The 68,237-nt window shown below is 60.9% G+C and overlaps 4 protein-coding genes and 1 long non-coding RNA gene across 7 annotated transcripts in view; 2 read left to right on the top strand and 3 right to left on the bottom strand.

The window, feature by feature from the left end:
• UNC93A (unc-93 homolog A) overlaps nt 1–14,874 on the top strand; it is an 18,669-nt gene extending 3,795 nt beyond the window's left edge. Inside the window, exons 2-9 of one of the 3 annotated variants that reach the window (XM_090280083.1) lie at nt 112–488; nt 2,047–2,228; nt 3,074–3,303; nt 4,683–4,808; nt 5,195–5,403; nt 7,455–7,590; nt 8,674–8,805; nt 14,103–14,874. In XM_090280083.1, coding sequence (XP_090136209.1) covers nt 402–488; nt 2,047–2,228; nt 3,074–3,303; nt 4,683–4,808; nt 5,195–5,403; nt 7,455–7,590; nt 8,674–8,805; nt 14,103–14,368 — 1,368 coding nt within the window. In that variant the 5' untranslated portion in view covers nt 112–401 and the 3' untranslated portion in view covers nt 14,369–14,874. Of the gene's footprint in view, nt 1–111; nt 489–2,046; nt 2,229–3,073; nt 3,304–4,682; nt 4,809–5,194; nt 5,404–7,454; nt 7,591–8,673; nt 8,806–14,102 lie in introns of those variants that run through there. The other 2 variants (XM_090280084.1, XM_090280085.1) reach the window with 2 other exon arrangements.
• A 6,248-nt stretch (nt 14,875–21,122) lies between these two features.
• LOC150008062 (centrosomal P4.1-associated protein-like) lies at nt 21,123–27,510 on the bottom strand (the record flags this gene model as incomplete). The annotated part of the gene is made up of 4 exons (XM_090280717.1): nt 21,123–21,825; nt 22,733–22,850; nt 24,280–24,364; nt 27,370–27,510. Coding segments are annotated over 4 exons (534 nt in total), but the record flags the coding sequence as incomplete, so codon positions are not given.
• A 540-nt stretch (nt 27,511–28,050) lies between these two features.
• Nucleotides 28,051–30,740, bottom strand: LOC150008061 (uncharacterized). The gene is made up of 3 exons (XR_016511877.1): nt 30,622–30,740; nt 29,406–29,517; nt 28,051–28,376 (listed from the first exon to the last, which is right to left on the bottom strand). It is a non-coding gene; the product is annotated as an uncharacterized LOC150008061 (long non-coding RNA).
• Nucleotides 30,741–39,328: 8,588 nt separating this feature from the next.
• GPR31 (G protein-coupled receptor 31) lies at nt 39,329–41,351 on the top strand. Its single transcript, XM_090280716.1, has one exon. The coding sequence runs from the start codon at nt 40,339–40,341 to the stop codon at nt 41,281–41,283; it is 945 nt and encodes a 314-aa protein (XP_090136842.1). The 5' UTR covers nt 39,329–40,338; the 3' UTR covers nt 41,284–41,351.
• Nucleotides 41,352–49,068: 7,717 nt separating this feature from the next.
• On the bottom strand, nt 49,069–59,438 carry CCR6 (C-C motif chemokine receptor 6). The gene is made up of 3 exons (XM_090280082.1): nt 59,119–59,438; nt 50,327–50,428; nt 49,069–50,230 (listed from the first exon to the last, which is right to left on the bottom strand). Exons 2-3 carry the CDS (start codon nt 50,333–50,335, stop codon nt 49,127–49,129), a joined length of 1,113 nt encoding a protein of 370 aa, XP_090136208.1. The 5' UTR covers nt 50,336–50,428; nt 59,119–59,438; the 3' UTR covers nt 49,069–49,126.
• Nucleotides 59,439–68,237: the final 8,799 nt, after the last annotated feature.

The raw sequence follows: 68,237 nt of genomic DNA, 5'->3' as shown, positions 1-68,237 counted from the left end.
CAACTCCTCTTAATGAGGAAGGTACTGTGATGTGTGCATAATGGTGCATGTGTGCGATGTTACATGGTGAGTAGTTACATGCTGCAACATGGAGCCGTCCCTTTGCTGTAGGGCCCCACCGAGCACAAGCTAACAGGGAAGAAGTACAAGGACGGACCAGCTGATAAGCCCTGGCCTTCTGCCCCGAGGAGCAGGCTGCGGGTTGGAGCGGAGTGAATGAATGACCCCGCGGTGCCTTGCGGTGTCTGCAATTACTGAGCTCGTTAACTCCCAGCACCTCGTGACCAGGGCCTCCCGCTCCCAGGGAGGGGACAGCGTGCCGGCCGAGCCCTGCCCCACTGCGCTCTTTCAGGGCACGGCGCCCCTCTGCGTCCTCCGGGGGTGACTCCAGGCCTCGCACCATGGACAGAAGCCTGAGGAACGTGCTGGTGGTCTCCCTGGGGTTTCTGCTTCTCTTCACGGCCTATGGAGGGCTGCAGAGCCTGCAGGTATGCGGGCGCCTCGCTCACGGGGTCCGGGCCCCCGCGAGTCCCCGTGATCACAGGCACGGGGAGCGTGGGTTTGCTGACTGGGCAACGTGCCCCCCAAGCCCCCCAGAGTGGCCGTGGCATGGTGCGCAGTCCCGGGGCAGGCGGGCGTGTCGCACAGCCCAGCAGGCTTGCACAGGGAGGGCGTGTGTCTGACCCTTGGCCCGGCAGAGCAGGTCTGACTTTGTGGCTGGCCGCGAGAGTCTGCCTCCGGTGGTTTAAAGGAGACACAAGCAGACTCACTGCGAGTTCTCTGGCTCTGTGGCCAGGGGTAGGAATGGGAAGGTATCAGAGGTCACCAGGTCGTGTAGGTTCTGGGGCCGCTTTACGCAGAACCAGGAACGTGGACCTGTCCGCGCCTGCCTGACCCCTGGGCGTCTCCCCGCCCGGTCTCTCTGAAGGGCTCTCTCTGGAGTGGGTTTGCGGTGCCCTCCCCAGGCAGCTACACGTTAAGTCTGATCTTTATCTGTGAATTAAGTGCGGGGGAGCCCCAGGCAGGTCTGGGGAAGCTGCACGTGAGGCCCCAGGGACATTCGCTCACTCCCTGTTGCGCCCTGCAGCCTGGGGCAGCCTCGTAAGGAACATTTTCAGAGTTTCTGCAGACACACGCGTGTGGTCTTGCATGGGTGTCCGTGGGGGACGTGGAGCAGCCCCCCGCCCCCCGTGTGCACAGCAGTGACCCAGAGAAGCACAGTGGGCCGGGACCAGCAGCACAGGACAGGGAGAGGCTCGGATTTTCTGTCCTCGGTGCCCGGGGGCAAACCCTCTGGACGTGGGGGCTCAGCCTCGGATTCTCATGGGCACGGCTTCCCCGTGAACCCCCACTTGGCCTTCTTTCCAGTTAGGCTCCAAGGAATGAATGAGGGCTGGCGGGGATGCGAAAATGAGCCCACGAGGAGGCAGAGTCCGTTTCCTGCCCGTCAAGGTCACGGCTTTTGTGGACACTGCCCCCCGGGAATCTGGGCCCCGTTGTGAATGGTTGGGGTGCATGAGACACCCGTTCCCTGTGTGGAAGGGCTCCATTGAAAGCAGTGGGTGGTTTTGGAAGGACTTGGTGAGGCTGTGGACCCCGTGGAGAGACCCCCACTAAGGAGCCCCTGTGGGGGCAGCTCCTGTCCCCCCACCCCGTCATCTGAAATGAGAAAGAAAAAAGGGTGTGGTTCTGGTCCCCTGTGTGACCCCTAGCCACTGCTTATGGGGCTACACTAGGTACTCAAGGGACAAATGACAAGAAGACAGAAGATGTGAGCATGGTCACCCAGTATGACGGGAGCTTCACATGTGTCTCTCGTGCAGGGGCCTGGACACGCTGTCCACCCCAGCAGCCTCTGCTGTCCTTGGGGGACAGTAGGGTTCCCAGGGAGCAGGCACCTCCCCGGCCGACCAGGGCCCTGCCCCGCTTTCCCTCCACCTCCCGGCCGGCATGCGGCCAGCGGGCTCGGGTGGCCGGTGAGCCGCAGCCCCGTGCGCTCAGCCGGGCGCCTCTGGGCGCCTCTGAGCGGGGCTCTCCGTCCCACAGAGCAGCCTGTACAGCGAGGAGGGCCTGGGGGTGGCGGTGCTGAGCACGCTCTACGGCTCTATGCTGCTGTCCTCCATGTTCCTGCCGCCGCTGCTCATCAGGACACTGGGCTGCAAGTGGACCATCGTCATCGCCATGAGCTGCTACGTGACCTTCTCCCTGGGCAACTTCTACGCCAGCTGGTATGCCCCGTGTGGGGCGGGCGCCGGTCCCCACCCAGGCAGCGGTGGCACACGCTGCCCTCGCCCCAGCCCTGCCCGCCGCTCCCCATTAGAATGAGCTCAGCTTCTGCGCAGGACCGTGTCGTAGCTCCGTCCCCTCTGCTGTCCCCTCTCCGCCTCCCGATTCCTGGGCTGACCTTTCCTCTGGCCTGGGTGGCCAGGAAGTCCTGTGGCCGCAGGAACAATGACCAAGCGCGGGGGGGGGGGGGGGGTTGCAGGGAGACTCAGCAGAGGGATCGATGGAGCAAACATACCCGCATCCTTAGCACAGAAGGTGGGCGCCCTGCCCTGAGATCCACCTGCTCCCAGGAGGAAGGTGACCCTCGGCCCCCATGTGCCTTGCTCCCAGGGACACCCACCAAGCCTTTCTTTGAGGGACACCTACTTGTCACCCAGGCCACGCTGATTACGATGGCTCCACAGCCTTCTTTTCCTTGTCACCATGAAGCCATCATACAGAGACCTCACAGAGGGGCAAACACCAGTCAGTCAGCCCCCCCCCCCCATCACTGTCTCATGCAGAGACGCGAGGATACCCATGGCCACCTCTCCTCTGGCCGCCCCAGCCTGCAGACACAAAGGAGGCCACCGGCTCTGCCTCTCACTCCTGCCAGTGGACCGAGCCAGAGGGGGCTTACCCGGCTCGTTTCTCCAAGCCTCAGGCTGGTTGGGGGTGACGCACCCATGATCTAGCCAGTCCACAGACGTCGCGATGCCTCCGGGCACCGGGCGTGAGGGCTCCTTCTCCCCCATGGAGGGGACCACAGAGGAGATGACGGCAGCTTCTGTCCCTACCGCCCTTGCAGGTACACGTTGGTGCCCACCTCCGTCCTGCTGGGCCTCGGGGCGGCGCCGCTGTGGTCTGCGCAGGGCACCTACCTCACGGTCATGGGAAACGCACAGGCAGAGAAGGCAGGGGAGCCGGGCAAGGATGTCGTGAGCCGGTATTTCGGCATCTTCTTCCTCATCTTCCAGTCGTCTGGCGTGTGGGGCAACCTGATCTCGTCTCTGGTGTTTGGCCAGACGCCCACTCAAGGTAAAAGCAAACAGGCTCGGGGCTGACCCCCGAGAGGGCCCCCAGTCCCAGGGGTGCACGCCATTATTCCGCGACTTGAGCAGGTGATCTGGGTGGTCCCGAGGACGTGGTTCTCAGCCTGCCTGGGCCTCAGCATCAGCTGGTGCCCGGCTCCCCCCCGGGACAGTGTGGGTGGGCCTGAGGGACCCCACTGGTTCTCATGCTCTCGTCCCCCGGAAGCTGAGGCCACCACCCATGGAACCGGGTCCATGGAGTCATCACTGTCTTCTCAGGTTCAAGTGACTTACTTTCCCCCTGAGTTGATCCACTGACAAGTGTTTTTATTTTGTTTTGTTTTTTAATGGGATTTTCATATTGTACAGAAGCTGTTGTCAAAGGGAATGCAGACAGACTGCAGACCTTTTTTTTATCCTCCCTCGAGGACAGGCTTATTGACCTGAGAGAGGGGCGGAGAGGGAGAGAAACAGCAACATGGGAGAGATCGCTGGTGGGTGGCCTCTCACACACCCTGACCAGGGGCTGCACCCTAACCCAGGCCTGTGCCCTGACTGGGAATCGAACCCACAACCCTTTGGTTTACTGGACGATGCCCAGCCCCCTGAGCCACGCCGGCCAGGGCCACTGTCCAGTGTTTTAAATGTTACACCTAAGACCATTAACTCCTTAACTGATGTGAACATGTCATGACGGCCGTTTTAACACACCCGGCCCAGACATGGCGGCCAAGGGTGGACCCATCTTCTGCCTGCGCCCTTCGGTGTCTGAGGATTTACACGGGGGGCAGAGGACACAGGTCTCTTCCATTCTTGCTGGAAACCTTCAACAGCAGGGGCATCCTAACTCTCCCGACGCCACGGGACAATTTCTAGCTCTTCCTCCCAGTCCTCCCGTCCGCTCTCCTGGATCAAGCCCTGCCTTTGGGAAGCTCGGCAGCCAAAATCCTTCTTCCCTTCCCCCTCCTGTGATGTGACAGTTCACACTGTCGTCTTTTCGCGGGTAAAGAAACGAACGTCTGGAAAAGATGAGAAATGACCTGCCGACGGTCAAGCAACTGGTCCTGACTGTCGGTGAGAACCCGGCCGTGCTGACCTGGTTCCAATGCGCATTTTTGCTTCTTCACTAATTTAAAAAGTTGAAATGTTTTATTTATGTTGGGAAAGTAATGGAACAGGTAACAAACCTTCATCACACCTTTGTCGGGGCCGACTTAAAACCGTGTGTACACACCTGTGCCCAGGGGAGCGCATCCTGACGCACTGGTTAAAGGGGCCACCCCTTGGGTGCGCCACGTCTTCCTCACCGGGCGCTTCCGTTCCTCGCGTCCCGAGTCCCATCACCTCCCCGTGTTCTCACGTCACCCGTCTCCCTCCGCCCCACAGACGCCATCCCCGAGGAGCAGCTCGTGACCTGCGGGGCCAGGGACTGCCTGATGGCCGTGGCGCCCACCAACAGCACCCAGCGTCCCTCCCGGGAGCTCATCTACACCCTGCTGGGCATCTACACAGGTAGTGCTGCGCGGCTTCCAGGCCCCGCCCCGGCTTCCAGGCCCCGCCCCGGCTTCCAGGCCCCGCCGCCCCGGCTGCAAGGCCCCGCCCCTGGCTGCCAGGCCCCGCCCCCCGGCCCTGGGAGGCCCCGCCCCGCGTGCGCCGCCGGATGGTGCGCAGGTGCCGCCTGCGAAAGCGGGGACCGCCGGCCGGTGCGCACACGCCCCGGGGGGACGGGACCATCTGCCTCGGCACCGGCGGCCCAGCACGAACACTGTTTCCGCGTCGGAGCAGCCACGCCCCGGGCGCCCCGCGGCCTCTCTGGGCTGCGGCCGCCGTGCTGGACAGCGTGCGGTGGGCGCGGGCGCGGGCGCCCGGGGCTGACTGCCGGCCGTCGGCCCTTCCAGGGAGCGGAGTCCTGGCGGTGCTGCTGGTGGCGCTCTTCCTGGAGCCCCTACGGGGCGCCCGGCAGGACGGTGAAGGCGGGACGCCGCCTGTGCGCTCCGCGTTGCTGTCGACCCTCAAGCTCCTCCGAGACAGACGCCTGCGCCTCCTGGTCCTGCTGCCGCTGTACAGCGGCTTCGCGCAGGCCTTCCTGGCGGGGGAGTACACGAGGGTAGGCGCGCAGCGGCCGCGCAGGCGTGGGGCTCGGGGTGGCCGCGCAGGCGTGGGACCCGGGGTGGCCGCGCAGATGTGAGTCCCCGGGGGCGGCCGCGCAGGCGTGGGGCTCGGGGGCGGCCGCGCAGGTGTGAGTCCCTGGGGGCGGCCGCGCAGGTGTGAGTCCCCGGGGGCGGCCGCGCAGGCGTGGGACCCCGGGGGCGGCTGCTCAGGTGTGAGTCCCTGGGGGCGGCCGCGCAGGCGTGGGGCTCGGGGGCGGCCGCGCAGGTGTGAGTCCCCGGGGGCGGCCGCGCAGGCGTGGGGCTCGGGGGCGGCCGCGCAGGTGAGGGACCCCGGGGGCGGCCGCGCAGGCGTGGGGCTCGGGGGCGGCCGCGCAGGTGTGAGTCCCCGGGGGCGGCCGCGCAGGCGTGGGACCCCGGGGGCGGCTGCTCAGGTGTGAGTCCCTGGGGGCGGCCGCGCTGGCGTGGGGCTCGGGGGCGGCCGCGCAGGTGTGAGTCCCCGGGGGCGGCCGCGCAGGCGTGGGGCTCGGGGGCGGCCGCGCAGGCGTGGGGCTCGGGGACGGCCGCGCAGGTGAGGGACCCCGGGGGCGGCCGCGCAGGCGTGGGGCTCGGGGGCGGCCGCGCAGGTGTGAGTCCCCGGGGGCGGCCGCGCAGGCGTGGGACCCCGGGGGCGGCTGCTCAGGTGTGAGTCCCTGGGGGCGGCCGCGCTGGCGTGGGGCTCGGGGGCGGCCGCGCAGGTGTGAGTCCCCGGGGGCGGCCGCGCAGGCGTGGGGCTCGGGGGCGGCCGCGCAGGCGTGGGGCTCGGGGGCGGCCGCGCAGGCGTGGGGCTCGGGGGCGGCCGCGCAGGTGAGGGACCCCGGGGGCGGCCGCGCAGGCGTGGGGCTCGGGGGCGACCGCGCAGGTGTGAGTCCCCGGGGGCGGCCGCGCAGGCGTGGGACCCCGGGGGCGGCTGCTCAGGTGTGAGTCCCTGGGGGCGGCCGCGCAGGCGTGGGGCTCGGGGGCGGCCGCGCAGGTGTGAGTCCCCGGGGGCGGCCGCGCAGGCGTGGGACTCGGGGGCGGCCGCGCAGGCGTGGGGCCCGGGGGCGGCCGCGCAGGTGTGAGTCCCCGGGGGCGGCCGCGCAGGTGTGAGTCCCCGGGGGCGGCCGCGCAGGCGTGGGGCTTGGGGGCGGCCGCGCAGGTGTGGGACCCGGGGGCGGCCGCGCAGGCGTGAGTCCCCGGGGGCGGCCGCGCAGGCGTGGGACCCGGGGGGGTGGCCGGGCAGGTGTGGGACCCGGGGGCGGCCGCGCAGGCGTGGGACCCCGGGGGCGGCCGCGCAGGTGTGAGTCCCCAGGGGCGGCCGCGCAGGCGTGGGACCCGGGGCAGCCGCTCAGGTGTGGGACCCAGGGGCGGCCGCGCAGGCGTGGGACCTACTGGCAGCCGAAGGGAATGAGACGTTTATTTAACTCACTGAGTGACGCCCCCATCGAGGGCACTTCACTGTTCATGGCCCTTTTAGGGGGAAGCACAGCCATTCCCGCACAGCACTGTCCCCACGCCACACCCGCCACTGTCCCCCCACCCCCAGAGGCTATGTGGGCTGCCACCTCAGAATCTGCGTCCTCACAGCCTGACCGCCCCGCATCCTTCGTGCACCCCGTGTCCCCTGGGTGTGCAGAGTCCTGCGGGTGTGGCCGAGGGGACCAGGCGGGTGCCCGCCGTCACAGCCCCCCACAGAGCGTTCCCCTGCCCCAAAGCCCGCTGCGCCCGCCTGCTCGTCCCCCTTGTCCTTCCTCAACGGGCTGACCGACCCGTGTCCGTGCTGAGGACGCCGCCGATGGCGCCGGCGTCTGTGCAAGGCGTTCCACTCGCTCTCACAGCCGGGGCTTCCTCGCACGCACCAGCACGGCAGCGGGACGAGACAGAGGCTCGGGGCCGTTCAGTGGGACAGCTGTCACCGGCAGGACCGCGTTAGCATAGCTGGGTCCCTGATTCCATCCCCCCCCCACTGGGCGGCCCCCCGAGTGAGCTCAGCCTCGAGGAGGCTCTGACTTGGCTCTGGGTCCGTCCTCAGTCCTACATCACCTGCGCCCTGGGCATCTCGTTTGTGGGCTACGTGATGATCTGCTTCTCGGCCACCAACGCGCTGTGCTCCCTGCTGTACGGGAAGGCGGCCCAGTACACGGGCAGGACCCCTCTCTACGCGTTCGGTAGGTGGGCATCTGGCCCCGTGGTGCGCCGCGAGCGGGATCCCGCGGGGGGCAGCCCCTGGTGGCGCGTGCCGAGGGCTGGGCACGGGGTGGGCGCGGGGTTTCATGGAGGCACTTAAGGGGTGCCTGGCCCCTCCTCTGGCCGCGGCTAAGGCCAGGGGTCAGCGATGGCTCCTGAGGAACGTGACCTGCGTTCCCTGGGTGCAGCCACTGCCGCAGGGCCCTGCCCCACACCACACCCGCCGGAAAGACCTGTCTTTCAAAGCTGACCGGCTCCGCTCTGTGCTGAGCTCACCTCTCTTTCTCGGGAAGGGAAGGAAGAAGGGCCAGAGACACTGAGGAATGGGAAATCAGGGAGCTAACCAAGCAGGGACCTGGCAGCCCAGTCAAGGTCTGAGGGGTCTCAGTCAGCGGAGCCAACCGGGGCCCAGTAATTGGCACATTCTTCATCTCATCCTGACGGTCAGCCGGCAGCACAGACACTGCCCGCTCTGCTGACGGGGAAATTGAGGAACGGAGAAGTGAGCGGACGTCCCAAGGCCACACAGCCGCAGGGACCCAAGTGGTCAGCGGTTCCTGGAGGGTCAAGAGCAGTTGAGTCACTACATTCTGGTGACACAGCGGCTGCAGAAATCCAACCCATTAGGTCGCGTCAGGAGCAGGGAGCCTGGGTGGTCCCCACCCGGTGTGAGGACCAGCTTCTACAGTGGTGAGGGGGGCACACCCCTCCCGTTGCCCCAGGGAACAAGCCCTTCTCTCTCACCGGGCCTGAATCCTCATAATCTGGGGGCTCCTCCATCCAGGCAATGATTTCCCTGCGACTCATCACCCTGCTGCCCCACCCCCCCGCTCCCCCGACAACGGCGCACGGGCCCAGAGGCGTGCAGAGTTGCGCTCAAACTCCGCCCAGTGCGCGCACACTGGCCTGCCCCTCCAATGTCAGGCCCACCTGCAGAACGCACGTGGCGTGTTTAAGGGAACAGCAATCGCCCCGTGCAGCGGCGGCGGGAGAACACAGCGGAGCTGCGCCTGCTGGCGTGGCCTCACTGCCTGCGGTTTCCTCCCCGCCCCACCCCCATGCAGGTGCGGCCACCCAGCTGTCCTGCATCATCGCCCTCTTGCTGTGGAAGCCAACCCCCAGCCAGCTGGCCGTGTTCTTCGTGTTCTCGGGCCTGTGGGGCGTGGCCGACGCCGTCTGGCAGACACAGAACAATGGTGAGTCCCCAGTCCAGAGACAGGTGCTGGCCCAGTCCCCTTACCTGGGCAGCTATGGGGGGCATGGGGTGGGTGAGAACCCCCTGCTCGGGCCCCCGGGGAGACGCGGAGGCCGGGTGTGGCGTCAGCACCACCCACACGCCTGGAGTCCCAGTGAGGCCTTTGGCTGCTGCCGACGACGGTCCTCTCTCTGCAGTGAGGTGAGCTGAGCCGCAGCTGAGAAGCTTTCGAAGAGGTTTGGGGGGCAGCACGTGCAAGACAGTGATTGCGGGGCCGTGTTTAGGAGGAGGCTGAATATGAGAGGGACGAAGGTCCCCAGACCCAGCTCCAGCCCGGCACAGCGGAGGGGTGTCTGAGTCCTGGAGGCCGGCCGCCTGCGCTCCTGGCTCGGGAAGCTTGGGGAGACACCCGGGGCCGCTGGGAGCTGGCCTTGGCTCGGAAGGGAGCCTCTTATCTGCAGATATCAGTTTGGCCCTTGTCCGGGAAACAGCCAGGGACTAGAAGCGGGCAGGCCAGTCCCCTAGCAGGCCACGGGTCCGGGGGCAGGAGGCCTGGCTGGCGCCCCTGCGTGAGGAGAGCCGGCCCACGCGGCCTCCCCAGTCTCGGGCGCAGGCTCCAGGGCGGCTCCTTCCTTAGCTTCTGTGTTTTGCCGGCTCACAGCAGCGGAGAACTCATCTCCGAGCCAGCCCGGTGCTGGGGGTTTCTAGGGTGTGATTTTCACAATCATTTCTGCCAGAGCAGAGGCTTGGCGAGGGTCGGGGGGGCTTTCATGACGTTCCGAACCAGGTGACACACGCGCTCAGCTCAGGGCTGGGACCTGGTGTGTTTGGATGGAGGTCGGTGCCTGGGAGGAAGGACGGAAACGATATTGTGACTCGGGGGAGAGAGAGACAGACCCGCTCCAGCTCTCCTTGGCGTCGGGCCTGGAGGGCAGGGGCAGGCCACGTCCGCGCCTCACCCAAGCGGTGTCAGCAGAGAGCGTGTCGGCGTCCCCGAGGGCGTGTGGAAGGCCCCGGCGTCCGACGGCACGGCCGCGCGCAGCGGCACTGTTGCGTCCGTAAATATTAGCGGGCGTGTCTGCAATACCTGGATTTGAAAAGTGTTTGCACATCGCAGTCCGGGAGCACAGTAGTCTCCGCAGCAGTTCTCTGGGCGTTTCAAATGATTGTAACAAAAATGTTAGGTTTTCTTGCTCCCTGAGACGTAGGAGTAACGGCCTTCATTCTGTCTCGTCGTGGCCAAGGGAGCGAGGGCCAGTGAATGACTCGGCTAAAGACTTGAAGGAGGGATTCTCACTTAAAACGGAGCATTTCTGTCGGTTTGCAGAGGCGAAAAGCACTGTGTCTCCAGGAAAGACCCTGTGGGGAGGTGGTCACTCTCCCACGTTTGACAGGTCCCTGCGGGGTCTGTGCGAGTCGTGCTGTCAGCGGGCAGACGTGTTAGTGACCGGGCGGCCCGGCTGTCCCAGACCCGTGGGCCTCCGTGCTGGTAGACGTAGACCCTGGGGACTCTGCGCCGCTCCGCCGCCTCCCAAGCGCCGCTCCCGTTTCTTTTTTCACAGCAAGTTGGGGTCTAATGCTATTCTCACTGAACGAGTGTCTCTCCTCTGAGAAAATCGGGGAGTCACACACTCTCCTAGTGAATGAGCTGAATGCCCTCCAGTGCACTCTGCCCTCCTTCTCTGTGACCGCGTCTCACGTGACCGCTGACGGTCACAGGTGTGCAGCTCAGAGCGTCATGGGGGCTCCGCCGCCGGCCACGCGGCCTTTCCTGCCGGGCTCCGGGCCGCCTCCAGCTGCGGGGCCATCCATCTGGGCCAGTGGCTCCTGTCTGCTTATTCACAGTGACAGTTTGTGACAGATGGGTGCTGTTGCCGTAGCAACCCTCACACGCCAGTGCGCTGCCTCTGAGATTCAGGACGTCTCGTCTAAAAACACTCCTGTGCCCCTGAGCTGCCAAGGGAGCTGTTTCCCGGTTGACAGACTCAGAAGCTGACGTCTCATGTGTGCCCTGTCCCCTGCGCCTGCCTTCTCCAACCCCGTGAGGCGGCCTGGCCCCGGGGCCATGGCTCTCGTGCAAGGACAGGGGCCAGCACAGGGCCACTCCCACCCGCGGGGCTTCCCTGGGAAGCGGGCAGACAGGTCGGCCTGGGAGCAAGGCTTTTAAAAAACAAAAACAGAAAGAACATTTCACTGTGGAATAATTTTAGATTTACAGGAAATTTGTGAAGCCAGTGCAGAGTTCCTGCATATGGACCAGCCACTGTGTCCCCGCATGTCACACGGCGCATTTGTCAAAACTGTGATGTTAACGTGGGTTCCTGGCCTCCCTGAAACTCGGGCCTCATTTGAGTCCTCGCGGTTTTCCTGCGGCACCTTTTTGCCCCCAGGATCCCATCCGGGGGGCCACGTGGCATCAGTCTTCGCTTCCCCTTAGTCTGAAAAAAGGTTTCTTTTTCCGTGTTTTTCATGAACTTGATGCTTTGGAGGAATACGGCAGTTTGCAGATTTTCCCTTAATCTGGGTTGGCTGAGGTTATGGGTTTCAGGGAGGAAGATCCCAGAGTGAAGCACCTTCCTCATCACGCCAGTTGGGGGTCCCCAACGGCTTGTGACCCTTGACCGCCGGGCGACCTGGTCTCTGCCAGGCTCCCCAGCGCAGGGCCGCAGCCCTTCCCTTCCACGGTCACCATGGCTGGCAATAACCACGGGCCACCAGTCTCCACCCCCAGGGGGAGCGAGCCCGTAAATCGTGTGTAATTCTTCTACAGGGAGTGCGTGCCCCTCCCCCCGTGTGGGGCTGTTGACCTACACAGATGACATGCAGTATTGTGACTGTGTCCTCGGTCACGACTGCAGATACGCTGCTTATCTGGTTGTTTCTGCTGCCCCAGCCTCGGCTGTGGGGAGCTCTTTCTCGCTGACATGTGTGTCCTTTAGACGTGCCCCATGCTTCTGAAGGCCCTCCTTACTCTCTGGGACTACCACATGTTCCAGGCCCTTCTTGGAACTCTCCTGGCTGACCTCCAGCGGGATCAGCTGCTCCTCCGAGGGGCCGCGCTCATTGATTAGAAACGGGGTGGAAACCAGATGAGCACCCGTGTGCCCACAGCTGCGCGCCCACCGCCTCACCTGCTCCGTCTCCCTGCTCGCAGGAGGGAACCTCAGAGCTGCTGAAACATTGTTCTTAGCCGACTTCCTTTTCTTCCCAGTCAGTGTCTTTCCCCGCTGCCCACCGCCCCCTTCACTGCTGGAATCTCACAGTTCACGTGTTGCTTTCCTGGTGTTTAAATCACAATAGAAACCAAATCACGAGTAATTTCCCCAAAAGCCTGACTTTGCTTGATCCTGGCCGGCTCTGCCAACTCCTCCCTCAGACAGGACCCGAAGTCACCGTGAATATCCCCGAATGGGGCAAGTGGTTTTGTCAGATTCCCTTCCCCGCATTTTCCTAAAAGGCAGTTCTGGGTGCAGTCAGGGTCCTTAGGCGCCTCTTGCCCAGGCCCAGCTTCTTTTGATTAGAGGGCGGCTCAGGAGGGAAGGCGGAGAATGGGCCCCACCCCCACCGGGTGCTGGGTGCCTTCAGTCCTGCTCTAAGACCACAGGTAGGGAGGACTCTCCCGCCACCCCGAGCTCCGCATCCCCCCGGACACAGGGAGGTTATCCTGACTGCGAGGGCCGCAGGCATTCGGGGCCACTTCCCTGCTGGTGGGTCTCCTCACCAGGAGTCCGGGTTCAGGACCAGACTCAGAGAATGTCCAGTTCTTCACGCAGCATAGACGGCTGCGGAGGCCCAGAGAGGCTGAGCTTGTGAAAGAACTCAGGAGACTTAGGAGCTCGTGGCCACTTCAGAGGCTGACCTGGCCCTGAACCTGACCTGGAGACAGCAGGGAGCACAGTGGTTTGTAATGATCACAGTCTAAGTTTACTCTCCAAATCCCCCAAAGACACAAACCTGCAGAGCAAAGCCATCAACTCAAAGCTGCCCAGGTTACTGGAATATTCAAGTCGTCGGGTGCGTTTGCTGCCGTCCGACGACCAGTGGGCGGTGCCGCTGGGCGGGCTTTTCCCACAGCACGTGAAATCCCCTGGGACTCGCAGCCACTGCGTCTCAGCCGGGACTTTCCTCACTAGCGTCTTGCTTGGGCTCCAATTTTAAGAGTCACTCTCAAAAGAAAGACAAGATGTCTTTAGAATTATCTTAGCAGCTGACAAAACCCCCAGACGTTGTCATTAGATTCTCTTTGCACATTTACTGTCTTTAAAAAAAAAAAATTATTTATTTTTAGAGAGAGAGGAAGAGAGGGAGAGAAACATCAATGTGTGGTTGCCTCTCACACACCCCCAACTGGGGCCCTGGCCCCCAGCCCACACATGTGCCCTGATGGGGAATCGAACCGGCAACCCTTTGGTTTGCAGGCCGGTGCTCCGTCCACTGAGCCACATCAGCCAGGGCGGGCACATTTCCTTTCATGAGAGTAAGGCTCTTGGACAAGAGGGGTACCTTCCTCTCAGCGCCCCAGACTCTTGCTCGCAGAGGCTGTTGAAACGTGTCACTTCCGTCTTCTCTCTGCCCCATGGCCTCACCTCCGAGTCCCTCCCTCGGTGGGCGAACAGCTGAGTAACCAGATGCCAAGGCACGTCTTCTGGGCACTGACGTTTCCAAGCAGAGATGCGGGTGACCTGGGCTGTGACTGTGACAGGGGGAGATGAGGGAGGGACAGCCCCCGCCGGGACCGTCCCCGGTGCTTGCATCACAGTTTATCCCCTGAAAGGGTGCGCCGGGTCTCAGATGGAGCGTGGCGCCCAGCAGGACACGGCTCGGCCTTCCGCCTGCTGGGCCATACTCGCTTCACGACATTACTGTCCACCCGTGTGTCTACTTGGTCATTTAACGAGACTTCTCGCTGCCTCGGGGAGAGCACAGGCCATGGGGGGGCAGGGGGGCGGGAGTGCTGTGCGTGGCATGGAAGGCGTGAGAGGCAGGGGGCCCTGGGGCCATTGGGGAGCTGTCACGGAGGACAGAGAAATCGCAGGCAGGCGGTCAGTGCAGAGGCCTGGTGGGGACACTGTACCCACGGGTGCCAGGGCTGACTCGTCACAAATCCTAGTTTCCTGTATGCGGGACTGTCCTTTGCTGCGGGAGGAGGTCACCGTTCCACCACAGAACCCACCGCATAGCAGGCCTGGTGCTTTGAAAAGAAAGACCCTGATTTTGCCAAGGACGTGGGGCGCTGGGGCAGCAGGTGAGCGCCTCGCCGCTGGTCCCCGCCCACGCTCACGGGTCTCTCCTTCCCAGTCCTCTACGGCGTCCTCTTCGACCAGAACAAGGAGGCCGCCTTTGCCAACTACCGGCTCTGGGAGGCGCTGGGCTTCACGGTCGCCTTCGGGTACAGCACGGCCCTCTGCGTCAGCGTCAAGCTCTACGTGCTGCTGGGGCTCCTGTGTCTGAGCGGCCTGGCCTACGGGGTCGTCGAGTGCCTGGAGGCCGGGAGTCCGGCCGGGCCCCGCGCTGCGGACGCCACCAGCCTGGCCGAGGCCGGAGAGACGCAGACGAAAATGTGAGCACGGCCCCGCCACGCAGGAACGGGCCAGGGTGCCCGCAGGAGCAGCGTCTGCCGGCCTCGGGGCCTGTCCTGGCTTCTCCACAGCTCTCTCAGCAAGAGGAGGCCATCACGGAGTTGTTGGTTTGTTTTCTATGTGCTTTTTCCTGGTTTATCAAATTTCCAGTCCACAACCTCATCAGCAGAGGGGAAGAGTGTAATGAAAAAAAAATCAGTTAATTTCAGGTACAAAAGAAAAAGGTTTAGGGTTTGATCAGCCCATTGGAACTTGCTCAGAGTCATCGAATCAACAACCCAGACTTGCTCTGGGGGTCACCGCTGTGGCTGTGCTTAAGGACTGGAAGCCCGCGTAAAGCCACGCAGTCCAGCACCAGGACTTTACAAGTGGACGTCCAGCAAGTCAGCTGACCACCGCCCAGCGTCCGGGAGTGACGGAGCCAGGCTGGAGTTTATGGGTTTGCAACGTACAGAGTATGAGTTTCTAAATAAATGTCATCCTCTCACGAACTTGCTGCCTGTCCAAATACTTTTATTCTGAAGACTCACCTAGACCACTCACCGGAAGGTCACCATGGGGTGACTTACCTGCTGCAGGCCATTGGAAGTCTCCCACAGGCCACAGCAGCGGGGCCGCAGACGGGATGAACCTGGACCGGGCACGGCTGTGGCGCTGTCTGCCCGCCGCGGCGGCAGCCTGGGTGTTCACCATGGCCTCTTCCGTTCCTTCGTCCCGAGGCTCAGAGCAGCTGGTCCCGCGGCCGCGGCCTCCTCTCCTGAGCCCCTCTGTCTCTCCACGTCACTCTTTCCCCGGCACCCTCCGACCCACCGGTGTTTCTCCCTCCCCCTCACAGCCCCAGATGCCCCTTTGCCTGTGCCCTTCCCCACACGGCCCGTCCCCCATCTGCGGTTCAGCCTGGCCTCCGCCCCGGCGCCCTCCATCCTCCGGGCCCAAAGCCAAGCTCGTGTCTACAACCGTCGGGGGCTCCTGCTTTCACAAGGCAAGTTCTGTCGTCCAGCTCAGGGTGCCCAGGGGTGCCAGGCGCCTCCCAAGGGCCCTCTGTGCTCCAGACCTTTGCGCCCACACTCCCTGGACCTTGAATGGCCCTAACCTGTCAACACCAAGTCATCAAGCTTCGGGGGTCCTCATCACCTCGGTCACAAGAGCCTGGTTAGGCTTATTTTTTGCATGAGTGTCCCTCCTACGGGGCCTTAAGCTTTCCAACGTCTGGTATGTGATGCTAGTAGGCACTTCATGGACGTGTGTTGAGTGAAGAAACCATATCAGTGACGTAAAGAATCATTAACCATTTCCTGGCCTCTCCATGAACTTCCAGCTGAACCCAGGTCCCTTCATCTGCTCCTTCATGCATTTGTTCCACTCCTTCACGCTCTCACTCATTCACACCGTCACTCATTCACTCTTCACTCCATTCATTCACTCCTTCATTCACTCCCTCAGTCATTCACTCCCTCATTCATTCATTCACTCCTTCATTCATTCACTCCTTCATTCATTCACTCCATTCATTCACTCCCTCATTCACCCATTCACTCTTCATTCACTCCTTCATTCACTCATTCATGCCTCACGCCTTCACTCCTTCACTCCCTCATTCATTCACTCCTTCATTCATTCCTCCCTCACTCATTCACTCCCTCACTCATCCACTCCCTCACTCATTCACTCCCTCATTCATTCACTCCCTCACTCATTCACTCCCTCACTCCTTCACTCCTTCATTCATTCTCTCCTTCATTCATTCACTCCACTCCTTCACTCCACTCCTTCACTCCACTCCTTCATTCACTCCACTCATTCACTCCATTCACTCACTCATTCACTCACTCATTCACTCCTTCATTCATTCACTCACTCATTCACTTTTTCATTAATTCACTCCTTCATTCACTCCATTCATTCCTTCATTCACTCCTTCATTCATTCATTCACTCCTTCATTCATTCATTCACTCCTTCATTCATTCATTCACTCCCTCACTCATTCATTCACTCCTTCATTCACTCACTCCTTCATTCATTCACTCATTCACTCACTCATTCACTCATTCACTCCCTCATTCACTCCACTCATTCACTCCATTCATTCATTCACTCACTCCACTCATTCATTCATTCACTAATTCAGTCCTTCATTCATTCACTCCATTCATTCACTCCCTCACTCATTCACTCCCTCACTCATCCACTCCCTCACTCATTCACTCCCTCATTCATTCACTCCCTCACTCATTCACTCCCTCACTCCTTCACTCCTTCATTCATTCTCTCCTTCATTCATTCACTCCACTCCTTCACTCCACTCCTTCATTCACTCCACTCATTCACTCCATTCACTCACTCATTCACTCCTTCATTCATTCACTCACTCATTCACTCCTTCATTAATTCACTCCTTCATTCACTCCATTCATTCCTTCATTCATTCATTCATTCACTCCCTCATTCATTCACTCACTCCTTCATTCATTCACTCATTCACTCACTCATTCACTCCCTCATTCACTCCACTCATTCACTCCATTCATTCATTCACTCACTCCACTCATTCATTCATTCACTAATTCAGTCCTTCATTCATTCACTCCATTCATTCACTCCCTCACTCATTCACTCCCTCACTCATTCACTCCTTCATTCATTCACTCATTCACTCCCTCATTCACTCATTCATTCACTCCTTCATTCATTCACTCATTCACTCCTTCATTCATTCATTCACTCATTCACTCCTTCATTCATTCACTCCTTCATTCATTCACTAATTCACTCCTTCACTCACTCCATTCATTCACTCCTTCATTCATTCACTCCTTCATTCATTCACTAATTCACTAATTCACTCCTTCACTCACTCCATTCATTCACTCCTTCATTCATTCACTCCTTCATTCATTCACTAATTCACTAATTCACTCCTTCATTCACTCCATTCATTCACACCTTCACTCATTCACACCTTCACTCACTCCTTCACACCTTCACTCACTCCTTCATTCACTCCCTCTGTCACACACCAGCTCCTCCAGCAGTAGCTGAGCCCGTCATGCTGGGGACACAGTGGTGAGCAAACACAGACATGGTTTTTCTGTCCTGCAGTCGGTTCCCAGGCAAGGGAGGAGACAGGTGTGGATCAAACAAATGTAAAGTTTCCGCTGCTGCAAGGTGACGTGCCCACGGCCTCTCGGACGTCCCCTTCCGACCTGCTAGGATTTGGCTGCAGTCCCAGCTTCTGTGACTGGCTGCACTCCTGCTCCGGTCACCCCTGCTCACTGGGAGCTCGCCCATCAGTCTCCCTGGGTCCAGTCATGGAGGCACGCCCCCACCTGTCTCTCACTTGTCCCCAACTCCCTGTCCTTCCCTAGAGTACTGTCACCTGTTCCTCACAGGGCTGACACACTGTCCTGCAGCTCAAACCCCTCAAGGGGCCCTCCCACCTGAAGATCACAGTCTGAAGCCCTGGCCATAGCCTGCCTGGCACCGTGTGACAGTTCCCGCTGCCTCCGGCCTCCCATCCATTTCAGCCAAACTGCCACCCGCTCTTCCTCTCAAATGCTCGGCACCACCCTGGGGGCCCTCAGCTCTGCTAAGGACACAGGGGGCACCGAGGAGCAGCCGTGCACCCAGGGCCCAGCAGGCTCAGCCCACGAGCTGCAAAGGGTGAGGACGTGAGTGCCCAGCCTTGGAGAGACCCCCAGAGGGACATGTCCAAGCCAGCGCATCCCCATGTCAGAGCCCAGGGACAGGCAACCAAGCCGCCCTAGGTTTTGTTTTAATTTACCCGCTACTCTGAAAGCTTGGGGGTGCCCTGGGCTGCTGGGCTGCGGGGGACAGCTGGGTGGGGAGCAGCTGAGCGAGCTGTGTCATGGGTCAGCCTGGCCCGGCACTGCACCGGGAGTGCGCGTTGGCTCCTGAGCCCGGGTGCCGGTGCTCAGTGCTCTGCCCGAAGGGTTCTCTCTGACGACCCAGGAGAGTGCGGGCACAGAGGCCCGGGCCTGAGCTTTAGGCCTGATGAGCAACCTCCTCCCCACGACAGAGAGCAGAGCCTGTTTCAATGGGAGCGGGGCCCTGGGCAGAGCCGCTTCTCTGAGTGTCGGCGACGCAGAGGAGTCACTGGGTTCAAAGACTTCGCTGGAGGCCAGAGTGTGACCGGCCTCCCGAGCAGGTGGCTGGGCTGTCATGTCGTTCTGCTGGTGGTGATGTGCACAGGCAAATGTGCTGGGTGACGCTGCACCAGAGGCCCACGCCTGCTTGCATGACCGGGGGGCTGTCAGGCCATCGGGAGAGCCGCCCGATGCTCCCGGCTACGCGACGCCATCCCATCTGCCGGAGGAGTGCCTGCCCCATCGGGGCCTTTTCCACTCTGCATCCTTTAAACTTTCAGATGGGAAGAATTTGTGGGTGTGGCCAAGGACCTGGCACGAGGCCCAGGGTTGGGACCCACATGGGCTCGTGTCTCTGCCTGGTTGGATGAGCGCCCCGTTGCCTCGGTCAGGTTGGGACTCCGGCCTCACATGTGTCAGCCGAAGGCCAACTGTTCAACCTGGTCCTTAGGGTTCCTTCTGTGAACGGGGCCTGTTCCCACTTCCTGAGGATTATTAGACAGTGTGTTATTGCTGGATGCTGTCTGAGCGATGCAGTGGGGACAGGCGGACCGTCCCCTGAGACTGGGGCTGGCCTGCAGCACAGCCGTGCATCTCCGTGTGTCACTGCGTCATCGCGGGCCTCGGTGGGATTGATCCAGCGGCCGGGAATCTCTGGCTCCGACTCCCACGACTCAGCAATAAGTAACACACTTTTATTCCTGGCTCAGAGTGAATAGCGAGGGCGAGATTCAGAAGTGTATGATGTATGAATGTATGTCACCGTACATTTTTAAACTCTTCCCAAAAGTTACAGGTTCATCTAAAGGAAAACTGCTAAATAATGAAATGAAGTTAAAAGTATGAAGAGAAAGTAAACGTGTGCATAATCTAGGCGTGGGCCTGACACGCCCTCGCCGGGCGTTGCTAACATGAGTAAAACGAGTAATGAGAAAACACGGGTTCCGTGACATTTGACGAGAGGAGGCTAAGCAGTGTTGTAAAAGAGCTGAATCTTCTCGGTGCTAAAATATGAAGGGATTTCCATGTGGCTTCCAACTGCTCCCCACCCCGCACCCCCAGCTCACCAGGCCCACGCTCCTGGTCTTCTCTTCCGACTTTCCGTATGAAGCCTAGGAAACATGGACCCAAGGACAAGGCATCCGCCCATCGCTTCCGCTCAGCTGAGCTGTGAGCCTGTCCACGTGCGCAGGAGGGACGTGCTTCGGCACGTGGACCAGGCTGGACGTGTTCACTCTTGTGGGTCACTTAGGTTCTTTGTCACGTCTGCTGGCCTCCAGGCACCTGCTAAGTGTCCTGGGCCCCCTGCCCAGTGTGGGGAGCACCAGGTAAGCTCACGCACTCAGGCACAGTGACTGTGGGGCGGCCCCCCCACCCACGGTCCAGTGGCCTCTCCCCGGTCGCATCCCCAGCGCTCCGCGCGCCTGTCACCTGCCAGCCTGTGCGTCCCCGCGTTTCTTCCTCATGGCTTTGAAGCACTGGGTTGTCTTTCCTGACTTCTGACAGGACTCCCCCCAGCCCAGCAGACCCCCAGGCCTGGCCTGGGGGTCCCCCTGAGGTCAGTCCGGGTGCAGCCTCGGCCTCAGCACCCCAAAGCTCCAGCAGGTGTGAGTGTGAGTCTCTAACTCAGCAGTGACTTGCTGTGGGCGGCGGGTGTGAGTGTGTGTCTTAACTCAGCAGCATCCGCTTTAAGTTACGGGGTTGCTCCGCGCTCGCTGCTGCAGGCTCACGTGATTGGCTCATGGCATGTAACGTACGAGACAAAAAGCGGGAATTTTAAAAGGACTTCTGGGGTTAAATATCATTCGTCACTACTGTGCTCACTGCACGGCAGGGTTTCTTTGCCCCTGAGACGCCGCGGAACAACGTGAATGTAGCATTAGTTCCACCGGCGTTCAGACAAACCGCCCAGCAAAACGCCCTTCCTGGGTGAGTCCCCCTGAGCTGCCGCCTGGACTCCTGGGCCACAGCCAGGACCTCGGCGGTGGCTCCTCATGAACCCCAGCCCCAGCCTCACCCGCTCCCGCCACCCAGACAGCAAGCCTTTCCACACCCCCAGACCCCCGTCCTAGCCACCTCACTGCCCCCTCCGATGCCCTGGACCCCCAGAAGCTGCCCGCCTCCTTTCAGACACGTGGTCATGCTGTCGTCCCAACACCCACCCAACGGTGGTGACGTCCTCACGCTCCAGGTCCCGTTTCTCACTCGTCTGCCTGCTGACAGCACCCACTCCCCTTCAACGTCACCCTCCATAAGGAGCCGCTGCAGACATCACACCAGCCGCCGTAACAAGTCCCCGCGCGGTGCAGAGCGGGAGGCCCCGCTGGGGACCCCAAGAGAGGAGGGTGGTGAGTGCCCTGGGGTGGGTTGGCGGCGGTTAATTAGTTGGTGGTCGGCCGGTTGGTTGATTGGTGGTTGGTTGGTGCTTGGTTGGTGGGTTGGCGGTTGCTTGGCTGGCTGGTTGGTTGGCTGGTTTCGCCTCATGTATCCCAAGCTGGGCACTGACGACCCAGAAACAAAGCCAAAGAAGCCCGAGCCTGCTCTTCAATGTGTGAGTCAAAATGATATTCAATAAAAAGTTCATGTACAATACATATAATGGTTATAACACCAAAGAATGTGATAGGACACCTTTCATTTAATTGCTTTTAAAAAGCAGAAAGTGTGGTTTCCCTCCTATCGATAAGATGTCTATTTATAAAGTAGAGACCTATCTGTGTCCATCTGTAGAAGCAGGTAAGAGACCCAGGGACCGCGAGGAAGCCGAGGGGACTGGGCAAAGCTGAGTCCCGGCGGGAGGGTAAGGCCAGCCATGAGGACAGATGGCCCACCAGGTGACCGAGGGGACAGAGCTCCGCATGTGAGAGAGCCACATCACTCGCCAGAGCTGAGCCTGCCCCTCGCCGGCATCCGGGGGCCGTTCTGCCATGGCCACCTGTCCCTGACTGACATCGGCCCCACCACTTTCCTACCCAGGAGACCCCAAAGCAGGTCTCTCTCCCTTCACAATTTCTAGGCAAATTGGGGAGTCCAAAAGTTGTATGTGGGTCTCCATCATTTGGGGAAGCGAATATATTACTAGTTTTTTGTTCTGTTGTAACAAAACGGTCAGGACTGTCACAGGTGCTGTTGCGTGTGACGGATTGTCTACTTCTGGTCCAGAATGACTCTGCCAGTCTCGTCCCTGACCGTCACCCGCCCGGAGGCGTACTTGGTCTCCTGGCGGCCGTCACAGTACACTGTCCTGACGGTGCCATCGGGGTACTCCCGCCTCTTGAACTGGGTTGTGTGAATGTCCCTCTGCCCGTTGCTGAACACGATGGTTCTGTCGCCATTCCTGGGGGAGGAGAAGGCCGTGTAAGCTCGCCTCACGGGAGCCAGGGCTGCTGGTGTGGGTGACACGGCCTCCGGGCTGGGTTCCTTGGTGGACGAGGGGGAGCAGGGCAAAGGCCAGGGCAGTGATGGCACGCAGCGGCCCCAGGGGGTGGGATGGCAGGGCTCCGCCGGGCTGCGGGACGGCCTGGGGGACAAGGCCCGGGGAGGCCCGCTGGGCCGTCACACGAGTCGTACGTCCTGTGCCGAAAGGTTCATCTTGAAGGTGATGGTTGGTTGCAGAATTTCACATGGGCCATGACATGAATGTGACAAATATTCATTCAAGAAAAATGGCCCCAGAGGTAGTGAAGACGGATGTGACGGCTGAGAGGGAAGTGGTGGGGTCCTCTGCAGTCACCCAGGAGAGAGATGGGGCTCGTGGTGGCAGAACCAGGGGAGGGGGAGTCAGGGTACAGCCCCCCACACGCAGGGGCCTGTGGCTGTCGGGGGCAAAGGAGGAACAAGCGTCTGGGTGGGCAGGGGAGCCGGGGTCTTTACGCCGCGCATTCTGGCGCTGGGACGAGAACAGCCCCCGGCACCGTCTCGCGGAGCATCTGCAGCGTGTGCGGGAGTCCTGCGTGGGCTCGGGCTCCGGACAGCGTGCCCTGAGGCGGGTGTACCCTCAGCTCAAGCCTGACCGACGTCGCTGAAGGGAACTCTTACAAATCGGGGTCCAAACCCATGTTCCCCACTCAGGAGTTCAGATAAGGTCATAACACAAGATTTCAAGGGCAGTGACATTGTTTTCTCTGATTATTTTTAGGTAAAGATTTAAGCTTTTATAAAAATTAAAGTAATTTAAAGAAATTCTTGATGACAGAAATAAAAAATTTAGGCACTTCAGGTCGGCACGGTCTCCTGACACTGACCTGTCCACCCTCACGGACGTCCCGTCAGGAAATACTGTCTCTTCACGCCCGTCGGCCAGACACTGCACCGTCCCGTCCGGAAACAAGATTTCCTTTGAGCCGTCAGGGTGACACTTTTCTGCAGAATACATTTTTTTAATTGTTCAATTAGCATATAACGTCGAAGTCCAGTCAACATCCACACCCCACGTGGTTACAGAATTGCTTTCTCGTGGCGCGAATTTCTAAGGTCTGCTCTCCTAGCCACTTCCGAACATGCAGGAAGTGTTATTAACTACGGTCCGCACGCTGCGCATTGCGTTCCCCAGGGCTGGAACACTGGAAGTGTCCGCCTTTGGCCCGCTTTACCTTTAGCACCTGTGTGTTACAGCAGCTCCGCTGTCCTTGGGGGTACGTTCCAAGACCCGGAGGACGCCTGAGCCCGCGGGGAGCAGCAGCCCTAGCGGCTCTGTTTTCCGGGTACACACACCATTTCACTTAAAGAAAGCACTTTATCGCTTGCCTTTGGCACCCCTGAGAGAGATGTGGCCCCATCGTCAGGAGGCAGCTTACTGGGCCCCCCCAAGTACAGTCTTTCGGAAAACTGCAAAGCTCAGCCCAGGACGAGGGCTTTGTTAGATTCAACAAAGGAGGCAGAAACCCTGGGAGATGGCAGTGCTCCATGTCACACACAGCGGTGACAGCCACGGAGACAGACCCTGGTCCAGGTCATGCGCTCTTCAACACCCCTCCAGAGGCCAAGTTCACGTTCCAAGTCCTGGTGGACAGCGGGCGGCGGTGATGATGACGAGGACGATGCTGCCCCGGCCGGGGGGCTCAGCTGGTTGGAGTGTTGGCTCGTGCACCAAAAGGTTGTAGGTTCGATCCCCGGTTGGGGCGCGTATAGGAGGCAACCGATCGATGTTTCTCGCTCAAATCCACGTTTCTCTCCCCCCTCTCTTTCCCACCCTTCCTCTCTCAGATCAATAAAAGCATATCTTCTGGTGAGGATTAAAAAAAAGACGATGCTAACACGGAGCGTCCCCTAAGGGGGAGGGGGCGTCTGCGCCTCTGGGAGAGCTGGGCCCTCAGAGGGCCTTCGGGCCACGGGCGTGAACAACGCGAGGACGCAGCGTGACAGGAGACGGCCCTCAGTCACCGCCGTGTGACGCAGGCTCACAGAGCCGGGGCATCAGGCTCGGAGCAGGACGCTGCACACCGGGCTCGAGGGGCGAGCTTGGTGGCGTCCAGGGCGTGAGCTGCGGGGCTCAGGGTGCGCGTGCCGGGGCCTGGAAGCCAAAGGACACACCTGCCGGTGAGGCCTGGCAACGCTGCTTAGGCCTCGGGACCCAGCAGCAGCGGGCTCAGGGTCACGTGACGCGAGCAGGTGGGGATGCATGCTGGGGTCGGCCCTAAGTAGCGTGAGCCCTGAGTGACCTGGACAACGGCCGTCATGGGAACTGGCCTCAAAGGCTCACGTGTCTAACTAACGATGGCACAGACAGCGTCCGACACATCACACACACACGGCCCGCTGGTACCCACGCGTTTGCAGCGATGCCACCGACCTGTCCGCTTGTTAGGAAGCTGCACGACCTTGCGCCCGCTGGGATGCGTGGTGCGCGCGGTCCGCGCACGGGCGTGGTAATGGACCTGTGAGCACAGGGAGGCCGGAGTTGGCTGCTGTTTGTCACCTGGTGGGGCACCTCCTGCAAGCGGGAGAGGCCTGACCTGGCCACGGGGAGGGAGCCGGGGCTCTGGGGGAGCTCCCCATCAAAGCCACAGAAACAAAGACAGTCTGAGAGGTCATCGGACAGCCCCGCCCGGCTCAGCGCCTCGTGGCAGGCAGCAGGTCCAGACCCCGTTTCCCACTGGCGGAGCCTCAGGCCCTGTGACCGGAGCCCCGCGGCCCCGCCCAGCCTCCGCCGCAGCGGCAGGTTCCGGCGGGTGTGGAGGCTCCAGGCTGCAGGGCCAGGCATCTGGGGCGGATGACAGCCGGCGAGTAAGAGGGGAGCGGCCGACGCCCGTCTCCATCACCGCAGGAATCACCAGGTTGGACCTCCCATTGGGGCCGTTTCCCTGGAGACCGAGACGGCGGTGGGGAAGGCCGGGAGCCACTCGGGAGGTGCCCCGGCCAAGCGGGTTCACCGAGGCCATGAGGCCTGCGTTGACCTCGCCCTCCTTGTCACCCGCATCCGCCCTCAGGCTTGTCCTAGCCTCTGCACATCCCCGCCCTCCTGCCCCTGGGGACCAAAGGACTGACTCGAGGTGCGGCGGGGCCCAGGGTTCTCACTCGAAGGGTTGAGGTGGGTCCTGAGGTCAGTGACTCAGGTCACTCAGCTGGGTCGTGGTGCATCAAATCCACCCATCAGCGAGGACTCTCACGTCCCCTCAGGAAGGACCAGAGGCAGGGATCAGGGGAGGCCCAGAGCCACGGCAGGGCTGCCACCGAAGGCCACCGAACCCAAGCCAGACACGGAGGCGTGCCCTGCCGGCGCCCTGACGGCCGGGCCTCTGCTGCGCTTTTCCCTCAAAGCTTAGTAAAAAGGACGATAAAGCTGATTGTTCCAATGAAGACTTTAAAAGACACGTACAGCACACAGCTGGGTCATGCCTCAGCACCGAAAGGCTGTCATCGGTGACTGCAGACCTGCCCGTGTCGCCAGGCCCTACTTACAACGATTATTTGAAGTTACCCAAGTGTTAAGTCAGAGGCAAGTTAAACCCGGAGTCATCGGGATAATCGCTTCTCTGCAGACCTTCCCGCAAACCCCCAAATTCTGCTGACTCTGCTTTTCCCGTATATGTATATGAACGACACCCCAACACCACACCCCCCCAGCATCCCCCTGGGCCACCGCGTGTCCCAACAGCGACAGAGCCGCTGTGGGGCGTGGCCTGCTGATGACCTCCACGGCAGCGGCACCTGCCTGCACCAGCACAACCACGGAGTTAACAGCTGTCCACAGGAGCAGAGGAGAGCAGTTCTTGGGCATTTAACGTGTACCAAGCAATACTGGGGTGGCACAAACGCAGCCGGAATAACCTGCTGCAGGTTTTCCCAGCCTCAGCACTATTGACAATTTGGGCCAGGTAGTTCTTCGTTATGGGGGGGCCTACTATGCATCCCTGGCCTCCACCCACTACATGCCAACAGCACCCACATTCCCCCTGCTAGTGACAACCAAAAATGTCTCCAGACATTGCCGGTGACCCTGGGGGTGAAACCACCCCGCCTCCGCCAAGAACCTCTGACCTGGGAAATAGGTGTTTGCTATGGTTTAGACACAGAAGCTGAGGCCTGGTGACACTGAGTAGCTGACAGCTGGGCACGGGGCCCCTGACAGTGACTCAGCCCCAGACCCCTGGGGCTCCAGGGCCCTCGCTTCCTGCTTCACCCGCAGCAGTCGCGTCACGCCCAGCGGCGGCTGCAGGGACGCAGGGTCTCCTTCGGTCTGACCTCCAGCCCGAACCTGAGAGGGTCCCCGACTCCGCCCGACCTTGCTGCGATCGGAGTGCTGATCGCGTGACGGACGCATGTCCCCTCCTGGGGAACGCTTAGGCTGGTGCTGGCGTGTGGAGCTGCGGCCATCTTCGGCGGACCGCGCTGGGCCACCAGGGGTCTGAGGTTTGAACCAAAACCACAAGCCCACCTTCATCCCAAACCAACAGAGAAACAAAGCCAAGTGCGTTCAGTTCAACGGTAGAAGATTGATTGCTTAACCTATAAAAAAAAATCCCTATGAAGCTTGAAGAACCAGTTACTTCTCAGGAATGAAAAAGCACAGATATAATGTTTTAAAGGTTCCATATATGAAAATTAGACAATGTGATTTCGGTGGCTTACCTTATAAGAAGAGAAAACAATCAGATACGCAGACAGAGAATTTCAGCCCACCCAGTGAGGCTGAGCAGCGAGAGGGGTTGGGGGGCTGGGGGGACAGGGGGTACCGAGGAGGGCGGGGCAGGGACGAGGCAGGAAATCAAGGAGTGAGTTGCTACGTCTTGTAACCACAGCCTTGGAAGGGTCTTAAGTTGAGGGATAGATTCATCCATTCACGTAACAAGTACTTAAGGAATATCACTTACTTCTCATGTCCCTCCTGTTGAGATGGCCAGAGAAGGTATCTAAGTTACGTGGGCTTTCCCCCCTGAAAAGCCTGTGTCATGACTCCACAAAGAAAAACAGAACACATTTAACTAATTCACGCCATCGCTGTGAGCGGCGTTCCTGTGGCTCGTCGAGAGCACAGCTCCGCCTTTCTCCGGCCACGGTCAGCGCAGGAAAGCCGCGACCAGGAAGCGCGTCCCACCCGCCCACCAAGCAGCCTCCAGAGGGAGAGGCTGTTTGGTTGACCGGGTCCCGGTTCCGAGGGCTGGTGGATTCTCCCAGAGCTCACAAAACACTGCCAGCTGCAGCAGGTCCCTCCTCCGCTCCCGTCCTGGGGCCACCGCCACCGACGACGCGTCCTTGTTGGAGCGAAGCCCTCCCCAGGAGCCGAGCTCGGAGGCTGAGTGAGGCGGGGAGCAGGCGAGCCACCCAGCGTTGGCCAGCGTGCCAGCCCCTTGCACAGACGCTGGGACCTCCGGCCCAGACCACAGCGGCGGCGGAGAAGCACACGGGACTCTGCTCGCAGAGGAGCGTCTGAGCAGCCTACCTGGCGGTCAGGGGGCCGTGTGTCTCCTCCTTTTCCCTCCTTTCCTGCCTCAGTGTCCGTGGGCTGAGAAGCTCCTGATTCTACAAGAAGGTTCTGCAGAGACAGTACAGCCACAGCCTCAGGAGGTTGCGATGAACCCCCGGGTCACGGGGGATGGGGGTTGGAGGGAACAGTCACCCAAGAGCCTGCAGCATCTCAATGGGCCAGTGAGCAGCTAGGCTGGGCGCGGGGCGCCAGGACCGTGGACCGCATTGGGTGATTTTACAAAGGCGTGCATTCCCAGCTCCCCGTTTGTCGGGCCTGGGCCGGGACGGCCATGGGGACCGCCACGGGGACCACCAGGATTTCCACAATGAGTGGGATGAAACCTGGCACCGACGGAGAAGCCAGCCCGGCGGCTGTGGCGCTGCTTTCGGAGGCTCCGAGCGACCCACAGGCTCCAGCCCAACACCAAACCGAACCCAGAGAAAAACGGCGCCATGATCACCGCGTTTGTGACGGCAGAAAGGGCAGCAGAGACTGTGGGCTTTTCCTGGGAGCACAGAGGACACGTGGGACCCGTGTCTTTATAGTTCCTCCCTGGTGGCCTGCTTTACGTCGTAAGTAAGTTTACAGCCCACATTTCCTCCATCAGAGGAAACCATTTCATTTCACTGACTTTTGTTATTAAAAATAGCATGTAACAAATGGGTGGCTAGCTAGGGCTTAGGAGTGTCATTTACTAAACTTCTATTAACCCTGATTTAAAATTATGAGTAAAAGTAATACTGGGGAAAATAAGTCTTGTTTTTGTCTGAGTGCTAGATGCCACCAACTTAAAACTAGAAAAGAAGTGTTTCCGTGATTGGAAGGGCGGCGCAGCCTTGGGAAGTCGTTGGGGATCGTGCCGGTGTTCTGTCCCCCATGCACCTGCGGCTCGGCGTCCGCGGCGGGGCAGGCGGGCTCCTCCGTCTGAGCCTGGGCGAGAAGCTTGTCCTCGGGGCCCCCGGGGGGCGATGAGCGGGTGTCTGTGAAGCAAAGCGGTGCGGCGTGAGGACAGGCCCCTCGCCCCTGTAAACGCCATTAAACCGACCGGGCCATGTTCTCTTTTCTGCGCGGTGCACGGGCTATTAAATGAATATGTTCAGTAAGCGTCTCCTGGACATCCCTCTCACTAAGACAGTCCGGGAGATGGCTCATGACGCAGTATGGCCGCTGCCACGGGGACTGGGATTTGGGGATGGAGGTCGGGGGGCAGTCCGGGGTGAGGAAGACAATGGTTCGTGTTTGGGCCGTTGGGTTTGCAGTGCCCACGGGCCCGGCAGGGCCTAAGGGAGGCAACCCGCACCCTGGGCACCAGTGTGTGCGAGGACAGGCTCCGGCAAGTGCCAGGAGGGACCTGTGCACACTTCCTGACGGGGACTTGAGGGCACGGCTTCCCAGACTCGTCCAGCAGTGCCCTGTGGTCCTGCCGGTGGGGCCCAGGTGCCGGTGGGGCCCAGGTGCCGGTGGGACCCAGGTGCCGGTGGGACCTCAGGTGCTGGTGGGACCCAGGTGCTGGTGGGACCCAGGTGCCGGTGGGACCTCAGGTGCTGGTGGGGCCCAGGTGCTGGTGGGACCCCAGGTGCTGGTGGGGCCCCAGGTGCTGGTGGGCCCCAGGTGCTGGTGGGACCCAGGTGCTGGTGGGGCCCAGGTGCTGGTGGGACCCAGGTGCTGGTGGGACCCCAGGTGCTGGTGGGGCCCCAGGTGCTGGTGGGACCCCAGGTGCTGGTGGGACCCAGGTGCTGGTGGGGCCCAGGTGCTGGTGGGACCCAGGTGCTGGTGGGGCCCCAGGGATAGCTGGCCCGTGGTAGTGCCTGTGCTTTGGGTGCGTCTTGGGTGGGGTTGGGGGCAGAGGCAGGACAGACAGAAGAGGACCCAACGAGGGGTCAGAAGAGACGGTCAGCAATGAGGGCATTCCGTGCACCACACACACTGGCCACAGTGGGTTTGGGGTGAAGGCCGACAGGTGACTGGGCACAGCAGTGATGGGAAGGGACAGGCCTGGGCGACCTCACCGCTGTCCTGGGCCGCGGGGCTGTCCTCAGTCAGCACGACACCGCAGGTGGCTGGCCCTGCGGACTTCCTGCCGCCCGAGTTTGGCAGACGCTGGCCTGGCGAGGCAGCAGCCTAGGAGCAAGGACAGTCACAAAACCGGGCGCTATCACCCCATTTTGTCTCCGTGGTCCCATGTGGCTACTTCCCCTGAGTCGATTCTCCCTGTCCTCGTGCCCAGGGGCTGAAAGCAAATGTGGGCCCGTGTCAGTGACAATCGCATCATCCAAAACTGTCAACCGGCACGTGGTGCTGGCTCTCGCAGGAGCCAGGCTAGCATCACGCTGGTCTTAGGCCCGAACACACGGGACGTCGGGGCCTCCCCCCTCCCGGCACAGCACAGTTCCGGGGGAACTCGGGAAGTCGTGAGGGAACATAGGAAAGAGGTTTGCCCTCGTAGCATTAAAACTGAATTCAAAGATGTGTGATAGACTTGTTTTTCTTCAAATACTGTTTTGAGGAAAGGAAGAGCCAGCTACTTGTTCGCTCAGACGCACATTTACTGAGCAACTGCCTTGGTCTGAGGTGGGGAGGGAGGAGCTCCTGCTTCGGAGGAAGCAGGGGCGCAGGCGGGCCCCCCACCCCCACCCCAGACGTGAGCTGCTCACGGTCCAAGAGGAAGCCCTCCCTGCGCTGAGTAAGTGCTCAAGTTACGAGACCACAGCCCCTCTTTCTGGGCGTGAAATTCTTTCCGCTCAGCCGTGGCGCTGGGAGCGAATGTCGGGGCACGGGGTCCTCTCAGACCAGTGACCCTTCACCCAGTGCTGATGGGGACACAGACAGCTCCCGGGCCTGAGGGTGACAGAGGGCTGGGGACAGCAGGTGTGTGGGCTGGCCAGGCTCACTGAAGAGCAGCTGACGCAAGCAGGGGGGGACGTGCTGGAGAGGGAAAGGCCACGTCCAACCAGGCAGCGAAACCCGGCCCAGAGCACCTGTGCCGAACGCAGCGGGCGCCCCCGTGGCCCCAGGAGACTGTCGGCTCTGAGTCGTAGGGCCGGGGCCCCCAGTGACGTTAACAGACAGGGCTACTTTAAAAGCCTGTGACCCTGGGTGGCACCCCCAGGGGAGGCCGCAGGGCGGCTGCAGGCCCCCGGAGGCAGGAGCAGGAGCCAAGAGGCGGGCGGGAGGTGTGAGTTTGGGCCTCTGCTCCCACTCACAAATTACCAACACGAGGGTCACCTGGGAAGAAGGCACACTTGCAGGTGGCGGTCCTCGTCCTGTCAGAGCAGCGCTGGGACTTTTCTGGCCGGCATGTTTTGGCACTGTGCCTTCCTCAGCCGACAGAGGCGAAATTTTTCCAAAAGTAGGTTTCGACACCTAAAAGGCAATTTATCACACACAAAATTCAGGGGGTGCTGTTCACATCTCCAGGGGTAGTGGCTGGAAGATAAGCTCAGGTTTTCACCCACTCAGCAACAACTGCCTCGTCCCACATACAGACCCGGAGGCCAGGCGGGGGCGCTCGGCCCGGGCCCCTGCACGCGGGGCGGTCTCCCGGCAGCCGCAACGGCCGCCACGAGCACGGGCCGCGGGGCCTTTGTGTTTCCCACTGCTGCTTATTGTTCCAGAATCTCCCAGGCACCCAGGGGCAACAGGATCTACACCCTGTGACCGCGTCCTTCACTGGGATTATTACAGAAGGAGGAAAACGCGACCTCTGTCCAGCGCGCCCCTCACGACTCAGCAGAAGTGGGACATGCCAAGCCTCACGCTTCCCGCCCCCGGGCAGGCTCTGCGCACAGCGAGGACCTCCAGGCGGGCTGGGCGTGTGTTAGGCCCACCCAGGCTGCGGTTCACCGGCCACGTGACCACGCGTGGCCTCGGTCACAGGCCCTGTCTCCTGGGGTGGCCGCCGTGAGTAGGCAGGAGGGCCCAGGCGCCGGCTGCTGCTGGGGTGCCCTTCGGTGCCTTTGGCGCCCAGAGGTGCCAGCGCTCCGGGAGAGCCGCAGTCAGGCGGCTGTTTGTTGTTGATCGTTTATGGGGGACGGAGGGGACTCGGAGGCTGTGGCCCCGCCACACCCACAGGTGGCAGACACCACAGTGCCCCGGCAGGGAAGCACACACCCTGTTAATGACGCTACTCTTAAGCCAAACAGAAGAGCCTTCGGTACCAGAGTGTCTGATCTGGTCCTCAGCTGAAGGGGGGCCGCGGGTCCCCTCCTGGCGTCCGGTCCCCACGGCTCTGCGGCTCCCTGCCCGCCCGGCGGCCACCGTTCCTGCCTCTTCAGAGCGTCGATCTGCGCCTGCAGGTGGCGGAGGGCGGCAGACCAGCGGGCCTCCTGTCTCTGGAGCTGCCGGCGAAGCCCGGCGACCTGCTGCTGTAACCGCTGTCCCCGGGAAGAGAAAGCACCCGGCCCCCAGAGGTCACAGCCCTGGCTGGTGACACTGGCGCCCGAGGAGCTAAGGAGGACTGGGACGCCTTCGTCCACGTTTGTTATTGAAGTCATTACATGTTATTCCACGCAATACAGCCACCTGCAGACGGCCGGCCTGCAGCGAGGGTGGCTTCCTTACATGGCGTTCCGCTTAAGGCTGAAGAACACACCGGGGCACGGAGGGGGACCACGTGTGCAGGTATGAGCGGTGCTCTGTGGCTAATACTCGCGCGGAAGACCAGAGCGTGCTGAGATGGGTCTCTCATCGGCCGTTGAGAAGTTAGAAGCCACGGCCTTGGCACCCGCACACTCGCTCTCCCACGAGATCCTTTCGTTGACCCCGCATTTCGAGGGTAAAGAGCGTTGTGCTGTGTGGCCACGGCCACTGGACAGATGGCACACGGGCGGGGGACGTATGGGGACGTCCACACCCTGGGAACATGGGCAGAGAAACGCAGTCTCCTGCGACGTCGGACGGGACGCCGGCTGAGTTCGGGGAGGTCGGTGGGGCAGCTGGAACCAGGCTAACGTTCCCGTTGTCTTTAGCCGGGTTGTCCCGGTCTGTGCTTCCCTTAGATCAGGGACGCTGAGCTCCAACGGCCATGGGGGGCTCCCCCACCCGCCTCCCCTCTTCCAGGACCCAGAGCCGCCAGGCAGACTGGCCCCTGCCCGCCCTCCTGAAGGAGGCAGAGGTCAGTGTCTGTGCGGATGCACCACCACCCCGGCCCTGCAGCGTGGGGCAGCCGGCGAACCCGACGCAGGAAGGGTGCCGACCGGTGAAGCGAAGTCCCCCCGCGCGGGAGCCCTGTGGCCCCTGGCCTCCTGCTCCGTGTCACCCGGCTCACCTGTAGCTCCTCGGCCCTGCCATCTTCCTGGGAGGGCTCAGCTGTCCCCTCGGGGCAGGTCCCGGCCCGTCGGTCCCCTGGGCGGCGGGTGTCCGCTGGCAGCCCAGCCTCCATTCTGGCGGGAGGGGGACCCATCAGGAGGCGGGAGGCGGGGAGCCAGCCTCCCACGCCCCTCGGAATGAATGCGAGGGACACCTCGCCGTCACGGCCCATGCCTCCCGCTCAGTGCTCACGCGGACCCAGGGGAAAGGCCGTGTAGGTGTGGACGCTACAGAGCAGATGGGCCTGCACAGGCCACCTGTGGCCTCTCCCATGGGGTCGGGACTGTCCCCATGGGGACCCGGGGGCCTCTAAGCTCCCGGCCGGCACAAGGTGAGCAGGACGCACCTGGAAACGCCGGCCCAGAGCCCGCCGCCGGGTTGATGGATGGGCCGTCTAGTGCCTCCTGTAGGAGATGTTGGGACAACTGGGAAGCCACCTGCAGGGCCCGCCCCTAGAGGGGCAGGGAGAGGCCACCCCAGGGTCACGCCCCGTCCCCAGACTCGCTGAGAGACAGCACTCCTGCGTGGGTACGGCCTCAGGACACAGGGTCCGTGTGGGCTGCGGGCAGCCGCGGGATCAGCCCTGCGCGTCCCGGGAAGCACGTGGCCACCAAAAAGAAGTGCAAAACAGGGAAACTGAGAGTGGGCGGCGCTGTGCGCGCCGGACCCCCGGGGCCACTTCCCGTGAACCAGGCTCTGGCCGAGGCATCCTGGGGCCGGCTCAGGACGGGGTCGGGGACTGTCACTCACAAGGAGCTGGCGGAGGGGCGGTTTGTCAGAGAAGCTCCACCGGAAACGCGTCAACTTCAAACCGTACGTGGGCACGCGGACGGGCCTTCACCCTGGACGCTGGGAAACAAGCTGGGGGTGGCTGTCCCCTCGGGGGAGGTGCGCCTCCTGGCAGCAAAGCCTGAGCACCTAACCGAGCGCCCGCGCCCTCCTCGGCGGTCCCCCCAAAGCCTCGCTCGGACGCCCCCCGGGCCGGTCCTTCTGTCACCTGCGAGGGGCGCGTTTTCTCATTTCTCTGAAACAGTTCGTGTGTGTGTTCTCGGCCCCAGATTCTCAAGCCCCTCGGTCTAGGGAGACCTCTCTCATCAGCTGCCCCCCAGACCTTGTCACCTCACTCGTCCGCGGGGGTCACGTGGGCCAGGCTCCTGTCCCCACCCGAGCCGGACACGGTGGCTTCCTTCTAAACCGACGCCCTGTCTTAAAGGGACACACACACACACACACCTGGGCACCACCTGGCCCCGCGTGCGCGTGAGCGTCAGTAACATGCCAGGCTGACTGACGCGGGGCGAGCCCAGGGCACCGGGCCCAGCACAGCACCCACGCCCCCAGCGGGCCCCACGAGGTGCTCGGGGTCAGTCTTCGGTACACAGCAGGCAGTAGAACCCGTCCTCTGAGCACGGAGTCTTTTAATTTAATTTAATTTAATTAAGTTTTAGCTGAACTTATTAGGGTGACATGGTTAACAAAGTCACACAGGTTTCAGGGGTGCGATTCTATCACACACAACCTGCATGTTGTGTTGTGGGCTCCCTGCCCCGCGTCAGGTCTCCCCTCTCCCCACTCACCCCTTCCCCCCTCCCACCTCCCCTCCCCGTTCCTGCGCATCCCCACGCTGCCCTTGCGTCCGTGAGGCTGTTTTCTCTGCTCAGTCCCTTTGCCCTGCTCACCCCGCCCCCGCCCCCACCCCCTCCCGCCGACAGCTGACGGCCTGTGCTCTGTGTCCACGAGGCTGCTCCGATTCTGTTTGTTTATTGTGTTCATTGCCCTGGCTGGTTTAGCTCAGTGGATTGAGCGTCGGCCTGCGAGCTAAGTGTCGCTGGTTCGATCTTCCAGTCAGGGTACATCAGAGAAGGAAAACTCTGACTCCAAAAAACCTCCGCTGCCTTGCGGCATACCTCTTCAGGGGAAAGGCTAAGGGAGTAAACCCCGACAGAAAATCCGGAGCCGGAGTCCCTAAGGCGGTTTGACGTTGTAGTCAACACCGGCAACTCCTGCGGCGCACCTGAAGCCAAGCTGTATCGACTCCGTCTTTCCCTTGGACCCTTCAGCTGCGAAGAGAGAGGGGGTCTGCTGCATGGGCAACAGCAGACCCTCCATATTACCCTGCCCAGGCTTTGTAGCTTCAGCGTCATCGCAAGATGTCGATTCAACACGGGAGGAGACAGATACCGTGTCACTCCGAGTCGGACTGCACAGCCATTCTCGGCGGTGCAGATAGACTCTTAAGAAGCTACACCATCGTCTCTCGAGACGGACGGCTGCCGACGACGACGATTGTGTTCATTAGGGGCCACATGAGTGAGATCACAGGGTCCTTGCCTTTCGCTGCCTGGCTTTTTTCCCTCATCGTAACGCCCTCCAGGTCCGTCCATGTTGCAGCAAAAGGCCGTCTAGTACTCCACTGTGCAGACGCACCACAGTTACTCCGGAAGAAAGATACATGCTCTTTCTGATGTCAGAACAAGTCGTGTGCTAGAAGCGATTTCACGAGGAGAAAATAAGATGTGCAGGTTTGAACAGGAGGAATGATTTAGAGTCTCATCGTTTTGCACGGCGCCTGTCCGTGGGGGCCGTCACGTGACCTCTGTGATGCTGGAGGAGACGGCAGGTGAGGGGGAGAGGCGCTGCTCACTGTGGTCTCTCATCCAGAGCCCTGTGCGTGTCACCATCAGAGGCCGAGGGGTGAGAACACGTGTGTCAGAGGCAGAGGTGAGGACGTGTGTCAGAGGCTGAGGAGGTTAGCACACGTGCATCAGAGGCTGAGGAGGTCAGCACACATGTGTCAGAAGCTGAGGAGGTCAGCACACGTGTGTCAGAGGCTGAGGGAGTGAGCACACATGAGTCAGAGGGCAAGGAAGTGAGCACACCTGTGTCGGAGGCCAAGAAGGTGAGCACACATGTGTCAGGGGCTGAGGAGGTGAACATGTGTGTCAGAGATCGAGGAGGTGAGCACACATGTCAGAGGCTGAGGGGTGAGCACACACGTGTCAGGGGCTGAGGAGGTGAGCACACATGTCAGAGGCTGAGGGGTGAGCACACATGTGTCGGGCTGAGGAGGTGAACACACGCGTGTCAGAGGCGGAGGGGTGAGCACGTGTGGCGTCTGCAGTGCAAGTACTGACCCTGGAGCCCCGGCCACAGCCACACTGCCATGCGGCACCTCACGGCCACTCCTGGGCCCTGGCATGGAGGTCAGCCCAGCCGTTCCGGAGACGCCGGCCTTCTGGCCAGGACGCCCCAAGCCCTGGGCCAGGAGGCCACGTGACCCACCCTGCCCGCTGGCCGGCCCACCTCGGGGCTCTCCTTGCTTCTCTCCTGTGGCTCTTTTTGCAGCCGAGAAACCCCGTCCTCTCTCAGCATCCCCATCTGGGCCAGACCAAAGGCAGTTCTCACGACTTGGTTTTTAACTTCCCTGCCCTGGGAACTGTCCCCTGTGGGGTGTGGGGTGACACGTTTACAAATTACCAGCTTCTATGGAACAAGCATGAGGTTCCTCAAAACGTTAAGGAGAGAGTCATCATATGACCCAGCAGCCCCTCTCCTGGGTTTCCACCCGATCACTTTGGCACACGTGTTCATAGAAGCGTTATTCACGGCGGCCAAGATGAGCAGTGTCCTCCAACGGAGGCTGGATAAAGAAGATGCGGTCCGCATGACCACGGGACGCTGCCCCGCCAGCCACGGGAAAGGGGCGCCCCTGCCCTGCGCGGCAGCACGGACGGACCCTGAGGACATCGGGGCAAGCAAAGGAGCCAGACGAAGAAGTCAAGAGCCACACAACGTCACCGCGTGGGATGTAAAACTGAACGCAGCCAATGAACAAGCAAGACAGACAGACGAGCAAACCCGCACAGATCAGACAGCGGCGTGGTGGGGACCGGAGCGGGGGCAGCAAAGGGTGAAGGGCCGAAGGGCGGAGGGCACACAACGCAGCAGACAGACGACGTGCCAGGGAACCGTGCACTTGACCCCTGTATGACCTTGTTGAGTAATGTCGCCCCAATACACTTAATTTTTTAAAATAATAGTTAAATAAAACAATTGAAAGAAAGCAATATTGCTGAATAAAAAATGACCAGTTTCACACAAAAACTGTCGGGAAGGCCACACTGAAATGTCCCCTCAGTGTCTCCAGTAGCAACGACTCTGAAAAGGACCGGCTGGGTCCGGCCTGGTCGCTGGCCACACGTGGTCACGTTACTCCTCTACGCAGCTCCCTCGCGTGTTCGCTGTGGAAGATCGGCCGGGGGTTTCCCATCACTTTCGGTCTGAAACGCTATGTTTAATTTTAACCTGCACTAGAATAATGCAGAAACTAACGCTTCTCTGTGAGGGGCGCGTTTGCTCCCTTCAGGGTTCTGACCCCGGGCTGGCGCTGGAGGACATCGTCCTATAGGAGCGTTGTATTTTCGCAGGGTTACAGTTTTCCTGTAACAGCGGGTGACGCTCGGTGACCTCTGAGGCCTGAAACCCAAGCACACTGGTAACCGGGTCCCTCGGTGACGCGCACGCGCAGGGATGCCCTGAGGTTGCTGAAACTCTGCGGCTCCAGCGGAGGCTCCAACACACGCTCGGGACCCCGCAGGGCTCCGCCACGTCCTGTGTCCTCCCGGCCCTGCGCCGGAGCTTCCTCGCTCTCTCACTGAAACGAGTTCATTTTCCGTAAGTGACCACAGCTCCTTTCTCCTAAGGCTGAGCCCCTGGGGGCCACAGGTGATGGGATGTGGGTGCTCCTGACTGGGAGGGCAGCAGGGTCCCAGGGATCAGCCGTCCCTTGGAAATGGGACCAAGAAAAAAAAAGTGAAATGTAGGGAACTCCCAAGAGTTTACAAGAAATCACTACGCCTGAGAAAAACCAGCGGGCGTCCCCGCGGGCCGCGGCGGCTCACAGGGCGCACCCCCAGCTCCGGGTCGGTCTGCCCGTGCGCTTGCCCTGCCAGGCCCACCCTCCGGGCACACTGACCTGTCATTTCCCCTCCCTCCCGCTTCTGCTGCACCTTTTATTCTGTCCCGCTGCTTTTGACTAATCTGCTAACTCATTGACCTCCCCACGCTGGAATGTGCCTTTTAAAATGAGGAAATATTATAAGCATCGCCATTATTTGTGTTCTCGGCACAAAACAGGTAACACTATGTTCTAAATTTCTTTGCATAAACACGTGCGCAGTAAATAACGTAATTGCCCAAAAGACGTCTGAGCTCTGTGTTCAGCTGCTGGGAGGTCACTGTCTCCAGGACCTCGGAATGTCAAGCCTGCTCAGGGCACCTGCTGGCCGGGGACTTGGGCCGCTCAGCAGTCACGAGAGGCAGCAGCGACGCTGGGTCACAAGAGGATCCACTCAACCTCCCCAGGGGCTGGAGGCTGAGGCCACACCACACCTACACAGTGAACCCCAATGGGGTCTCGGGACATGGAGGTTCGGGGGTCCCTGCTGAGGGGCAGTGAGCTGCGTGTGTCACCTGTACAGAGAAGGCAGCACTGTCCTGACCCCCCGGGAGAGGACACGGAGGCCGCACACTGATCACCCTCCCGCACGCTGTCCCCTGCCGCCTCCCCCGGCCGATCCTCATCTGTCTCATTTCTCTGTAATAAAACTCGGCTCAGGACAGGGGTACGTCCCGTGAGCTCCGTGAGTCCCTCTAGGACCCTCAGACTTCTCACTGGGGTCGGGGAGGGGGTGACCTGGGGGACCCTCTCCCCAAACTCACAGGTGGCTGACCTCACAGCCAGTAACAGAGTGGTCGTTCGGTCTTTGCAGAGTCTTCCTCCTGGTAAGTTTTAGACATAAAAGAAAAACCTGAAAGGAAAAATTGATAGAATTAAGTTTGTGTGTAGGTTTAAAGCAATGATTCCATTTTCATTTAAGTTTCAGAACAAGCACACAAATAAATATAAATCGGAGGGAGGGCAGAGAAGGTTCCTAAGGAGGAAGAGTGCTGAAGAACTAGTGACGGGGACTGAAAGCAGCGCATGTGGGTTCTAGGGTTTAATAAGACAAGGTCCCTGAGGGAGAGGCTCAAACGTTGTAACTTTAAAGGAGAGGAAGGGAAGGACAGTTCAGCCTTTTAGAAGAAAGGAAGATAAATCTGTGTGCAGAGAAAAGAACTTAAATAAAAACATGAACTTTGATTTCCCATATTCAAAAGGAAAATGCATGATTATTAGTGTCTGTGTTTGACCCGTTGAGTTAGACTGCACACAATTTAGAAAGTCTGGGTATAAATTGAAATATTTAATTAAGGGGACACTTTGGAGGTCTGCCAGAGGTGTCAGTGTGTTCAGAGAAAGAGACTGGGGTCATTTCTTTCCCACATTTATGTCTCTTCCATCCCGAGGAGCTGGTTAGTGACCAGCTTCCCTGGGCACCGTTGTGTGAACAGCATCCTCAGGATGAAGTGTGGGTTCTTTGCCGACCCCTCCTTGCGGCGCGGCTCATGCCACTGCTAACGATGATGGCACCTGACGTCCCAGACACGGAGCAGAGTGCCTTACCCACCACGGCCCTGCAGCAGGCGCTACCCTCTTCACCTCTCGGGAGGGGCCTGCGGTGCACGCGCGACCGCGTGCTTCCCCCAAACCACAGAATTAGAACTCACGCCCATTTGACTGAACAGAACCGAGGTGAATGCAGACCGGCAGTGGGTCAGGACCAGGGAGAATCTGGGTCACAGTGCATCAGGACCAAGGTGAGCCGGGGTCACAGTGGGTCAGAGCCAAGGTGAGCCGGGGTCACCGAGGGTCAGGACCAAGGTGAATGGGGTCAGTAGTAGGTCAGGACCAAGAAGAATGAGGTCAACAGTGGGTCAGGGCCAAGGTGAATGGGGTCTACAGTGGGTAGGGATGGCTGGATTGACTCAATATTCACTTATTGGCTCCATGATGTGCCAGCATTGCTTTGTCACTGGACAAAGGATGTGTCTCTGGGCTTGTGAACTTGACACTGTGGTGGATTCCGTGCATCGGGACCAACCACAGATTTTACGACGCTTTCAGGCCAGTGAGGCCGGTGCGTAGATCTTCACCCGGGAGGTGCAGGCGCGGAGGGAGGGCTCCTCAGCAGAGGGTAAAATCAGCAACAGCACGAGTGAGAACGGCCCGCTGTGGGGTGACCAGCCATCCGACCCTCTCCCGGGTGAAGGCGGGGCCCGCTCTGCCACCAGCGTGTGAAACCGGGCCACACGCAGAGGGCCTCAGCTCCTGGGAAAGTCACTCCACAGGCAGCCTTTCTGTTTCGATCATCGTTTTAAAAGTCAGCGGGTCTCCCTGAAACCTGACTTCCAGTTCCTCCTCCGCGGCTGCAGAGAGAGCCTGCTCCCAGACGCTCTCAGGACACGCGTGCCTTCACTCAACACCAGACCGTGGGACGTGGACCACAATTTCCCCCTTTTAAGGCCGAACAAAACAGAACCAAGCTGCAGGGGGTTTCGCCTCCCCACCGACCCCCCTTCCAAACAAATTTCAGTTTGCTTTTGACTCCGTTCTGGCGCTGCTTCCACGCTTTCTCCTGCTGAGCAGCGGCTGCGCCCGTGAGCTCTCTGGCAGGCAGAGCCTTTCCCTTTCCCTCTGGGGCCGAGCGGCGCCAGGGCTCAGGTCCCCTGCACCGGCCACCGCTGGGCAGCGCCATGTCCCCGCCTAACTGCTCCGAGCACAGCGAGGCGGTGCGGGTGTCGGTGGCCACGCTGCTGGCACTGGAGTGCGCGCTGGGCCTGCTGGGCAATGCCGTGGCCCTGTGGACCTTCTTCTTCCGTCTCAAGGTGTGGAAGCCCCACACCACCTACCTGTGCAACCTGGTCATCGCGGACCTGCTGCTGACCATCTACCTGCCCTTCCTCGCGGCCTTCCTGCTGCAGCACGAGGCCTGCAGCCTCGGCCGCCTGTTCAGCAGGACCCTGTTCTTCCTGTGGGCTCTCAGCCGCGGCGCGGGCGTCGCCTTCCTCACGGCAGTGGCCCTAGACCGGTATTTGCGAGTGGTCCACCCGTGGCTCAGGGTCAACCATCTGTCCGTTCGGGCGGCCCGTGCCGTCTCAGGCCTCCTCTGGCTCCTGATGGCCGTCCTCAGCCTCCAAAGCTGGCTCGCGCCTGCGGCCGAGTGCCCCGGCTCGGAGCCCAGCGGACGCGTCTCTCCCAGCCTCACTTGGCAGGAAGTGCTGTCCTTCATCCAGTTCGTCCTGCCCTTCAGCCTCATCCTGTTCTGCAGCGCGGGGGTCATCGGGGCGCTCCAGAAGAGGCTCCGAGACCCAGGCAGACGGCCCAAGCTGCAGCGGGCCCGGGCGCTGGTGGCCACGGTCGTGGTGCTATTCGCACTGTGCTTCCTGCCCGGCTTCCTGGCCCAGGTCTTGCTGGTCGTCTTCCGCGGGACGGACAGCTGCGGGGTCTGGAGGGCGCTGGTGCACACGTCCGACGTGACCAGCGGCCTCGCCGGCTTGCAGAGCGTGCTGAACCCGGTGGTGTACTGCTTCTCGAGCCCCACGTTCAGACGCTCCTACCGGAAAGTCTTCTCTACCCTCCGAGGCCGAGGGCGGGAGGCCCGGGACCCGGGCTGCGACCTCAGAGACTCCGACTCCTGAGGACAGCCAGCTCCTGAGCGCCGGTTCTCCGGGGGCCTCCTGGGACCTCCGTAAGGGTGACCGTGAGTTAGGGCACCTCAAGGTGGCGCGGCAAAGACCAGACCACCAACTTCAGCAAAACCGTAGCAGGTGTCATTCTTTACTTGGTTCGCCAGGATTCTCCTCCGCTGTCACGCAGAGTGGAGCGCAGACCGGCACTAGGAAGCCGCCCGCCTCGGACCCAGTCCTGCAGGTGGCACTGTTGGTGCCTTCCTGTCCCCACCAGGAGGACATACTCAGCTCGGCAGGGAGGGGCAGGGGGAGGGGGCTGGAGGCTGCTTTTATCTTCACTCCATTTGGTCTGTTCACGTTGTTTTCACTTCCTCGGCTTCAGTCTGTAAATGCAAAAAATCTGTGCCGCTTCTCCCTCGTGCACAGATGGGCGGTGATGCCGCTGGGGAAGTGGGGCCCCAGTGTGCTGAGCCGCAGGTGCGTTCCCACACCTGTGCTCGTAAGTACATGGCGGCTGGACCACCGGAGAGGAACGTGTCCAGGGGTCCCTGGGGGACATGATTCTAGCAGCCCGCCATGCTGCCCTCCCAGGTTTTAGTTCCACCTGAGTCCACAGAATTCCAAAGGGCGCGAGAGGGAAGGAGAGCAGGTGCTGCTGGGAGACCTCTGAGTAAAACCCTCGGTGTGACACCGTCCCCGCCGGGCCTGACTGCTTCCTCTCCTGTTCAAGGAAACGTCCCTGTTTTCCTCCCTGGACTTTACTGCTGCTTTAAGGAAATTTAACCCTTCACGTGAGCATTTTCCTTAGTGATAACCCGCCCCCCACTGCAGGCCTCCTTTACTGGATTATCCAATGATCTCTCCAGGAGCCATTTCTTAACCCTCGCCCTGCGGCGGGCGCTGAGGTCCATACTCTGCACAGGGAAATCTGCACGGAAATCACAGCCCCCTGATGTGTCCCTGCAGCGAGCTCGCCTACGGGTGGGACAGAGCAGCTACACGACTCTCTGAAAGGCTATGGGGCCACACACAGCCCCCCCCCCTCCGCCCCCCGCCCTTCCCGCAGGCAGGCGTCTGACCCAGGAGGCCGTAGCTGGCTGCTCTCTCTGCCCCCCGCTCCTCCCCAGCTCACACATCAGCCTGGCAAAATGGGGAAGTCACCGCACAGTGGGACCGCCTCCGGAACTGGGGCCTCGCTGCCAGTTCCCTGGGCAGAGCCGGGGGCCCTCCTTCCTGCCCGCTGAGCAGGCCTGGGAGCTTCCAGGAGCGCTGACCTGACTTGGTTGGACTGGAAGGGGGCTGGGCACTGGTATTTTGAAGTCATCGCAGCCAGGGCTGAGAGGCACCGGGTCAGTGGCTGAGGTCAGGGCCTTTGGGTCAGCATCCTGCTCTGGCCTTGTGACCTGGGGCAAGTGGCCAAACCACTGTGACCTTTTCTCTGATATGGAGATACGGCAAAGCGACCCCGGGAGCACCGTGGGGACTCAGTGCAGTCGTGGGTGCCATGCTGAGCTCAGCGCCTGGCCCATCACACACGTCCAGCAGCTGTCACTTTGCTTGTCGAAGCGACCAGTTTCTTCCATCACCTTTGTGTAAGTCCCCAGTCAGACTGCGCACCCTTGGGGACAAGGCTTTCCACCTGCACACGCTCCACGCAGAGCCTGGGGCAGGGCAGGGCTCCATGAGCCGGGTGTGGGGAAATCCTGCTACACCGAATGGGTGTTACTCTTCTTCCTTCAGGGGTTCTGTCTGACTTGGGTTTCATTCCACACGTCTGTGAAGTGGGACAAGGTTTCGTACACGGAAGGGTCAGGGTCCATGACCACCCGTCGGAGGGCCTGTCGTTGGTGCCGCGTCCCCCTGGCCCCAGCTTCCTGCGGGACACCCCGGCAGCTCTGCCCCCGAAGCCCCCCTGCTTTAAAGAGGTGGAGGAACGAGGCCCTCACGCTCCCCCCGTGATGGTCCCCGAGAAGGAAAGGGCAGGCAGACGGGTCGGCACAGACCCCAGACCCCAGCGCTCCGCTGTCAGCTGCGAGTTCCAGCTTCTCCTCTGCGGTGACCGCTGCTGGCACCACAGCAGTGCACGGCCCCCGCGCCTGGGTCCCTCGCGTGTGCCCAGGCGGTGAGACCCCGCCCTGCATCCCCTCGTTTCTCTTCGCAAAGGCTAGTCCCCCTCTGGCTGCTCCTTGGCCGCAGACGTCCCCGCTGGAATGCTCCAGGCTCCTTTGCCTTGAGAGTCCCCGCACGTCCAGGTGGAAGGGCCTGGCAGCTGAGTGTTGTCCGTGGCGAGGTCCCGCCCTCCCCGCAGCCCGCACCCACCAGGTCCCGTTGCCACGGCAACTCACAGGGCAGAGTCCAAAGTCAGGCCCCGGGATGCGGGGCCCCGGGGCAGCTGTGTAACACGGTGCGGGTGGGGGGTGTCGACGAGAATTTGGACCAATGATCCACCTGCCACGGGCGGCCTTAGCTGGGAGGGGAGTCGCTTCCACCCGCGAAACGCAACGGAGGAGCTGAGCGCAGACGCAGCGGCTTCTAGACGGAGGCGCAGGGATCCTGGGGCTGCCGTGGCGCGTGGGGCGGCGGGTGGGGGGCTGCGGGCGGGAGGTGTCCTTCGTCGGGGGCCCTCCGCTCGGACACTCCGGCGCGGACGTAACAGAGGCCGCTTCTGGGCCACGCGGGCGCGCCAGGCGGGGCAGGTCCTGCGGGCGGGACACTGGGTCTCGAGGCCACCGGGGGCGCGGCTCCCTGCCAACGGCCGGAGAACGCGCGGAGGCGCCCGGCCGGAGCCGGCCCACACGCGGGGGAGTTGGGGGTTTGGGGGTGCGGCCTTGGCCCCTCGTCCGCGCACGGGGGCGCGGGGCCTGCGCGGGCAGCTGTCCCCACCGCGTGAGCGGAAACGTACGGCTGATGGAAAAGAAGCGACGAGAAGGAGCGAAACTGCCTGTCCAGGGCTGTGACCCCGCCGCTCTGGTCCCCAGGCCGGGCCACGGGGGCCCCTGCGGGGGGCGCTCCGGCCGTGCCCTTGGCCGTGGTCACCTGCTGCTGGACCCGCGGCCTGGAAGCCAGGACGGCGGCCGACGGAGGGACAGCGCACCGAGCAGGCGCCTCCCGCGGGCGAGGCCACGCTCCCGAGGCTCCACGCCGCGGGCCACGGCCAGCCTTGGCAGCCGGGACGGCCCCTCGCCTCCCCGCCCGCACGCCGCGCAGACCCGGGCGGTGGCGACGCTCGGTGGACGCTGACTGTCCCGGACGCCCGCTGGTCCTCGGCGGCTCCGCTCGTTAGGGCGAGGCAGGCCCCGCCGTACCCGGAGTTTAGAAAGCCGGAGAAATGGGGCCGCGTCCCTGAACAGTTTCGGAATTAATTTCTGGTGAGTAAACGCTCTCAACTTCTAAAATAAAATCCCTGTTAGTTATCATACCCTTAAAATTGTCCTAAAACATGTACCCTAAAGTAGGTAGAAATCTTATTTCCTAAATCATAGGTACATACCTGTATATTCAGACACAGGCAAACGCTACAACCAGAACAAATATACAAACATATACTCAAAAATATAAGCAGTCACGTAGCAAAAAAAGGGGGGGGTCAATTATTATCATGCATATCAAAGGCAACAAGAAAAAGGAATTGCAGCCACATTGAAGTCAAATTTTAAAAATCAATTATTCTAAGGACTTTTTGCCAATTTTCAGAAAATACAGTGTAAGCTTCTATAAAGGAGTTCGCAATAGGACGGTGCCCCTCTTCCCTGTGGAATTCGGGGGGCGGGGAGCGCTCTGTGGGTGCCGCCGGCGACCAGCAGAGGGCGGCCATGCCCCGGCACGAAGGCGGAGGGGCCAGTCTGGGGCAAGGTCACCTTCCAAAGAGTGAGGCCTGGAGGTCTCCTAAGCTGCCCTTTTATGGGGTGATTTGCTACCTCACCTGCTTACACAATCGTCTCAGAAAAGGGACCCCCACCATGTCCTTAAATTCAAGAGTCCAGATCTTCCCAAACAAGGCAAACGATGAAACTTATAAAATATTCACCCTAAAGACAGGCGGATTCCAGACCGGTGACCAGTGGCTCATGGGGACGAGGGGCCACGCTCACAGGTGTCCCCGGGGCTGACCTGTCTCCCTGACCCACCCGGGCTTCTCTCAGGTGCCTTAGCGGAGGCCATTGCGGTGCTTATCTCCTTCGTCCTTCAGTGCAGCTGGAACTAAATATTCCCTGACAACGGACAGCCCTCGTTCCTGCCCCTGCTCCTGTGAGGGATGCACTCGCCGTCTGCTCTCCGTGACTGCACGCAGGGGGACGCAGGGCTCCCCTCCAGGGGGCCTTTCTCAGCCTTCCCTCCACCTGGCTTCAGCACATGACGAAGTTCAGGCCAAGAGGTGGGGGGAGTGACTGCCACACTTCCGGGCTGTGCCCTTAAAGGAACGGCCACCGCTGCCCCTTTTCCTCTGTCTGTTGGCTGGAATGGAGGTGTGGTGGCAGGAGCCCGAGCAGCCCCCTGGGACCACGAGGACGGCCCGGCCCACGGCACCCTGCTGACCGTCTGGACTGCCTGCCAGGACTCTGATGCAACAAACGGACCAAGGGCTCAGGAAGGACACAGCTCCTGCCTGCAGCTCTCGCAGGATTCGCCCAAGTAAAACCTCAGGTCGTGATTATTCCAGCAAATGCAGCCCCAGGCATCCGCACAGAGGCGTCGGCACGGCAGCGAGCCGGCCTGCTGCAGCATCCCCGCCGTGCCAGACCCCTGGGCACCAGGCCGCGCAGCCGGGTCCCGGGGGCAGGGAGCAGCGCGCAGACTGCATCAGGGACCCGGTGCTCTGCAGGGGGAGGGGCGGTGGGCGAAGAACCTGGCGGGAAATGTGAGCCGCCAGCGTCTCCCAGAGATGGAGGGCGGCTGTGCACCACTCCAGGCACCAGGTCACAGCAAGAGGCCACCCTGGAGTCACGAGGCAGTGAAGACCGATGGGCGGGCAGGTGGCCCGGCCTCCACTGGCCCGTCACAGCCACCTCCCGCCACCTGCCGAGCGGAGGTCCCCAAGAAGCGAGGAGGTCTCTGCAGCAAGTACAGAAGCCACCAGGGTTGGGGAGATGCCCTGTACTGCAGAGGACTGGGGGGATTTGGGAGCACAGAGGGGTGACCATGAGGGCACTGAAAAAGGGGCCGTCTGCACCCGAGGACAGAGGCCTCAGGAGAGACCAGCCAGCTCACACCTGGGTCTCACACCTGGGTCTCACACCTGGGTCTCAAACTCCAGCCTCTTGGAATGGCAGCCCTGGCAGGCAAATGCACATGCACACTGAGCGTGTACACCTGTGCACTGTGAACATGTAGACATGTACACTGTGAGCATATAGATATGTGCAATGTGAGCATGTAGATGTGTACACTGGGAGCATCTACACCTGTGCACTGTAAGCATGTACACATGTACACTGAGCATTATACACCTGTGCACTGTAAGCATACACATGTGTTCGATGAGCCCAGATGCTCTGTACTGATATCTACAAAATACCTGAATTTTCACACATCATCAGAAACTTTTAAAAATTTGAAAATATTGTACTTTTCTGGTCTCATCTCAGCACTAGGCTATCCATCCTCAGGAGCAAATCAGCATGCAGATTGCAAGGCGATACTTGTGTGCTTCCGACCAAGGTGTGGAATTTGCAAGATAATACTTCCCGCCTAAATACCCACCTCTGTTGAGATTTATATGTGGTAACATTTCATTTATCCAAAAATAATTGATTGAGACCATTTCAGCTACTTTGTAGCCGGAGCCAAGAAAATGGTCTCTGGCCAGTGGAGATAGACGAGATTATACGTAAACACACACACGTGTGTGTGCGTCCTAAGTGTGTGCACCTGTGAATGATTGCCTCATCAACAGCAGACTGGTCGGTGTGACCCGCCGCCGGGAGAGTGCAGTTCTGACGGGGGCAGGTGGCCGTCCCCACACGTAGCAGAATGACGTGCAGAGTGCAGAGCAGAGACTGAAGGCAGGCGCCACGGTCCGGCCGGAGCCCGACAGGGACAGAAGGTGCGGAAGCCGAGGAAAAGGGGACGCGGAGCTGTCGAGGGACAATTCCGAGGGGTCTGCGCAGAGTGCACCCCACGCAGCTCTGCGCTCTGTGGGCGTCAGCTCCCGGCGTCACCAAACCGTCGTGAATGAGCCGATGTACCTGACGCCCACGCAGCAAGAGAAAAGGTGCCACTTAAGGAGATCAGCTACTTCGTGCACTTTAGAAACTTTTATTCATCAAGGCTGAAAGGTTAAAAAGGCTATTGCTTCTAGAGGTGAGCGTCACCCACCGGAGGCTGAGGGTGCGCGGAGGAGCTCGTTTCCCAGCCGCGCCGCGTCCCACGACGTTTCCGAGCCATTGGAAACGCCAGCTTGTCTTCGCAGGTCATATCTGCACCACAGTCACACTGAAGGAGGCGTCTGAGGAACGTCTCCTTCGCTCTGACGTCTGCAGTCGGCCGCTGACAGGCCCGAAGGATGTGAGGTCCTCGCACGTCACGGTCCCAACGACGGGGCACCGAAGCCGGAAGCCGGTCTCTACTTCGCAGGGAAATCAGTTTAATCTGGCAAAGCCAGCACCGCGTTTCAAATACAGACTTTGCATCCTAAGATAGCACTTTGAGTTTCATATAGAGACCCAGTTAAAGCTCACAAGGACAAGAAAGTGTCCGAGAACCCGCCTGTCAGTATTAAACACATCAGCATTTCCACATGTCTGTCTTTCTGTAACCTGTTGATATTTTCCCCCTTATGTTCCTAGATGCCCACAGCACTGCCAAACACAAGTCCGTGAACTTTCTGGAAGTTGAAGAGCAGAGCTATTGAAATCTGATTCCTCATTAACCTCAGACTTTTAATTCAAGTCGTGGCTCTGGGCTCCCTGAGCAGACCAGATGCTCTTCCCAGCCACCCTCGGGCACACGCGCTCCCGCCCCACTCGAGAGGGGACAGGGGCTCCTTCTGTATTTTCTCAGCTAAGTTTCCTTGTTCTTTTTTTATTTTTATTTTTTAAGCATTCTATTTATAAGGGGTTTTTAACAGCTAACACTTGAAGCTGCGCTACAACTCCAGTTTCATTACGACTTGGAAGCAAATATTTCTTCTGCCCTCTGGGTGCTGTCGCGTGCTGTGGGCGCTCCATCTCCCTAGAACTCTCTGTCTGATGGCCTTCTAGAGGGCCCGCCGACTACAGGGAGCCCAGCAAGCTTCCGCCTCCCTGTGGGCCCGTGACAGCCTGAGGTGCCCGATCCACGGGGACGGCCATCACTCCTACCCGTCCAGCACCTTGTCTGGGTCTCGGCGCTGGCCAGCGTGCGCTCCTGAGCCAGCCGGCGGGTGGCCCACCCGCCCGCAGAGCACACTGCAGGGCGTGAGTGCCCACGCGGCCTGTCCCTTAGCAGCGTCTGCGCGGCAAAAGCAGACGTGCTGATGGGTGACATTTTTTACCTTTTGCCCAGAATGTGTTCCATGAGGGTTTTCATTGTTTTTTTTCCCCCTCTTTTGGTTTTTCAAGCTATGTGATTTTTTTTTTTTTTTTTGCTCTGACCAGAAATTGTGGTCTATGACTGCTTTGTAAATATGTCTGAAAACGTTCTTGCTTGTAAATACGTCCCTGTGACTCAGCATTTCCCAACGCCTGTCAAAACCCTGGAGCAGGCTGTAACACCCGGCAGCGTCCCGGTGGTTCTGGTGAAGAGAGTATGGGAAACACGACCCGTGAACGCCCCCGCCCCCCACCCCGTGGAGATGCACCCAGCCCCAGGCCCCGCTGGCCTGCCGTCGCCGCCCGTCCCCATTCCCAGCGCCCCGTCCGTGCGCCTGGGGACGTCACATGGTAAAGGACGAGGCGTTGTCATTGTCTGCGGCCTCGCTGTTGGGCCTGGAGAAGGCGTCCGAGTGCGGCCGGGAGCAGGAGACGCCCGGGGACTTGTGCCTCCTCCTCACACACAGCAGGTCCTTCATGATCTTCAGGAAGTAGCTCCTGAACTTCTGCCCGATGAAGGCGTACAGCACGGGGTTCAGACAGCAGCGCAGGAACGCCAGCACCTCGGTGCAGGTGCGCGTGTAGCCCAGCAGCCTCTCGCCGCGGCAGGACCGGCCCACACTGCCCAGGCTGGCGGCGGTCACCAGCAGCACCAGGTTGTAGGGGACCTGGCACGCCAGGAAGGCCAGCACCACGGCAGCCACCACGCGGATGGCTCGGTGCCGCTTCGAGTTCTGCGCCTGCAGCAGAGTTCTGATGATGAACAAGTAGCAGAACGTCATGAACACGAGCGGGATGAAGAACCCGAAGAGCAGCTGCAGCACCAGCATCAGCAGCTTCCAGCGGAGCGGCTCGGAGAAGCCCTGGTACCTGGGCTCGCAGACGGCGATGCCCTGCAGGCTGTACTTCTGGTGGAAGGCGAACGTGGGCACGGAGATGAGCACCGACAGGGCCCACACGGCGAGGCAGATGCCCCGGTGGTGCGCCAGCGTCCTGGACCGGAGGTGGAAGGACTTGGTGGCCTGGACGATGGCCACGTAGCGGTCCATGCTGACACAGGCCAGGAGCAGCATCCCGCAGTGGAAGTTGACCGCGTAGATGCCACTCACCAGCTTGCACGCGGCGCTGCTGAAAATCCACTGGCCGGTGGCATGCCGAGCCGCCTGGAACGGGAGGGTGAGGACAAACAGGACATCGGCCACGGCCATGTTCAGCAGGTACGCGTCGGTCATGGACTTGGCTTTCTTATAGAGGGCGAAGGTCAGCACCACCAGCACGTTGCCCAGGAGACCAAACACGCAGATCAGGGCGTAGGCGACGGGCACGAAGAGGCTGGAGAACTCCCTGACCTCCCGCAGGGTGCACAGCAGGCTGTCGTTGACCGGCAGGTAGTCCTCCGCGGTGCCATTGTCGTCCTCGCCGTACCCGTACTCGTAGCTCTCCGGCTCCTGGGGAAGGAGTGAAGGTGGCGTTAGCCGGGCGCCATGTTCACGTAGCCGCAAGTAAGCAAACGTACCCGCAGGCCAGAGGAAGGGGGAACTCACCGCGGTCATTGTGCTGCTGGTGCTGGGCAGAGACCAGGCCTGACGCGGAAGGAAGGGCTTCGCTCTCGGCTCGCCGGCGGGGCTAACGGGAGCCGCGCGGACCTGCGCAGGAAAGCAAGCGAGAGGGCCCCAGACTCACCCACGGCAACAGCACAGCGGGGGTCAGCGCCCCTGCGGGGAAGGGCCCCACAGCGCGCCTTTCGGGCTCCGTCACAACCACCTGAACGCAGCCCTAGGCTGCCGCACCAGTGAGGGCGCTCACCCGGCCGTGGTGGCCGCGCTGGGACGCTCTGACCCCGGGTCCACAGTGCGAACCTGGGTGAGGTGGGCCAAGCCACGGGCTTTGATCTGCACAGACGCCTTCCCGTAAAATTCAGCTGAAGTTCATTCTACAAGGTTCCCCAGAACACGATGTATGGACGTGCAGATAGGTCCAAAATATTTACAATGCGTAGTCCTGGCCTGCAAAGAGCTCGCGACAGATCATAGTTCAGTGATGGTCACCCATGTGGGCCTGTGAGAACCCTTGATAGGTCTTTTTAAAAAGTTTGAATGTAAAAGTTATTCTCAAGGCATGCTAACTAAGATCTCCGGCCTGAAAGGCCGTAGGAGTATGTATACATGTTTTCTGAAGCTACAGATATGTCCGGTGTACACTCTGTTTAACAACCGCTCATGTGCCCAGCAGTCGCCACGTATCCCTCAAATTCTAGAGCGTAGGGGAGACGGTTAAGGCCGGAGCAATTGGGGACTGCTGCGTGGATGGACCCACTCAGGGTCCTTGAGGGCAGCAACCAGGGCGGCAGGGACACGTCCCCTGCAGGTGGCTGTGCTGCTCCGGCTGCAAAGAAGACTAAGCGCTGCGTGTCCGTGAGACACAGCTGCCCGCCGGCTGCCCCCTCCAGGTGGCACGGCCTCCCTGAGCCTGCGCCGTGCCGGGGATGCCAGGCGACGCCGCAAGGAGGTGGCAGCAGGAGCTGAGGGGGGGGACAGGTGGGGTCTGACCCGATCGCTGGAGACGGACTCGGTCAGGAGGGGGCTTCCCGGGCTCTTCTCACACTCACTCATCCGTCTGTATTTGGTGTTGTCATCCTGCTTCGTCACCCATCACATCGCCACCCCCCCCAAATCCCTGGCCCAGACCGCTCTGATGTTCATGGTAAATGCGCTTCCTGTCCCCTGCCACGGGGCCTGGCAGGGCAGGAAGAGGGAGGAGCAATAGAAGTGCAGGTGCCGGGCGCCCTGGCAGAGAAGGTGAAACCTGCCCCAGCAGCCGATGCGCATGCCAGGCCTTCACCCCGACTGGTCAGCGTGGGTCCCCAGTGGTGCAGGAGGAGGAGGTCAGGCTCACACAGAGCGCATGCCTGGGAAGGGCTTACTGAACGTGCGCCTGTGCTGTGCGACCTCACCCTGCGGTTGACGCAGTTACAGGGCGGGGCCTGGAGCTGCCACTTGGGGGCGAGTCTGGGCTGCGGCCCATCCTGCTCTGACCGTGAGGCTGCAGGAGGCGGGGGCCCCTCTGCCGAGCCTGCGGGGCAGGCCAGTAACCGAGGGCCGGAGAGCGTGCGGAGGAAGCGTACCGATTCTGTGTTGCAAAAGCACACGAGGAGACACACATACCAATCTGATTGCCGGCGTGAACAAGTCAATCAAAATATGTTGGCAAGACCTGTGCTGCCAGCCACAGTGGGTTAGCAGAGGCCAAACGACCAGAACGGCGTAGAAAATACGTTAAATAAGAGTGTGCGGACACTGGCTGTGGCCATCACAGAACTACACCCCCCACCAGCAGGGGAGAAAAGGTGAGCTGGGGACACTTCTGAGCTCAGCGAAGCCCCCAGCCCATGGTGCGGGCACTGCCTGACAGAGTGGCAATCCCGCAGAGCTGAGGATTCAGGGCCAGATTTCCGGGAGGCCAGGGCGGCTGTATCTCAAGAGCAAGACGGGAGAGGAGGGAGCTACCCCCAGAGAACCCAGGGCACCGGCACAGAGAATCCTGGAGCGGCTGGCAGGGGCCACCGGGCAGGAGGGCGGGAACGTCCCCGGAGCGCTCCCAGGCTGGTGGGGTCCACAGCCGTTTACTCCTAACGGCCCCCAAGTGGAGGACCCTGAACGCCCACGAGCTGGCCCACGGGTGAGGAAGCCACGGCGTGTCCACGCGGCGGGGGGACGCGGCGCAGCAGTGAAACGAACACACTGCCAGCACGCGCTCCCACACCGCGGCTCCCAGGAGCGTCTGGGGGAAGAATCAGACACAGGAGGCCGGGTACTGCAGGAGAGCGTGGACGTGAAGTTCTGGAAGACGGAAAACAACAGTGGTGGAACTCCGCCCGTGGGTGCCCTGGGGCCTCTGTGCGGTGGCCACGGTGGCGGTGGCTCCCCTCAGGGCTGTGCCGGCCATGGCTCCTGTCTCCTCGAGTCTGGCACTCGGCAGATGGCGCGTTTCTACAAGCTGCAGGTGTGTGGCCGCCCCGCCCCGCACGAGTCTCTAGGCCCCACCTTGCCAACGGGCTCAGAGGACAGCCCGCCTTCTTCAGCAGCGAAGCACCCGACTGAGCGCGTACCTTGCGCAGACGTGCCCCCGCGCCCCCAACCGGCCGCAGCAGCGCAGATCCGTGACTGTGATGGGCACCGGGGCTCGCCGGGTCGCCATATTGCTCTGTTGGAATGGCCCAGAGCCAGACCCTCGATGTGCCTGTATTTCAGACTGGCGACATGTAGTCCATGTAAGTTACATGTCAGTAACATTTAAAGACTGACTGCCGGCGGCTCCACCCAACGTGCAGGCAGCAGTGCTGCGGGGCAGAGGGGGCGGCCCCTGAGGCCCGGGAGGCGCAGCAGCTGCGTGGGGGGGGGGGGCAGGCATGGGGGTGGGGGCAGCGGCAGAAGGGGGGGCATGAGCATGTGGCACAGGGCCTTTGTGTTGGACCAATGCCAGACCAAGGGTGGGGGCCTCGAGAGCTCCTTAGAGAGATGGGCGGTAAGGCTGGGACACGTGACCCTCATGCCCCGTGGAGGCGGGGCCCACACCCACGGTTGTGGGGCATCCCTGGAAGGGTGTGCGGATGGCCCAGCCCGCGGCGCCCGGCGGAACACCCCTCTGAAGGGAAGTCTCTCAGCCCCACTACGGATGCTACGTTGTGTTTCCTGAGCTCCACCGTAATTCAGTTCCACCGATGCTTATGAAATGCCACCAGGCGCGGGCATGGAGGTGCCGGAGCGGCCCGCCGCTGGCCCCAGCTGCAGGGAGCTGTGGGATGGGCGGTCCCGAGAGACCCGTGTGCCCCCGGCAGTGACTGGGGCACAGGAAAGCAAGGGTCCGGCTCCTGGGAAGACCAGTTCGCAGCGAGGAAAGGCCCTGTCCTCGTCCGCGGGAGGAGCCGGCTGGGGGCTCCGCGGTGCTGGGCGTGGGCTCTGAACTGCGTCTGTCCGGGAGGCGCTGCTTAGTTTCCTTTGGTTTATTCTTAGGCTTGATTAGGATGGCGGAATAATCGCAGGACCCCCACCCCGACCTGGTATGCAAGGTCCACGTGGCCCAGGGGCAGTGGCCAGGCCCTCGGAGCACAGACGACGTGCCGACTGGTCAGGGGCGGGGCCGGGCTGCTGTGGCCCACAATCAGTGCCCTCCACACCAAGGCCACAGCCACGGCGGCGCACGGGTGCCAGTCCCTCAGCACCCCTGGAAATGACTCAGTCGCCCAGACCACTGCTTCACCACAGAGCTCACGTGAGCTGTTTCAGGGAAACTGCGCTGGTGCCTCCGCGACATGGAAGGAAGGCTGTGCGCAGCCTGTTTGCGTGCCCGCCCCACAGCGCGAGCAGCCGTCGTCAGCTCTTTGGAGACACAAGCTGTTTCTGTTATGAAAGCTGTGACGGTCAAGACATTGAGAAGTTTTAAAATAGGTATTTCTGGCCCTGGCCGGGCGGCTCAGTTGGCTGGAGTGTCATCCTGTAGGCCAGAAGGTCATGGGTTCCATCCCAGTCAGGGCACACGCCCGGGTTGTGGGTTCCACCCGGTCAGGGCACACGCCCAGGTTGCGGGTTCCATCCGGTCAGGGCACACGCCCGGGTTGCGGGTTCCGTCTCTGGTCGGGCATGCACAGGTGGCAACCGGTCTATATTGCGCCCTGCTCCCTCCCTCCCCACCCCCTTTCTTCTCTCTCTGAAATCAGTGGACATATCCTGAGGCGAGGATTAAAAAGTAGATATTTCTGTACCTTCCTAATGAACTGAGTGGGAGGCACCGGATCTGCCAGGGCTCGATGAGACGCAGGCTGATGTACCCGTCACCTGTCCATTTCCTGGTGACCAGCGATGTGCCGGCTGTGAAGCTCCTTGAAACAGGGGCCGGCCTGCCTCTCTGTAAGGACCCTCATCTTCCTCTGGCCCGCACGCCTTCCCCCCGCCGATCCCACCAGACCTGACCTGCGGTCACCGCGCCCCACACAGGACACTCAGTGCAGCTGCTCCATCACGCGCCCACGTTTCCAGGCCATTTTTCTCAGGGGAGAGGCGTGCGCAGCTGCTGCAAAGCCAGCCGGTGCCCTGTGGGCACAGGACAGACTCCTGGGCGACCCTCGGCAGGGAGGGTTCCAAGGCCTCGGGCAGGGAAACGTGGTGATGTGTCTAGAAGGGTCATTGGTCCCGCCAGCTTTTTGCTGGGGTCCTTTTCTCGCCCTCGGCGGCTCGGGTCAGGCATTGGTTGGTGCCGCACCAGAGACTCGCTGTCCCTAGCTGCCTGAGCGTCAGCATCAGGAGGGAACGAACACCGGGCTCAGTGACCGCACCATTAAAACTGAGAGTGGGAGGTCTCATGGCTGTGGATGGCGGTGTGGGATGCTTGGGGCTGCGGGGACTGGATAGTAATGGACAACAATACGATAAAGAGTAAGTAAAAAATAAAGGAGACTCCAAAAAGCCCTCGGAGGTGAGCATGAGGTGAGTGACAGTCCTGCCCACCCTGCGCGCGGGTCGGATCAGCCCAAGTGAATCAGTGCGAGTGAAGGCAGCTGAGGCGGGAAGACACCACCGTGCCTGAGAATTGGAGCCGTTCAGCCTGAGGAACCGGAGGGCCGGTTACAAATGAGGTCAGGCACTTGCTCATTCGAAAGAGGGTCCAGGCTGGCAACTGCTGCCCCCACCCCACTCCCCCAAAGGGTAAGAACAGGCCTGGCGAGTGGAGGTGCTGGGACGGAATTGGCCTCGCCTTTAGGAAGGCTCCCGGGATGCTCACCAGAAGGGCCGGGGCCGCCCTAGGGCAGGGGCCGCGGTCCGCCACTCCCAGGTGCGGAGTTCATATGGGACAGAGGGCAGGCACGAGGCGGGCCAGGCCTGCTGAATCAGGGTCTGTGGACACAGAGCGCTTCCCGAAGGAAAGGCTGAGCAGTAGGCCAGGATGCTCCCGGTCCCGCTGGGGACTCCAGGATGAGGACTCTCGACCCGCCATCCTTGGAAACATGCCAATTACATGTATGAGAGGAGAGAGACCTGGCTGGCTGTGCCTGAGTGCCTGTGAGCGCACTGTGCCCGCGTGTCTAGACTGCTTATTGCGCATAAACCTGGGCTCCATGGATTGCGGGGCAGGGTCCACGGAGGAGCCCAGGAACTAAGCTCACGGGCCACTTCCCCCTGTGCGGCCCGGCAGCTGAAGCAGGGAGCCCTGGGGGGCGAGGTCCAGCGCGCTCGTTCTCCATCAGCAACCTGGACCCGTTGTCAGGAGTGAGCTGTGGGGGTAATTCAGGGCTCTGCCAGCAGAGGGCGTGCGTGTGTCTGTGTGTGTGTGTGCGCGTGCGTGCGTGTGTGCACGTGCCTGGTGCCAGCCCGTGTCAGCAGCTGGATGTCAGGTAAGAGGGCTGGGACCTGTGCATGTCCTCATTGCAGGGACATGTCTGTGTGTGGAGCTGGTGCATCACAGAGGAACCAAATCACTAGATGCAGGGACTGATGGCCTTGAAACGGGAGTCTTGGGGGAGGAGGGAGGCCCTGGGTCAAGGGAAGGGGCGGGGGGCAGGGTGCTCTGGGAGACGAGGGCTGGGGGACACTGAGTGCACCCTCCTCCAGGATATCTACATCGCTGCCGGGCCAGCGGCCCCTACACACTGCTCCAGGGGCGCCCTCAACCCTCTGCACCACGGTGTCCCCTGGGACACTGGGACCAGGGGCCTTGAGGGGATGTTCGTCCACCCACCCATGAAAGGACAGGTACAGGTACCAGGTGCCCACTCGGCCTGGGCGGTGCTGACCCCATCAGCGTGGGCGGCGGCCCGGAGCACGGGGGTCACGGCCCTCAGACCAGGCCGGTCTCCCACGGGGACTGTACCCTGTCACTCAGAAACACGTAAAACAAAGCCTGTGGCCCGGCCCCTCCTGACTGACCATCCCTCTCTCATCTCAGACACAGCTAGCCATCGGCTTTTACTGAAAGGTATGTCCGGGGGCAGCTCTTCTTCCCTTTGAGAGACACATAATGGCACAGTAAGCCTGCAAATCACTTCTGCATCCAGGGTTTGAAACTGTGTGAATAGGTTACCCTTTTCGATGAAAAACCAATGTCTAGAACCCGAGAAAGGACGGACGCGGGGGGTGAACAAGAGCAGCTCCTGCCGGTCCCTTGTAGCACTTCACGGGGTCCCATGCCACACATGGGCAGCAAGCGTGACTTTCAGAAAACTTAGCAGTTACTTTATCAGGGCAACATTCTAAACATAGCATTTAAAATACTATATTTTGCAATAAAATACTGTGACCTACTAGTATCATTTTTGGTAGGTAGACAGCGTCTCAGAAACAGCAAATTGATGACTTCAGAGGCAGCCAGCCACCCACGACCGCCCACGACCGCCCACATTGTGAGATTCAGGAAAAGCCGGGGCCCCACGGCCCTGCTCCGCCGGCCCTGACTCAGCCACACCCAGCTCCTCCCGGCCTCCCGGCCTCTGCTTCAGAGAAACCGTTCGGACGTGGAGGCTTTGCGAGTCACTGGTCGGGTGCGTGCAGATGACCAGGGACAGGTGGGGAACAGTTTGAGTGTTTTAGCTGGTTTATGCTAACAGACGATAGAGCCTCAGGAGGGTTGGCGGCCAGCTCCCTGGTGGCACCAGGTGGAGGGGCAGTGGGCCCCCAAGCAGAGGAGGTGGCCAGGCAGGCAGAGGTGAAGCTGACTAGCAACTCCAACTGTTGGTCCATTTGGCCAAGGGCAGCCTTACCCAAGGGAATTAAGAATCGGGAAAACATCTCTAATACTATTAGCAAAGAAAATTGTGCTAACATTGTAATTTAAACAAATTTCATCACAAGTTTGTCAAAATTAAATCAGATCAGGAGATTTAAAATCAGTGTTTACTTTCATAAATAGTGATGGCCTGCAAGACAAGAAACAAGAACAAAAAATGTGTGTTCTGTGTGTACATGCATGTGTGCACATGTGGGCTCATATGTTGTGTGTGCATAGATGCAGGCATCTGTTATGTTGTGTGCACATGTGCATGTGTTGTGCATAGACGCAGGTGTGTGTTCTGCATACACGTGTGTCTGTGTATTGTGTGTGTGTGTGAACACGCACACGTATGCATATGGGCGCATCGGGGCGCGTGTGTGTGTGCTGGAAGTTGGGTGCTGAGCACTCCTGGGCCGTGGGGTTGCTGACATTGTGCCTAACCTCATGGGGCCCCCGAGGCGCACGGCCCACCCCGTCACCAACAAGAAGGCTGCGGCTGCCTCAGACATTGGGCTCTTCCTGTCCGTGGGTCTCCAGAGGGTCTTCCCGAGGGGCTGCAGAACTGCCACGGGACCTTAACTAACCTGTTTCTCCGACACCCTCTTGCTGCGATCAGAACCTCGCGCCCTGCCCTAGTCTGTGCTCGGTACGTGGACGTGTTCTCGGCCCCTCTGATTCACCAGCGCGGCTTCAGCCCCTCAGATGCACGTCGGTGGGGCCGAAACTCAGCGCTGGCTTCCTTCTGCTTTTGAGCAAGAGCGGTTAACAAAGCAGTCAGAAGGTTTTTTCCAGTGATTTGTATATAGGTTGGTAGTTTTTTCTTTTTCTCTTTTTTGGTTCCTTTTGTTCCTTTGGAAGCCAGCTTTTGCATTTTCTTTTTTATTTACAGAAAGTATCTCTTTAATCACTTTAAGAACCACTTTAATCCAGACCTTGCATTTCTCTCTCTACAGCACCTGTTTTCTGCTCCCCCAATGGCTTGGGGGAGTCCATGGCAGACTCCTCTGAAACCATTATGTACCTTTGGTGACCGCAAGACAGGGGCCTCATCACCACGATGGCATTCGCGTCTGCGTTTCGGGCTTTTCCTGGATGGCACCAAGTCTCATAAAAATGTCCCCCGGCCCATCTTCCTAGTTTTCCTCACAAACCCCTTCCCCGGGCCCCCTCACCCCAGACACCTGCTCCTACCCTTGCTTTGCACGCAGCACTTTTTCCACCGCCTCCCGAACCTTCCTCTGTGTACCTGTCAGCTTCTCCAACTCTCTGTGCTTAGCGAACAGCACACAGCAGCGCACGTCCCTCCAGAGGCCAGGCCCGGCGCATCCCCCAGGCTCTGGGAGAGGCGGGGAGAGGAAAAGCGCCCCCCCGCACCTGGCCACCTCGGGCCCTCCCGACAGCCCAGCCCTGCCCCTAGACCAGAAGCGCCCCGCACGGAAGCTCCAGGGTGTCCATGTGGGCCGGTCAGTCCGCCCAGCGCTCTGAGCTCCCGAGTAGAACAGTCCCATGTCCACAGTTCCTTAGGCTGGGGGACCAAAGACGCTGAAAGGAGGGAAGGCAGCTGAGCCGTGCTTACCTGCAGCCATTCGGGGGCCCACGGAGAACGGGTCAGCCACACTCGCCTGGCGACACTCCAGGCTCCCACGCCACCAGTGGGATTCTGAGAACAATGTTTCTAGTGGTCATTAAGAAAAACGCAGTGAGACCCAATGGGACAAAAGTGAATTGCTGAATTACCACTTCCTACTTAAAAGTAACGCCTATTTGCCTCAATGCCGATGGTTAACCATCTATATCCTGTAGGTTATAAAATAATCACATGACTCCCGGGAGCACCAGTCAAGCCAGCGGCCACATCTCTGAGCTGGGAGGACCGGGCTGGCGCCCCAGCGGGATGACTCATGTGGTCCCCTCCCTGTACCTGGCTGACCCAGCCAGCAAGGACACCGGGCCAGCTGGCAGGGAAGACGTGCCGGTGCTGACAGCGTGCCACCCAAGTGCTGCAGTTAGTGCACACACCGCCCATCCCCGACCCGCGGCCGTCACGGTCCCTCCCCTGGGGGGCCGAGCTCCAGCCCCCGAGGGTCGTGCCCCGTCCTTCAAACAGCTCCTGGAGCAGCTCTTAGTAAGCAGGAGCTAATGGTGTTGTGTGGTGGCCGGTGCGACCTTGACTCACGATGGCCGCCCTTCCACCAGGTACGCAGATGTCCGAGGTCACGTCGGAACCTAAAGCTAATCAGTGCTCATGTGACATCTCAGTAAAAACACACAGAAGCCCCTAAGAAGCAGGGGACATGATCTTTATAAGGCGGCAGGTGACAATTGGACGCGTGCCCTGTCCCTAGATAGGACAACCGATGGGAAGGGTAGCCACTGATGCCTCACTCAGGGATCCATTTTCAGGTGCCAGTAATTTTTAAAAATTAAAACAAAAAAAAAGAATCCTGGAATCACAAAGGTGTCCATGGCCCCACTGTGTGGCTGTGAGTCCAGAGTCTCAGGGAGATACTGGACGCTTTGTAGCCGCGGGGCCCAGGGGCCCACAAATAGCAACGACCCCCATCAATGTGGGGCCCCTTTCAGAAGTAGGGTGCAGAGCAGTGGAGGAGGCAAGCCTCCCGGGAGGACCCCCGCGCCCCCGCTTCTTCTCTGCCCCCCGATGGGAAGGGTGTCGATCACAGGGACTTTGGCCCTGGACTCTGACTGGATTCTGGCCCCGCCCTGGGCCCGCCCCCAGCCCTGGGTTCAGTGGCCTGCATGGGGCCTGGAATGTTCTGGGTATTTCAGGTGACCCCCTTGTGTGCTGCACTACACACAGAGGCTCCCCAGCAGGCGGCCTATCTCCTGCCTTCAGGGACCCGCACAATTGGAAAGTAGAGGCGCACACATGTGACCACGTGGCCGGCCACATGCAGCTGGGTGCCATCTGCCACTGAGGCCCAGCGTTGGGAGCGCGAGGCCCGTAAAGGGGGCCCCCCCCCCATCTGAGTGGCCTCTGGGAAGGAGGAAGGTGGAGCTCGGCCGGGAGGTGGCAGAAGTCTGGCCAGGTAGAGGGGGCCACAGCAGCACAGGAGCGCAGGGAGGGGCTGGGCGGGGACAGGGAGCAGCCACAGGACTAACGAGGAGGAGGGGCACAGGGGACAGGCGTGCCCACCGTTGGGGAGCAGAGGCAGGACCGCCCACGGATGGCAGTCCAGTGCCAGGCTTCCGGGGGCTTGTGGCTGACACCTGACATTTCTCTCAGGCTGTTCCATCAACCCTTACACAGGCCTAGACGGGTGTCCTCAGACTGAAACTCAGAGATTAAGCAACTTCCTCAAACTCATCCGCCTTGTAACCTGAAGAGCCAGAGCTCAAAGCCATGTTCTCGGACCCCAGGGTGCGTGCCTGTCTGCGCTAAACATGACGGGAAATGGCACTTGGAGACATTTGGAGAAATCTGCGAAGACCAAGATGGAGGAGGGGTGGAAACCACGCCTGCCTTTCCCCTCAGCAGAAACAGGGAAATCAGGACTGGAAGCTGGTTTCTAGGTGTCTAACAAGTCTGTGCTTTGAGGAGACACAGAAACTGACTGAAGGGGGAAAAACAAGTTTCATTTAAGGCACAGGGACTGTGGGGAAAAGAAGGTGTCTTGTAGCCAGAGGTTCCTGCCGTGACTGCAGGTCCCTGTCGCCACAGATCAGTCTGTTTTCAAGTTACTCTCTGGGTGTCTGTCTCCTCATTGATCAAAATAAAGTTTAGGGATTTTTAAAGGATTAGAGACCCATAAAGTGCATCCCTCCCCCAGTGACTGGCACAGAAACAGCTGATGGTGATGGTGATGATGATGGTAGTGATTGTGACGGTGGTGATGGTGGTGATGATGGTGGTGATGGTGGTGATGGTGGTGGTGATGGTGATGGTGATGGTGGTGGTGGTGGTGGTGGTGATGATGGTGGTGATGGTGGTGATGGTGATGGTGATGTGGTGGTGGTGATGGTGGTGGTGGTGGGGTCTTAAAGAGGAGCACAGTGAGAGGTGAGGGGAAACAGGAGGGCTGAAAGCTGACCTTTGTGAGCACGAATGTTCACGGTGCTCTTTGAAGACAGGCTTTCAGGAGGAACCTCCGAGGGAAAGCTTTGGTCGAGGATTTGAGAGAGAACAGAGGAAACAGAACACGGTGCTAGAAAATGTGTCTGTAAGTAAGTGGCGTGAGACTCAGGGAGAGAGAATGGCGTTGTGGAGAGCAGCGAACACTGCAGCGTTCTGCTGGGACACCGTGGGCATGACAGACGCCACCCCGCGGCTGCGGCGGCCAACACGCCGGCCCTCGTGGGCGGTCCCACCTCACAGGCCCGAATCTCTGGTTTTCTGGCTTGAGGCCTCCCCTGCCCAGCCTCCAGGGGTGCCTCACAGGTACAGGGGAGTTAGCGGGCCAACGGGGGCCCCTCGGCCAGCAGGCGGACGTGAGTCAGTCCTCACCCAGGGGAACGGGCGTCAACACGTCACACTAGCAGACCTCCTGGCCCTTGTCCTGTGGGGCTGCCAGCGTCATGGGGGACACCCACCCCGGTCCACCAGGAACTGAAGCGGTTTCTGAGAGGAAGCCACCTCAGCGCTGAAACCAGGACAGTCCCGGGGAAACCAGGAAGGTTGGTCCCTCGGGTCTGGTGGAAACGGTGGCACCCAGAACTGTGTGCCGGAGCCTCTGCTCTGCAGGCATTAGCCCGCCACGGTGCCTCGTCACGGAGTGGGACCCGGGGCCCTGGGGGGGGATGGGGTGCACGAACTCACCTCCCGCCGGTGAGGAGCCCCAGCAGAGAAGAGGAACGGCCTTATTCCCCGCGGTGCCAAAGATTCGGGCTAAGGGAAGGTGCGAGGAGGTGCTTCCCGCTGGGAGGAGGGGACTTTGGAGACGATGGGCCACCCACGCTGGACTCAGGGCCCCTGCCCGCGGGCCGTCCCTCCCTCCTGATGTGCTGCGGGGCGCGGGGCGCGGGGCGCGGGGCGCGGGACGGAGAGGAAGGTCACTGCCCCATGAGCGAGGGAAGGAGGGCCAGCCCGGAAGGGTCGCCTGACCTGAGGCGGGAGGACTGGGAGGCGGCGGGGACAGAAGCTGGACGGGAAAGCTGGGGCGGCCGAGAGCACCGGGGCTCCGGGGCAGCGCAGGGCCGAGGGGCTGGCGGCCAGGGAAGGCGGCGTGAGAGCGTGTCCTGAAGGTCCTTCCAGATACAGTGGGAGTCTGGGGCTTTCTCTCCCTAACGTCTCCCGGCGGCCGACTGTCACGTCTCTCACGAATGGAGCCACATGCCCCACCACACAATGGCTGCGTCCGAGCGCCGTCACCGCGGCTGTTTTAAGGGCGAATGTGGTGGGACCGATATTCTTTCTTTTTACCGTGCCTGGGCTCTCTGCCGCGGAAGGAGGAGAGGAAGCTGGTCAAAATTGTGAGTGGGCTTCATGAAAATAGCTGTCGCTTTGCAAAATGTCTTTGAGGTGCGCAATGTACAGTTTGTTCCTGTCCCGACCGTACGTGCTAGACGTGGCCTCGTTCCTACCGAGGTCGGTAACTAAGAGCGGAAAAGTGGCGGGACTGTGCTCGCCACGCAGCCTGGGACGGAGTCTGTGGAAACGGGAGGTGGCCGCGTGGGGCAGCAGAGGAGAGAGAGGAGCTTCTGCTTCCACGGCCCAGCGGGGAGGGGACAGGAGCTCTAAGGACAGCGACGGCGCTGATGACAGGGCCACCAAGGCTCACTGCTGGGGAACTGCACCTTGTCCACAGCTCCCGAGGGGCCTTGTCTGAGCGCCCCCAGAATCGCGCTCTCCTTTGGTGTCTTTTCCAGGACAGCGAGCCTGTTGTTCTGCTCTGAGTCGGCCACAGGACAGAGTGACGAGGGCGAAGCCTCCCTGAGCCCAGAGGGCCAGAGCCGAGGGCGCCCTGAGGGACCGAGGTCACTCCCCCCGATGCACCAGCTCCAGGCAGCTCTAAAACGAAGGCCCGCAGGAGCGGCTCTGCGCGGACTTACTTAAAAAAGCCCCAGGCTCCTCGCGGAGGATTTCACCAGCATGGACAGAGCGGGGTGACAAGGGCGGCAGAAAGGCCCCTCCTTCCAGTTCTGCAGGCTCAGGAAGTTGAAGGACGCCGTGACCGAGTCTGCCCGGCACTGAGCCTCTGGCCACCTCGGGGTCACAGATCTGACCAAAGGACGTCCGGGCGTCTGTCCACTCGGCAGCCTCCGCTTCAGAAGAGCATGTGGGGGAGGGGACACACAAACCGTTTCAAGCGTTTGCAGAATGTGGAATGGCCCACAGTCGCCCTCAGGACCCACGGAGCCTGACTTATCTGGCCGTTCCGACAGTGATCGGCACGCCCAGGACAGTGATTTGTAGACGTGCTGCAGTATCTGCTCATCTACCAGAGAGAAACCTGAAAGCCACACGTCCTTTAGTGCTGGGGCCTCCAGCTGAACGATTTTGCTGATAGGGAAACCCACAGATGAAGCGCACAGCCTCCCGACGACTCTACGAGACTCCACTGCCTCACCGTGCGTGACGGGCAGGGCCCGGGGCCCCCGCGCCCCTCCACGACCCGGGCTCAGCGCCTTCCTTTCCGTTCCGTCTCACGGGAGCGGCCAGGCCATGGACAAAGCCGCTGCAGAGGGAGCAGGCGACGGTGAGACGCTGGGAGGACAGCCGTGGTGCTCGGTGGCCCTTCCCGGTGCTCACGGCGGCAGCTGCTAGGGCGGACGGTTTGGGAAGGAAAGGGCCCGTCCACCCCTGGGCCACCGTTAAATGCAAAGAACACAGCGCACAGTGCCCACCTCGGAAACACCGACCCCCCTCAGTAGCCAGGTTTTCTGCGCCGGGAAGAGGGGTGTCCAAGCACCCTGTGCATACAAATCGCCCGTCCCAGGGCCAAGTGCGGGTTCTGACTGCGCGGGCCTGGGGTGCGGCCTGCGATCCTGCGTGAGAGAAGGATCCAGAAGCCCCAGCTAAGTGCACACCACTTCTAACCCCTTAAGCTCACCTTCCCTTTGCCCCGAGAATGGCGGAGGCTTGGGTGTGGCTGGTGGGAGGGGTAGCGAGGGGCCAGAGTTCCCGTAATGCTGAACTCCAGCAAGGAGAAAGGGGCTGAATGGACCTGCAGCGGGGGCCCGAGGGGTCTGGCCCACCCCAATTCTAGGGGACCCCGTTCCCCAATTATGGGCAGCCTGGCTCTGCCTCTTCCCATGTGCTAGAGAGACGGCCCTGAGCCCAGGGCCACAGTCACGCATGAGCCGGGCTCATCCTCAGACACGGCGGGGGCCCCACCCCCAGCCTCTGCAGCTGTCTGCGCATTCCTCCCGCTCCGTCCCACACCCTCGTCCCGCGTTCACGGTGACCATCTTTCTTGTTCAGCTTCCCCTTCCTCCCTCCTTGCACCCCCTCCTCGCTCTCTCCCCACAATAGAAGGAAAGGGGTGTGTGCTGGACGCCAGCCTCTCCGCTGCGGGATCTGCTTTAGAGGTGGGACCACACGCCCGGATGCGGAGCACGCACACGGGCGCATGGCAGCGTGGAGCCTGGCGTGCTCCTGGGAAGCGTGTTCCAAATTCCCTCGCATCTGAAGGTGACCATTCTCACTCGTGAATGTTTTCAGATCTGAGGCCTGACTGATGCCCTCCCTGCCTCCAGCCTGTGGGGCCGCCCCTGGGGACGTGGGCCTCCTCCTCTGCACCCAGCGGTCGTTCGGAGACCAGGCCCGGCGCGCTGCTGTCCTCTGTGGCCCCCTCTGGACTCGGGTTTCGCAGCCCATCCTCCGGCCCAGCGGCCACCGCCAAGCCGAGCACTCGGCGCCGACCCCAGCGGTCGGCCTTCCTGCCTCCCCGCCCCCAGGACGGTCGAGCCCCGGGCTGGGAAACCAAGCAGTTCAACCTGCACCTAAAATAGGAGTCTGCACATCTGCCTGTGTACCCGAGAGTCTCCCCTGGGAGACGCTCCTGAGGGCCCGGCAGGGGCTGCGGGTGGCTATTTTGGCCACAGAGTCTGTTTCGGCTCATTTCCTCTTTCTCACTGTGTCGTACGGGGGTCATGTGATGGCGCTGAGACCTCCAGGCGGCGGGGGGCTCCGAAGGGTCCGCACACGGACTCGAAGGAGGCGCAGGCAAGAAGGCCGCCGTATAAATGCAAACAATACTTTGCACAGCGTCAGTGTTAACCCCCAGCGCAGCGAAACTGATCCCCACCCATTTAACACTTTCACTTGGGAGACACTCCTTCCCGTGAATCACAGCACCGTGAACTGAGCAGACTGAGGACGTCACGCAGGGGTGCGCGCGGGTCCCCGTGGGGACTCAGAATTCTGCTGCGTGGGCTCTGGGCCACCCCGTCCCCTCTCAGCACGTCAGCCCGCGGGTCTGCGCCCCATCCCGCCCCAGCCCTGCTCCGCTCACCTCGGACCCTCCCATCTCCCTCGCACGGCCGGTCACCTCCCTGAGCCTCACACACATCAAGACCCACCCGGAGGCCCTCGCTCTGTCTCACGGGTACAGGACACAGAGGACACACCGTCACTCTGGGGACCGAGGCTGGCTTTGGTGCATAGGATCCGCACCTGTCCTTTGCAGCTAGGCTCCCACAGGGGATTGCTCTCTCAAGGAGGCTGCCTGGGGAAGCGGGGTCCTTGCGAGAGTCCCTGGGTGTCTCACAAGGGCTAGTCAGCAAGGCTCGGTCCCAGTGACCAGGAGGTCGAATCTCACGTCTTTGTGGGATAGAAAAGGCACAGCTGTGGAATCAGGAAAATCCGCACTGCAGCCCCTGCAGTGCCGCCCACAGGTGGGGTGGCGTGGTCCCCCTGACACTCCGGTCACCCACGCCAGGCCTTCCGTGAGGGCACCCCGGGCACGCAGGTGCACAGCAGTGAGCACCCTTCCCCACCCCGCCCAGCGTCTGCCCTGGCCACACGGTTTGCAATATTCCTGCCTCCACGGCACAAAGCAGTGATGAAGACAACAGAGACCCAGCATTTTCTGAATTCCGGGACAGAACAAACACTTACCAACAGAGAAGTCCTTTCTCGGTCCCCCGAGGCAGGCAGCCACCAGGTTTTCCTCTTGAGTGTCAGATGTCTGCAGTCTTTAGGTTTCTCTTCCCCGGGGTGAACACCGTGGCCTTCCCACCGGTGTCAGTGCTGGGCCAGCGGCAGGGCCCCCGTGGACGGCCACTCAGCGCCCAGCCCTCCCCTCGGTGCGTCTCGGCGCTGCGCCCACACGCTGGGCCGGCGGCAGACTGACTCGCCCCCAGTTTGATTCTGGCAGCACGCACTTCAGATCACAGAAAGGTGACGTGCAGGTGGAGGAAGGAAGGAGTTTATGTAACTAGGTCACTTGACAATTTCAATTTTAGATGCAAATTTTTTGTGTGTTTCAGAATTATTAGTCTGTGGAATGTTTTTTTGATTCTTTCTTCTTGGAAATTCCAGATCAATCCGAATGATTATGAACTTCTCTGAAAAAGCTCCACACCATCTCTGGTAAATGTTATAACCCAGTACCCACATTTCTGTTCTTTAAAAGCCTAAAAAGCCTGACGAAGTACGTGGCCTGTGCTTGTGCAGGGGACTCTGCAGGGAGCAGAGAAGAGGGTGTCACAGATGTCGTGGCCCTCGGACCAGAAGCAGGCCTGGCCCCTGCGAAGGAGAAACGCCGGCCTCAGCGGAGTCCTGCGGCCTCGCCCAGCAGCCCCCACAGCAGGTCCTGACCCTTCCCAGGGGCAGCAGATACTGGGCCTCCCACAGCCCCCGGGAGCTGCCAGCGTTCATGGCGGGGACGGCCCTGCAACGTGAGGGCACTCTGGGTGACCGGCACCACCAAAGTCTGAAATAAGCGCCACTCAAGCTACAAACGCCCCCAAGAAAAGTCCCCAATGAGGCCTCGATGCAAAGCCCCAGGCTGTGCAGGGCGGGAGCGGGGGATGCCCAGCTGCGGTCTGTCTCAGGATTGCAGCCGTGTGGTGAGGTCGCCCCGCGCTGTGCAGTGCAGACAGTGAGCCCTTTTCCTGGCTGTCCCCTCGTTAGCCCTGACAGACGCTTCTGGGAAAACGGTTTACGGAAACCAGCACATGAAGAAGTGAAGGAAGACGGCCGGGGGTGTCTGGGTCCGAGCTGGGGGGGCAGAGGTCAGACGGGGGTCTCCCGTGCCAAGCACCGACCGCGTGCTGGACACTGTTCTGGGCCAGAGGCCGCGGGTGAACGAAGCAGACAAAAGCCGCAGCTCCGGACCCCGACGGCGCCGCAAGCCAGACCACAGATAAAATAACTAAGACACACGGCCTGGCAGACGATGAGAAGCGCCGCGGAGGGAAGACGAGCTGGGAGGTCGCGTGGGGGCGGCGGGGCGCCGTCAGGTGAGGGACCGGGGAAGGCGTGACACGCGGCGGAGCCCTGCGGCGGGCCCCTGACGGCCAGCGGCTGCGGGAGCCCAGGGGAGCACAAGGGGGCCCAGGCCAGGGCCGGCTGGCAGCTAGTGGGCAGCTGGAGTGACGGCACGGGCCTCCTAGCGCCTGCGGACGGGCAGGGACTCGGGAGGACCCCGGAGGACGCCCGGGGAAGGCGCGGAGGGTCCCTCCGGGAGGCCGAGGAAACAGCTCGCTGATGGACTGGGTGTGGCTTTGGGAGGCAGCAGCGCAGAACAAGGGTCCCAAGGCGCCTGACCTGAGCGACAGACAGAAGGGGCTCGG

Source organism: Furipterus horrens, unplaced genomic scaffold (assembly GCF_987537825.1).
Source record: "Furipterus horrens unplaced genomic scaffold, mFurHor1.1.pri manual_scaffold_6, whole genome shotgun sequence".
In the NCBI taxonomy this organism is placed as follows: domain Eukaryota; kingdom Metazoa; phylum Chordata; class Mammalia; order Chiroptera; family Furipteridae; genus Furipterus; species Furipterus horrens.
Note: the sequence above shows the minus strand (reverse complement) of the source record. Positions and strands in the feature narration are given on the sequence as shown.

Excerpts from the sequence above, each read along its gene's own strand:
- GPR31 (XM_090280716.1), top strand. The coding sequence starts at position 40,339 with ATGTCCCCGCCTAACTGCTCCGAGCACAGCGAGGCGGTGCGGGTGTCG.